The following is a 67,988-nucleotide window of genomic DNA, read 5'->3' as shown; positions in this document are numbered from 1 at the left end:
CAAAATATGCAAATTTAATCAAAATTATGTAATTCACTGTGTTCAGATTAGCTGTTAACTACTTCGTTTACTATGTAACACTGAAAAGTTTGCACTAAATGAGGTATGATCCAGAGGGGAATTGTCAGAAACTGAAACATCTTACACATGATTTGGAACATCATGTAGGTTTCAGAAGACAGATGACACAGTTTCTTGGTGAACACTCACTTTTCATAATTATGTGTATTAACAATCTTCTCTTATGAAGTTTTTACTTATGAATAAATTCCATTTTTTGAGCTTGCACAGAGTGGCAAGCAAAATTCATTTCAGCTCTTTCACTGGGGTTTGCTGGTGGTCTGTGTGGGAGGTATAGTTGTGCGTAGGTGTCTGACATGCAGGTGTTAAAACCACCAGTCTGCAAATTATGTGCTGCTAGCGGTGTGGAGTGGTCGGCCACCGGAGACCTTTCTAACTAGATTCTTCACTGTGAACAGAGAGCACCTTAGCAGCACTGTTTATGTATCTAACCGAAAAACAATGTGGCACTCATGTCTGAAAGTGCTTGAAGTGCAGCTGATTGTGCCCTAAGCCAGAGGCTATTATGTTTATTGATCTGTTGTGATGCCATCCTGTTTGATCCTAGAGGATTGATCGTGCAGCTGCACTTAACAAGGTAGCTTGTTACGCTCCGTGTCCCTAATGATGGCAATGATCCATCTAAAGATGCTTATGTTTCTCACTTCTCAAAGTAAAGAACATTCCCCCCTGCAGGACCAATTTGTTTTTCAATATCATCAGCAGAGAAGCACCCAAGAAATAAGACATCATAAAATATACGGAACAATGCGTCACTGAAATCATCAACACATCTATTGCAGTTTTTCCTAACCATGATTTTTCCTAATGATTTGATTTTTGCTGAATGGAGTTGTGCACTGAACAATGATTGCAGCTCCAGTGATTGTAATGCAAAGAGTCATTGTCATGAGTCATGCCAGAAAGAAATGTGTAAGATATTGGGGTAGTCTGCCTTATAAGTATAACTACAATGAACAAACTGAGCGGAATAGAAAGCCTTTGCATCAATTATGCTTATGATCAAATCTCACGGGGTCAGCGGATTAAAACTAGCAATTTATGTCAAGTTTGTGCAGTTTAGAGAGTTTGGTTCCAACTTGGAACACTTGTACATTCAAGGGTGGAGTGGCTATCAAGAGTACTGGGAGGTGTCTCAATGGGCCGCAGCACAATTTGGGTTGATGCACTGAGCTGGGGAAGAAAAAAAAAACAGAGAGAGAGAAAGAAATATGGCTGAGCTGTACCTTGGCCCAGTTCAGCCCGCTGTGGTTACTGTCATGATCTCCCTAATGTCCCTAATGTTCAGTTACCTGGCTAGATCCTGGTCTGTGGAAATATCTTTTAACAAAGTTTTAACTCACACTGACCCAGCAAGATGTGGAGTATCACCGAATCGCTTTACATGAATAGCAAAGCTAAACAACAGAAAGGTGAAGCTGAAAAGCTGAGAGAAAAGATGTTAAAATCTCCAAAAACAGTAGCCTTCAAATGCTTCAAAATAACTAGTTAATGCATTTGGTGCAGCAGATTGCAGCAGGACTAGCAGAGAGATGCAGTGAAAGAAGATACATCTACTTTAGTGTGTTGACTCAGTTATATGGTATTTATTGAGAATGCAGTGGTGTTATAATGGACTATATTATATAAAAAGAGTTTATTTTCATCACCTCACAACTTCAAACATATCTAGTTATCTAGCCTTCTTTTACTACCTATCTAGCATTCTTTCATTTATTTCCCTCCAGTCTCTCTCCTTTTCCAGTGTCAACTGTGAATGAAACTTGAAGGTTTGATGTGGCTAGTCAGTTAAAAACAGAGAGAAGTAGAGGGCTGTTAACAAAGGGATAGTGTTGGATCAGCCTCAATCAGGACATTGGGAGCGCCTGTATGTTTCAGTGTTTGTGTCAACTTTAACTCTACCAAGTGCTGCCCTCACAACCTTGGGATCTAAAAACAGCACCAATAAGTGTCATCTTAAACCACTGGTCTACATGGGTATACTGCTATCTGAGGACAAAAGATGATGGGGTTTTTTTGGCACCAATTGGTTCACCTCTATAAGATGGCTCCTATGACTCATATGTCTAACAGTGTGCAGCAAGACTGTAATAAATTCAAATAAGCTAAGACTGTCTCTAAACAACTTCATTTTAAAAGAAGAGGAGATAAGGTAACAAGGAGGGGGTTTGTGTGTGTGTTTGTGTGTGTGTGTGTGAGAGAGAGAGACTGAAGTAGTTTTGAATTGTGAATGAAACCTGAAGCCACTGAAGGTTTGAATGTACTAACAGTTAAAAGGGAGAGAGAGAGAGAGAGAGAGAGAGAGAGAGAGAGAGAGAGAGAGAGAGAGATAGGTCTCAGTCAGCTGACTGGAACCAGCTGTGTTTCTCTGTGTCTGCATTTCCTTAAAAAGAGCAAGGTTGCCAGGAGCATGGATCGAATCCACAACCTTGTAATCTCATAGCGATGCTGACCATGAGAACGGTGCTTAAACCACTGAGCCGGCAGACTATCACTGCCGCTTGAACTAAAAGTTCCCATTTTGTTGAAGAGAAATTGATTTGCCAAAAATTAAAGCTTGAAGCCCAGAGATTTGTACATATTAGTGGCAGCAAGGTCAGCTGGCGATGAGGATACATACAGTAATATCTGTAGTGTTTGTAGGAACAGAGAATCTGTAAGTTTAAGAAACAGGAGAGAACACCTGCTGTTTGTGTTGCAGTCAATGAGCCAGACAGTGTGCTCTCTATCTATTAAGGTTTAGATCTCAAAAACTATAACTCCTATGTGAAAAATATTTACATTGTGAGAGAGAGAGGAGGCATGTGGCAACATTTTGAGGTATGATATATGCTTGGAGAGTTAAAATTGTGGGAGTGAGATGTGTTTACATTTTTCTTTTCCGGTCTAAAAATATCTCTCCCCTGCTCTCCCCTGTGCCTGATGATGTCACACTGATGAGATCTGAAAACCGCTGTAAAACCCCTTCACTTTGGACTTAAGTTGCTCCAAAAGTACAAAAGGTATCATAATTAATCAGATTACACCCACAGTTTGTCAAACTTCTATCCGTCCATCCAGTCGTCCCTCAGTCTGCAGACTGTAAGTACGTTTTCACTGATTTACAGAGAAAATCCTCTTTTGATTCTGTTTTTATTCAGCTGCAGCCTCACTAATCCTTTAAGAACTCTCACCAGACTCCATACAAATAGTTCACCTTTTTAGAGTTCACTGTAAAAACACTGCTGCAGGACTCGTGTCATGATATGTAGTGATTTCACTCATCAGCGAAGACAATGAAATGACTGAGGTTTGGAATAGTCTGGTAAAGGTTGGGATAGTTTTGGAGAATGTTTTTGATAGTCTGGATGAGGTCTGGAACAGTTGTGAAGTCTAACAGTGTAGCAGCACTGACCTCTCCATAGTGGTTTAAGGAGACATTTTGACCTTTGATCCAAACATTCAAACACTCTTCTGGAGTTTTTAAAGTAAGTACATGGTTTAAAAATAATCATACAAAAGTCATGTTTGTTTTTGTTCTCAGTGTAATCTGATTACTTACTTTCTGGCACATCCCACAAATGCTTGATTGGAATTGAGATCTGGAGAATCTGGAGGCCAAAGCAACACCTTAAACAATTCCTGAACAGTTTTTACAGTGTGGCAGGGTGCATTATCCTGCTGAAAGAGGCCACTGCCATCAGGGAATACTGTTGCCATGAAGGGGTGTACTTGGTCTGCAAGAATGTTTAGGCAGGTGGTATGTGTCAGAATGCCAGGACCCCAAGGTCTCCCAGCAGAACATTGCCCAGAGCATCAAACTGCCTCAGCTGACTTGCCTTCTTCCCATTGTGCATGTTGGTGCCATCTCTCCCCCAGGTAAACAACACACACACACACCCGGCTGTCCACATGATGTAGAAGAAAACGTGGTTCATCAGACCAGGCCACCTTCTTTCATTGCTCCCATTGACGCTAACGTGCCCATTGTAGGCACTTAAGGCAGTGGACAGGGGTCAGCATGGGCACTCTGACTGGTCTGAGGCTACGCAGCCCCATACGCAGCAAGTTGCAATGGACTGTGTGTTCTGACACCTGTCTATCATAGCCAGCATTAAGTTTCTCAGAATGTGTGTCATTTGTGCTATAGTAGCTCTTCTGTGGGATCAGACCAGACGGGCTAGCCTTTTGCTAGACCACTGCATACCAGGAACACCTGAAAAGACCTGCCGTTTTGGAAATGCTCTGTCACCATCGTCTAGCCATCACAATTTGGCTCTTGTTAAAATCGCTCAGATGCTTATTCTTGCCCATTTTTACTGCCTCCAACACATCAACTTCAAGAACTGACTGTTCACTTGCTGCCTAATATATCCCACCACTTGACAGGTGCCATTGTAACGAGATGTTATTCACTCCACCTGTCAGTGGTTTTAATGTTGTGGCTGATCGGTGTAAATTTTGATGTTTAAAAATGAAAATAAAATTGCTGGAATATGCTAGATAACAGAAAAGTAATAGCACACATCTGTTGAATGAGCTGCACAGTTTGACATTTGAATGTTTTTTTTTTTTTTCTAGCACAAAGTATGCAGCAGTTGAAAAGGTCCAAAAAATGTATGGAATGTGGAATAAGAAGTTGCGGACTAGAAATTGCAAGAACTTGCGCATGATTGCTGAAAGCTGAATAGCATTGGAATTCCACAAAGCCTAACATTTCCTGCAGGTGGGATCGAACCTCTGACCCACTGTTTTTAAGATAGCATAGCATTACTGTTTGCGCTAATGTGTGACAAAGCAAGCAGCAAGCAAGATCAGACTTTTAATTGCATTTGAATGTTTTTTCCAGCACAAAGTATACAGCATACATACCATGACCTGCTGTTTCTTAGACAGCAGTGCTAAGCCTGAGCTACCATGACTTGGATAAAATAATCAGTATGATTAGCTTTTCATATGTAGACTTTAAATTTCACAATAACACAGGCTTGCATGTCTGACATTTTTATAATATGAAAGGGAGCTGGAGTAGTTTAGCATGATGGTGCACTAAAAGCATATTAACCGTGACTGATCTAAAAATCATATCTTCTAAACCCAAGATGTGTTCATCATTTGTGACTCAACATTGGAAGCCCAGCTGCGGTACTACTTGCAGACAATACTTCAACCCATATATATAACCCTGGGTCACTAACTGGTGACATGGAGCACAGTCTTCGCTGTGTTGCCAATGGTCAAATATATATATATATATATATATATATATATATATATATATAATTAATTTTTATATATCACTGTGCTAATTACTACACAATTTTTGACTCACAAAATGATCAAAATGTATGAAATTAGAAATATTTGTAATGAAGTCAAATATATGATTCATACTTGTTAAAACAAGGAAAGCAATAGTTTTTTGTCTCACAATTTCCTACAAATGTATTCTAAAAGAAGATCTATTTTAATACCTTTTAAAATCCATTTCACAGAACATGCCATAATTTTCCATGTGATGTGAAGTATGAATTTAAGTTAAAATAAAGTGGAAAAATAAGCATATTGATCAAATTCAAAGATTAAAGTTGCCTGCAGGTTGGATTGACCCTGTGAGCTAGTCTTTGAGACACAGCAGTGTTAAGCCTGAGCTATCATGACTTCATGTTAGTATTAGTATGAACAAGTTTTCATGTGTAGACTTGCACAGTAAATGAGGCTTTCAGCACTGTTTGTGGTCAGTATGGTGTGTTTTTTTTGTGTGTGTTGGACCTGTGAACACTTCTACCATCGGGCAGAACTGTTGAAAATTCACAGAGAGCCTTGCTGAGGAACATCTTAAAGAATACACAAAAACTCACAAACCATAGGTTGTATTGCTGAAATGTGTCAGCTTTAGTGTCAGAAGAATTTTATGTACATGTTTAGTTTGTGTAGATCAAGTTAAACATGACTGAGAAGTCACAGGTTAACATCTTCACATTTGTGCTTTTTGCTTAAGAGCAAAAATAAAAATTGGAGTCAATTGAAGGGCTCTGTTGTTGCTTTGAGGTAGAAACAGCAAAAATTGTAAGTGCTACTGCTTAAAGTGTGAGTGAGACCAGTGTTGCCAGGAGCATTGCCCTGAACTATTATTGAACTCTCAACCTTCTAATAAGGAAGCTGAACATGAACAGGGCTTAACCACAGAGCCAGCAGGAATCCCTTAAACATAGAACACAAATTCACATTTTGTTAGGAGAAATGTATTTGCTGCAGGTGCAGCAATCACACAATAATTTGGAAAAAGAAGCAGGAGCTCTCCATCAAAAGTGTTTGATGATGTCCCAAAACATTTTATTTGTTTTGACTTTGTTAAGAAATATTTTTGCTATTGCACTTATTTCACTTCAAAAATCCAAAATGTAAATATGACACTAATGCCCAAGTTTACAATGGAATGACATCAGTGAAACAATACTCATTAGCAACTCTCAAAGCAGGACCAAGTGAGTAGCTCTCGGTCTGAAAAGTGAAGCCAATGCAGAAGTGCCTTAAACCAGCATTCTTTCTAATGGCCAGCAAGGGGCGACTCCACTGGTTGCAAAAATAAGTCAGATTGTATGGAAGCCTATGAGAAAATTATCCTCTTTCTCACTTGATTTATTACCTCAGTAAACTGTTTCCTAATGAGTTTATTGTCTCAGTCGCTAGTTTTAAGTCTTCTTCAATACAGCATGATTCATTTTGCAAATGATTGTCCCATTTAAAGTACAATAGACAATAAAGCAGCGTATGCTTTAGGGTGTGACAACCTTGTGATTGACAAGTTGCTACCAAGGAGACAACATTGATTATGTAATGTTACCATGGCGTAACCCTAGATTCACAGAGTATAGGCGTAGCTGCTGCTATTTCATAGTGTGTTTTAAGTTCATGAAAGTTAAGTGTAACATTTTGGTTGCCTAAAAAGTCTTGTTCAGTGCTTGGTTGTACTAAAAGACCCTCTAAGCGTCAGATGTTCAGTTTTTCTGGTAAGTGCATTTTGTTTTAATGGTTTTAGGTCTGTTTTTCTCTAGCAAAAATTAGCATTAGCATTATTACAGTTAACCATAGACTGTAAATTCATAGTGCTAACCAAGCTAGCAGCTAACCCCAGGCTCAGTTCCATCTTCTCGTCCAAATATGGTCACTTCTTGCTCCAAAAATCCAAGATGGCAATGGTCAAATCCAAGATGGCGATGGTCAAATTGCATCAAACCAATGGGTGACATCACGGTGACTACATCCATATTGTTTTTATAGTCTATGAGCAGGACTTACAAATAAATGAATCCCTTCAGTGAATGTCAGAATCACAGATTCTCAATGAGCTATTAGGATTTTTTTGTGTCTGTATGGTTGTGTACATTTATCAGAATTTCTCACAATGATTTATAAATCCTTCATTGTGAGAGTCTAGTCTTTTTTGTCCACATATGAAAATGTAAACATGTAAAAACAAGCTTTGAATGTTCATAATCATTGTGGAATATGCATATATCCTCTCTTGAAAACAATTCATAACCCTTCTTGAATTCTGTGAAGTACCCTTTTGTTCTTAATATTGTGCAGGCCACTCAGAGCATGCAGCGTGTAATATGTTCCTCCACCCTCCCCAACCCAAAGGCCTCACAGGAAGAGGCATGACAAAGGTTCAACCAACATATGCGAGCAGGTCATCAGTTGTCCTGGTAACTTTGCTCTGAGGCCAAGCCCATGAGCTGTGCTTTCGGCTGTCGAGTTTTCAGGTGCTGACATTTACTTGCATACTGTTTATCTGAATTCCATTTTTAGAAAATGGTTGAGAAGAATTACACATCTAGAATTTGACACTCAGCATTTGTAGTACTGTTTGTTATGATATTGTGCAACTGGACTATCACTGTTCTACAATAACATAGCATGAGACCATTTCCCTATTTTCACTACACTTAAAATGAGTTGATGAAAGGCAGGAATATCTTTCTCCAAAAAAAAAAAAAAAAAAAATCCATCCTCTTCTTCATAGCACAAGTATGTTGTCATGTTTTACCCACAAAGATATCCATTATGGTATATCCCTGTAAGATATATATATATATATATATATATATATATATATATATATTCTACTGTGAGAATCTTCTGTGGTAACATCTGGATTTCATTCCACGGAGCTTGGTTTTGCAGACAGGACTTGCTGTCCCTTTACTGTAGAGAGGGAGTTGAAGGGCAAATTGTTTGATGAAAGATCAAATCCCGTTTTTTTACTGTGCAGTGGCGTGGGACTAAGCTATATCTCAGACATTCACAGCAGAAGTTTTTGTATGTACTGTAAGCAATTTTACAAATTTTCAAGCTTTAAATGAATATCACACATGAATGTCTTGAAATATTTGGTCAATTGATTGTGCAGTTCCAGATATCTGTGTTGAGCTTAAAGAAATAGTTTTTGGGAAATACGCTTATTTGCTTCCTGCTGAGAGTTAGATGAGAAGATTGATGCCACTCTCATGTTTGTGCAAATAATATGAGCAGCTGCAGCTGTTTAGCTTTGCACAGCACAAAGTGGGAAACAACTAGGCGCTCTGTCCAAGGTAATAAAATCCACCTACCACCTCCAAAGTTAACACATTAAAATTTTGTTATTATTCTTATTTGTTGAATCTGTACAAAAACCAAAGTGCAAAAAAACATATGTTGTTGATTTATGGTGGGTTATGTGTCAGGAAGTTCCTGGTCATAAAATTGTTCTTGTTAACTAGTGAGCTTTAGAGATGCTGGTGAGCAGATTCTGCCACCTTTGGACAGAACCAGACTAGCTGTTTCTCTCTGTTTCCAGTCTTTTTCATGAAAAGAGAATAAGAGTATTTCCTCAAAATGTTGAATACAAGGCAGAGGAAGGCACATTACCCGTAAACTTTTTGTTGTGTGTACCAATTTAATTTGTATCATAAGAAAGTTATGTTGTTCACTTGACTGATTCTTTCTTTCATTATGTGGCAATAATGTCTTCAAGTTAGAAAATAGGGGTGATACACAATAACACAATAACCTCTCTAAATACTACTTATCTAAATGTTTAATTTGACTAAAATGGGTTTAGGACCTCAAGTATAAGATTGTTTTGTAATATAGTCATACTGTTTAATTGGCGGAGTGATGAGATACCATATCAGGGATATGGTCAATCATTGGACAAATTTGATTACCCAATGTAATTACAAAAAAAATCCTGGAAGGCTGTTCTCCACCCTGTTTGACAGAGTATCTCTTGGCCTTGCGATCCAGTCAGCAGACAGTGGGCACCATTAAGACTTCCTTCCTCTATTGACTCCTTCTCTTTCTTCAGTTTCCTGACTGATGTTGTCTGCAACATTAACAATGCCATTTTTTTAACCCACCTTCAAAGTGAAAAACATGCTGAATCTTAGTCTGAGCTGACACTGTCTTGCTTGCATCCCCACAAAAATGTATGACCATTTCCTTCTTTTTCTCTTAGTTTCCTGTGTTCTCAAAAAGGACAGAATGTGGGTCTTCAACCCCCCTTTAAAACCTTTAATAAACAGACACACCCAGAGCCTCTCTCTCAAACACTCTCTCACTCAAGGAAGGGACAAAAGAAGAACAGGAAGAACTTCCACTTCCACACTTTCATTTCTGTTGTTTTGTCTTGTTTTCCCCTTTGGCTGGTTGGGGACAGCTCATCCATAATACAAGCATCACAGCGCCTTCTGCCCTGTGTTTAAGGAGCAGAATATTTAAATGTTTATGGGTAAGTTAGAATTAGGAAGGACTGTTGTCACAATAATGCCACAAATACATGAATACAGTTTCATTTTAAGGTTTTGGGGGCATTATACTTTGATGACACGAAATAATTTAATGTTTTCACCATATCAAATTTACTCAAATACAGTTTTTTTTTAAATGTTTTGTTTCTCTACATCATTTTGATTGAATGTCCTTCCCTTAATGTGTTCTCTGAATTTTACATTAAATCATATCAAGTTGACCAAGTAGGATTTCTAGCTTTTTAGTTCTAGTACAAGTCCTTTGTGTATAGTTCACCTTCCAACCCCCCTCCAAAACATATACCTTAGTCCAAGCTAGCTTGTGACAGTTAAGCTAGCCAACTCTGAGAGCTATTGTGACTTACTAACGCTAGTTCCTGGCTGGCTTGCATGTTGCATTGAGTAGTTGCTATCACTGTGTGTTCACACAGACCACAAAGTGAATTTTAGACATGGTACGATTACAGCCGACAAAACTGCTTAATATATTAAAGGGTTACAATTTCATCCTGTAGCAGCCTGATATGATGCAGACTAACTCAGGCCTCAGGGAAGATCCAATATATATGCTCTTAAGTATTAAAAAATTCAGAAACTTATTCAGAGGATGATTTTGCTCTGAGGTTCCACCATGCACAGCAGAGCAGTGGAAACATTTTTCCTGAATTAAACCAGCCCACTATGGCCACAGTATCTGCCTGTCTATGTTTTCAGTCATGTTTCCCTTCTGGAGTGAAAGTTATATTTTAGGACCTCAATTTTCTGTTCCAAAATATTCCCACTAACATCTGTGTTTTGAGTGAGAGTGGATGCACCTGTTGGCGTCCAGCATTTGTCTGAGGAAGTACTGAATAGCAGACACGGACAGCAGAGCACAGAGATATTTTTAACGTGAGAGACATGGTTTCCTCTGAGATGTTTCCTAAATCTATGGAACACTCTTCCTTTAGGAAAGTTGCTTTCTATTTTTGACAACTTGTGTCCTGAAAACATAATGAAATCAGAGCCAATTTAGCCTTTATACAAGTGCAAATGGAAGATTTATTTTATTTATTCAGTTTACTTCTCAGGGTCAGTGCATTTTAATAAACATTATGGTAAATGTAACCTGCGTTGTGTAAACAAGCACAGTCTTGCATTGGGCTTGAACGCACGACCTTGGGCACGGGAGGCGGGCATGCTAGCAAGGAGGCTAAAACCCATGGGCATTAGGGTGTGCTGCCAGCACATCTCATAAGGTATCGGTGAGTGAGTTTTACTTACTGAACAGCACTGTACCTACCCGCTGGCTACCGCTACACTCACCCCACTAAACATCACTCCGAGTCAAGGTCATGGCACCAATGTAACATGCATTGTGTAGACAAATACAGTCACGCACTGGACTCGAACTCACGAACTCAGACATGGGAGGTGGGCACGCTAGCAAGAAGGCTAAAACCCATATGTCAGGGAGTGAATTTTACTGTACCCGCTGGCTACTATAACATAAATATGCCAGAATTAGCCAGAAGGCTAGTTGTCATTCGTAGTCCCGGGCTGGGTGGGAAGTTGGAAGCCTAAAGTCAATCTAAAATCAAGTAACAAGTTTAAAACATTAATTATGATGTAAGGCATGTCAATTACAGTAAGAGCAGAACACAGACAGACATAAGAAGAACACAGACATGGGCAGCAATAAAAGCAGAGCAAGTTATGGTTCAACAAAGCAAAAACAAACAATTGCAGAACAGCTTAAACAATTACAGAACAACTGAAATTTCATTACAGCTTCACAAAAACAGACATAAGCAAAAACAGATCTGAGCAAAGACAGATATGAGCAACAGGACAACAGTAACACTAAGGTAAGTCAAGCAACAGTGCAGTTTAGCAACATACAAGTTGTGTGTTGATAGACATTTGCCAAATGATGAGGACATCCAAACTAGTGCTGACAGATTTAGTGGCTTGTAAGCCATGTTCTTAGCTGTCTAGAAAAGGACCTGTAAGTGGTGAGTTCCTTGATGTGGGCTGGTATAACATTATATTCATGTGCTGCTCTAACTGAAAAGGCAGATTTACTAAAAGCAGATTTTCTTAGTGGGATAATGCAGTTTCCTTTTGTGACTCCTCTTGTAATCTGATTTGTATTTACTCATTGCCTAACAAAGCAACTGAGTGGGTGAGGAGTCATGCCATGGACAATTTTAAAGATGAGATATATATTTGCACGCTTGATCAAGTTTTCCCGGCTCAGAAGGTTATATTTTTCCAGTATGTTACAGTGGTGAAAACTATTAGGTTTCTTATCATGGATTTTCATGGTTTGTTTATATACTAATGGCCTCAAGGTTGAACTACTTGCCTGTGATCAGCTTGTTAAGCAGTAGGTTAGGTCCCATATGATCATAGCTTTCATGTACATTCTAGCAGCCTCGGTTGACATGCAATTCCTTATGAATCTGAAATTTGCTAGGTTGTACTTGACCCTGTTGCAAACCACTTTAGCCTGCGCTTTGAAGGGGTGATTTCAGTCTATCATGGTCCCATGATATCTGAATTCTTTAACAACCTCTAATCTTTGTCCAAGTACAAATATGTATGGCTCAACAATATTGCTAGTTTTCTTTGTGAAATACATGCAAGTAGTTTTTGACACATTTAATTGTAGACAGTAAACAGTGGTTTAACCATTCGGAAACATGGGCCATTGCGTTGGTTAAGATGGAGGCAAATGCTGTGTACATAAATTACAGTGTCATCAGCATACATTTGAGTCTCTTTCTTGGGGTGTATACATGGCAGATCATTAACATATAAGCTAAATAGAAGTGGGCCCCATATGGATCCTTGTGGGGTGCCAGTGGAGAAGCTAAGAGCAGTAGACGATGGTTATCGAATCTGACAATTTGAGATCGGTCAGAAAGGTAGAACTCTATACACTTAAGGGCATCGGGGGAGAAACTGAAAGTTGATAATGTAGAGATGAGGACAGCATGATTTACAGTGTCAAAGGCTTTCCAACGATCCAAAAAGACAGCCCCAACAACACCACACTTATCCAATAATGATTCAACCCTCTCTATTAGTAGGCAGTTAGCCATCAAATGGGGGCCGCAAGATTATACATGTTAAATGAAGTCATTATATGGGTGTTTCATTTCCTCATCTGAACAAAATTGTCTTCATAGTTATTATTCCAATTGCAGTGTCTGTACTCAAGCCAGTTCCTTTTCAGCATGTAAATAACTTATCAGTATTTTGCAGGCACTTTTAGTACTGAATATTAATGTTTATTCCGCACAATTGATTCACTTCAAATTCTTGTATGGCACTTGCTATTATTTGTTAAAACATTTCTCTATGCAACATCAATTATGATTAAAATACTGCCATTTAAAATGTAATTTAAATTGTGTCACCACAATGTGCTGCAACATTTCTTGACGAAAAGAATCAATTCATTATTTGAGACGGCCATGTGAAATTAGTTGTGATGGCTCAACAAAACAATAACAGCTGTACGAAATATTGGAACTCCTCGTGATGCAGCTTTGACATGTGTCATAAATCTCACACTCGGGGCACTGAGAGTTCACTGCTACACGAGAACTGAGATGAGCCAAGTGCAGACATCTGGGAAGGTCACAGAGCGTGCAGGCCAGCCCAAAGCTAGGGAATTAAGGCTTTTTCAGGTACACAAAAGAAAATTTTAAAAAGTCGAAATTTATATTATTAAAGATGATATTTATACAGTATATTGCACAACCAGTGTCAAACTCATTACTCAGGAGACAGTTTTTAGTTTAACTACTTTTCATCCAGTCACTATTTTCTCGAAATGAGAAAATGGTAACACTTGATTATGTCATATTAACAGCTGAAGGGAATCCAAACATCCAAAATGAAGCCCTATGACAGTCATTGTAGATTGACAGATTGGCAGATCAGTGGATGGATAGATGGGTACAGTAAATACAATGACAGACACTTGTCCCATAATTGAATTTTGATTGTGTTTGATAAACATTAATCCACAATATATTTAGTTCTCAATTGATTTTTATTAATTCATTACGTAGCATATAGAACACCACATGGCCGATGTATTTATGTTCAATGTGTTGTAATTGGACGCCTGGAGCCTTGAGAATTTGGGAAATCACAAGAGATTAAGCCTCTGCCCTTCAAACTGTGCACTGGATATCGCTATCCCTCTTTGCAAATGAGGAAAAATTAGAACTGTGAAATGAGAAATGTGACAAGCGATCAACTATGTCAACCACATTTTTAACTGGTGACTCATTAATTATGGAGCTGTGGATTATAGATTCATGGTTTAAAGGGTAAAGCAATGATGTTAAAAGTTGGTCAGTGAGTGCAGACAAAGACTGCACAGCTGAGAACAGGTCAGGATGGTCTGGAAACAGTAACTGCCTGTTATGCAATTCCTCTCCCACAGGAAGTCACTTCATGTCTTGTGAAGTGGGAATTCCTGAGCAAGAAAGATGACCATAAAAATGGCAGTATCAACACTCTGTCAGAATAGCTTCTCCCCCTCTTCTGGCAGACTCAGATATACAGATCATTTTGGTGCGCATTACAGCTGTGGCACAAATTAATTTCCCACATCCGTACAACTCGATTCCAACTCATTAGCTGGAAAATTGACCTACTTTCCCACAAATAAAAGAACACATGAGGATTTGAAATACTTTTGATCTATGATGATTGACTATTATACAACACAGGACATGGTTTATGTACTTATAATATGAATCAGTACAACACTGTCTTGGAAACTAAAGGAAGAGTCAAACAAACTCTGTTTTACTACTCTGCATGTCAGTTTTTATGTTTTATGTTGGTTTTTTTTGTTTTTTTATGGCATTGCTCAATTTAAATGGATATCTGTAGAATAAGGTAGCCCTTCATCAGGTGTTGGAAAGTAAACCTTGTTCATTATTGACAGTTGGATAATTAGGCTAGTGGTAAAAATACATTTTCAATAAAACAAAGTTCAAACAATATCCTAACAATTACAGTTATATTACAAACATAGAGCTATACTTTCTTCCTTATGTGCATTCAGACCCATCCACTCTGGCAATATGCCATGGCTGTGTATGCATAAGAAGTTGATCAGAAGTTTGATAAAATCAGGTTTTTTAGTAATAAAATTTATTAAATAACAAATATTTAAAATTATGTAGTTTAGTAAGAGGAGCAATTCATTCAGTTCACCTAAATGCTTAGTTTTTGTAGTTTCCTACTTTTGGAAGGAGTTACTTTATGCCCCCAAAACATTGAGGCATTTAAGTAGCTTGGCATCAGAATGTGCTAAAACGGCCTGTTTCAGACAGAGGCTGAACCGAAGGGCTGCATGAAGAGCCAGTATAAGATAAAGAAGGAGCTTTTTGAACCATAAATCATGCAAAGATATTCCAGTAAAGGCCCAGAATAAAAAATATAGACCTGGAAATAATGTTCTCTTTAAAGGAAAACACGTATAATACATCAGAAAGGAATGCAAAAGTAACAAAGGAATCTACAGACATCCCTCTAATGCATCACAGAATTTAGACATTTTTACAGACATGCTCACTATCACTAATATGTTTCCACTGTCATTGCTGTAAAACAAAACAGGCCTCTAAAACAGAAGTTCAGTGGATTTCCAATCAGAGGTTCCAGTGTGGTCCAGGTCCAAATCAAGGGCACGGGAACTTTCTTTTCAACACATGCAGAAAGTTTCCACAGGCCATCCCCAGTGTCGGCACACCACTTAAGCTGCTAATTCCGTTTAATACCACCACCAACTCCCATTTCCTTTCAACAGTTGCTGTGAGTTTGTTTTAGAGGTTGGGTTGGCTCGCTGTATCTTGTTTCACATGACACTCCATTACCACTCTATGAGCACTTTGGGATGTAGTTAAAGCTCTGGGGGTAGATGTTGCGCAAAGTCCTAGAAACTGGCAGATTGGAGAATATCAGGACATTTTGTTTCAAAGTTGAATTAGAGAGGGTTATTGGAGAGGGGACTGTGTGGACCACACAGTGTACTGGCACATGTTTTTGTTTTTTTTGTTTGTCTTTGTCTTCATTTTTTTTGCAAATGCTTAAGTGCTATAAAGTTTAAATAGTCATAGAAGGACTATTTAAACTATTGTATAGCTTTTCACTACCCAAGCTCACTATAAGCTCACATAGTGAAACTCCTAATGCATTTCACAACACATACGCACTGTATGATAAAACAAGCAGGTTAAAAAAGGGTTTTTACTTCTTGCACAGATTTTTAGTATGACGATCACTTCACTCTGTGTCAGTGTCTCTCAGTTTGTCTTAGCTCCACCTTATCCTTCCTGTCCACCATACAAAGTACTTTGAGAAGACAAAACGTTCTCATCTTCACTCACCACACCTACACTTCACAGCCAAAGTGTATTTGTCTTTCAAGAGCCTCTGAGTTGCAGCCCTGTTCATATTTTCCATTCCAGGCTCACCCTCATCACTATTTTAGAGCCATCCAGTTCATAATTCTTTCACTTCCTCCAGGTTTTCACCCTTAAAAGGACACAAGCAGATGGATTTTTTTTATGAAGAAAATCATCTTGCTCTAAGACAGAGGAAAATTCATTTTGTAATGATAAAAAAAAAAAAGATTTTCAAGTAGCAAGCTTGAAAAAGGTGCAAATTATCCCTTATTTGGTGCATAAAGTACTCTTCTGCAGTGCGTAGAGATGAGAAGCAGAAGGCACCCATGAAGACAGCCTTTGTTCCTAAAAGGATGTCATTCCAAAACATGGTTGTCCTTTAAATCTTTAGTTTTGTGGCTTTTACTTGCACTGCTATTCAGAGATCCCAGTATCAAACATATTCTAGTGTTACTTAAATTTACAACACATCCAGAGAGACATAGATAAAATAGGCAGTGTAGCAGGTGGTTATTAAAATGATTTACTGAAAAGATGGAGATTCATGAAAAACTGTAAATGCTTAAAGTCTCCCCCCACTCAAAAATGTCTTGTTCCTACAGCTTCACTGTGCAAAATAATGTATGTGCAGAGTTTGACACTAGAAGTCAGTTTTCACATTCATCTGCTGAAAGTGGAAAGTTTCTCTGTGCTCACTGAAATCCAATTTTTAGGAGTGGCCCCACGAGCATGATCTACCACACGTGTTGTAACAAACTAGTTGTAACATCACAACTAATTTGGAAACCAATCGTGGTCGTATATGCAAGTTACACAAGTGTGATGTGGAAGCTTGAAGCCTCCAGTGCACAAACACTGAGAATGGACTTTACAGTGAAGTAGGAAACATCTTGTGTCTGAAATTAAACATATTTGCATATTTATAGATTCTGGAATTTTTAATGAGGGAGAAAGAGTAAATGTCATTATTATATGGTGATTATACTTTTTTTGTGGAAAAAACATGTCACACAGACATTGTCATTCTAAGCAGAATATTTTTATGTCTTAATACATGTCTGGAGGGGATCTGAAAGAGAGTCTACAGTTTACAATCTACATGTTTTGTAATGCTATTTTTCAGACATTTAGAATCATGCTGCAAATATGTTTATACTGTGTGAGAATGGAATCAATATAGTAAGATATACAACAACAACTTTGGGATAGGTGATACATTTCTCACATAAACCTGGGATAAATGAAAACTCAGTTATTCAGAAAATAACATAACATGAAAAAATACATTAAATTTTAGCATTTTGATGAAGTTCCCATGCAGAACCATTTACAATCCCTAAAAAAAGGCAAATACCTACAACATTCAAGCAAACCTACATGGAGCACATTCAAATGTATCATACTTACTGTAGCTGTCAGATTAAGGTTGTCACAATATCAGCACTTATCAGAGGCAGGAAACAGATTGTGACAAACACAATGAAGCTTACTGTAAATCTTATCATAACAATTACTTGTAACAGAAAAAAGGCATGAATAGACTCATTGTCTTTTGTATGAAACTGAGATTAGATGAACATGCCATGCTCCGCTGCCAAGAACAAATCTGTCGATGTCGTCAGAATGGGATGAGGAGGAATGTGTTATTGGTGTATCGATAAAAAGAAAATGCGACAAAGTGTTATGGAAACAGAAGTCACTCAAGCTTCTGCTCTACTGAAGAGACATAAAATGGTGGAAATCTTCTTATCTGAACAGACTGATGAGGAGACAGTAATGTTCCTTAAATTGAATTGATACATAAAACAAACATGAATGTCATATTTGAGGTTTGTCTGGTGCTCTGATCTTCTGCAATGGTATAATGGTACCAGACTGGACAATTAGCACCAACAACTTTATCTCATTGCTCCCAATTCCTAGTATTAGCATGACAGTAGTGGATCAAAACTTGCATTCATTTGCATTTTCTTTTACCAGATATTCTCTTAAAATTTGTGTTATGTTTGGAAGGAAACGTGGCTAATGATGCTGACAAGCCCTTTGTTGGTGCCTTTCAGAATGACCCATTCCTAAAGCTGCTAAAAGCAATACTTTCATGTTAACAATGGAATAAATGACTATGTGTGATGTAAAAATGGAGAATCGCCAATCTCTGCAGCGCTCTATGGAGTGTTGTAGCATTTTTTAGCACCTTATTTTGGTTTCATGGGCTGCAACTTTATTGATGTGATTAATTCTCACTGCTCCCATCAGCATAGTTTCCAGAGGTGGCAGTCACCTGTTTTCAGAGAAAATGCTGATAAACCCAATGTACACAATCTACCCAGCACCACACAGTAGACACATAATAGTGGTGAACTTGGGAAGCATTTAACAGCTAAAGAGCCCAATATAAGAATCCTCCAGGAGTAGGTGGAGATCAAAACAGAGCTTAAAGGAGAGTTGGATTGTCATCAGGCCGTCTGAAACACTGAATGAATGCTAATGTTGCTTTATGTTAGCTGGATGTGTAAATAAGCAACTGTTTGCTAATGTGTTCACCACATTAACTCAAAATATAATTTGTCAGTGTTGTGTTTACAGCTTCTTTCTATTGCCCCCAAGTGGCCAAAAAAAATCATGCATGTTTTATACTCGTGCTTTATATACTAGTGTTTTTTTCTGATTTTTTTTAACAAATGATGTTACTTTCACCTTTCAAACTGAGAGAGGACATACATTATTTGCAAAACCACAAGAGGTCACTTATCAGGAAAATATAAACATACTGTTAAAAAAAAAAATCCCTGATAATATGATAGTATATGTTTTTAACAGTTAGATAATGACAAAGTTTTAGCTACTCACAGCTACTCAGAGTTCACATTTTATAATATGTTTTAGGCCCTCTGCTGGCTGAGTGGCACCAAGCAGACGCTTAATACGCTGATGCCCTGCAGCCAGAGCTCTGCAGAGAGAGCACTTCCTTTTAAACAGAAGTGTAATGTGATGAGGCAGCTGGTTAAACTCCAGATGAGCCGTCTCTGGTCCTCCGGCAGTTTTTTATTAGCTGTTTTTCTGGCTGTAGATTAAAGACAAATGATCTGGTCTTTGCCATTAGGGCTTGTCAACTTTCAAACAACTTGCATGATGAGCTCAGTCTAGCTTAATCTGCTATCTTTGACTTCAGTTATATAGACTTTTATAGTTTTTTTCTTACCTTACTTTTGTCATTTAGTTTTGGCTTTTACAATTCTCACCTTTTTTTGCTTTTACTGCTTCACTCATTTTTCTATTGTTTGTAAAGCACTCTGTCACTGTTTTGTAAGGTGCTACATAGGTAAAGAGAACAATGATGACTAAGGTAATGATTAAATTGCAAATGTATGCAATAAACTTAAATTTAGAAAACACTAAATTGGCCACTGGTGAGCTAATATTTCAGGAGGGAGAGACATCAAAACAGTTGAACTGTTCTATGCCTTATTTGTTCTTTCAAAATATTAAAATGTTTACTGTTTTACTGTTTGTCATTGCAGGAAACCCCCTCATCAAAAACTATTTTATGTTTTCCTACTCAAAGCATGACACAATCTTTCCAATGAGCCTGTCTTCCCAAGAAAAACACCACAATATGTCATAATGTCAGTCACCAGAAATGACCTATAGTGACCTTTGAGTGACAGATGCCATAGAGTGACAGTAGTGATTATGACTTGCAGATGTGGCGCAGTTCAGATGATGTCTATATAAGGTGATAAATTTCCATATTCGGAGATGGCACGTTGGGCGGCTGGTTAGATCCTAACCTACAAAAAATGTGCTTAGTGGACTTAGCTGCAGGAGACAGCTATGTACAGCTATGATTGTTGTGTTTACTGTTGCCATGACGATGAAGGTTGCCTAACTTTAAGGAAGTAGTAACCCACACCATGTTTCAAGGGATCATTTTAATGCAAACCAAGTGGTTTTTGTGGCTAAACTTAACCAGACCTTAGCCACAGGTCATTCTTTGCAACTTTGCAGTGCAGGAACGACAATACCTATCAACTGATATTAACTGAAATAAATTAGGGACATTATTTCATTTTTACCAACTATGGCTTATTGATTACAAAAACCAAAATGAAATGGTCAGACTCTCTTTTATGCACATGGGCATTCAAGGTGCACGAGTGTTGAATGGGGGTGGCTGGACTATTCCTTAAACCTATCAAAAACCTGTGTTGAGTACTTGAAGTCGTGGGTGGTCTGTGTTGCCTTTTTTCCATAATGCAACAATGTGAGAGCAAATTCTATTTTCCGTGAGTTGACTGTCACTTGAAGTGGGCTCACAGGTCATGTTAGTCATTGTTATGATGAGTCATTCATGCTGCAGTGCTGGAACTAACAAGGACAAGAACTCTGCGTCAGATACAGTTTATTTCTATGAACACTACAGAACATATCTATTTTTGAGATTATCTACAGTGAAGTCTGAGCGGCCCAAAAATATGAAGCATCCATTCACTGCAGTTGTTTAAATGTAGAAATCCTTGTTTTCATGACAAATGTGACAAATCTGGACAAAACTATCCCAACTTGGCTTTTCCTGAAGTTTTTAAACATATCACATGGTCTTCATGAGCGGAGTTAAGGCAATGGATCTGCTGACATACAACAAAGTAGCTTTTATGATTTAACCTATTGCAATTTAATTACTTTTCATAACATCTACCAATTTTTTATTTTAAGAAAACAATCTCCATGACAACTGCAGAAACTGGTTGAAAGCTGCGGACATTCAGTGGAGCTCTGTTTCTCAGACTACCATTTCCAAGGTCAAGAATGATCCATGAGAAATCTTATTTGATTGTATTTATGAAATCAATTATTTGAACTCTTAAATATTTGATCTAACTTGATATCAGTGGAAAGAAAGTCAAACACACTCATTATGCAGAATGTGGCACACTTATTTTCTCAATAACTTTATTTTGCTATAGACTCTTTTACCCATAACCAATGTCTACATTATTACTTTTAATCAGACAACTGAACCTGTATGTTCATAAACCCCAAATGTGTGCACTGCAGAAAAATGTGTTATATAATCCTGTCCTCCTGACATGAATAAGATGTTTAAAAATGATGTCCAGAGAGGGGAAGACCACTTATGATGAAAGCTGATTTGGCAGTAACATAGTGCTTTATAAAGTAAATACAGCATCCTAAAGCCTTTGAGAATTGAAAGCAAGTATTTGGTAGTTTATATTTAGTTGTCTTTGTTTTTAACCAACATTAATAGGTTCCAGTTTTTGGTTCTTGTTGTTTTTGTTCTCATGTTTTTGTCCATTTATTTGAAAGACATTGGCTACTTTATTTACTCTGTATCAGACATCAGTAAAACAAATATTTCTTGGAGCTATTAAACGCTTAGTATTACTTAACTTATTAAACTAGAACACCAAAGTGTTTGAGTGTGGATTGGATAAACTGTAAAGACAATCATCTGAAGGCAGGTGAAGGCCATTTATGGGCATACATCTCTTATCCCTTACCTGAGACAATCTACATTCTTCAGACTCCAACATCCTGTTTTACTAATTATTATCACTCACAAATTGCAGATAAATTGAGTGTCCTACAGGAAATTATCTCATGTTGCAAGCTGCGGCTTGCGTTTTGCTAATTTCTCATCACAGATGGTAAGTGTATGCACATTGCAAAAGTACCCAAGTGAGTCAGCCCCAGACTACTGTCGTATGTTAAAGCAAAAATAAACTTAATTGTTTTTTTCAGTACTGTCCTCTGATGTAAAACAAGGCTACACTCCCACACTGAAGTCAACAATAGTTCAATATCATTTCCTTAATTGCATTCAATTATGAGCATAGGGCAGAAGAGGGACATGAGATTTTGTAAACAATCCATCCTGTGTTTATAGAAATGCCTTTTCTTGGAATGAGCGGGACATTAAACAAAAGGAAGACTTGTTCTGTTTGGGACATGAAAAGGAAAAAACAACGCAACCAACTAAACCAGTACAATCATAAATAAAACATGCAAACCATAGTTTTTAATACAATAAAACAATGACAGCAGTACTTGAGGAATAAACACACTTTTTTTCTATTTTTTATTAATGTTCATGTTGTTTCTGGGTATTGTAATGTATTTTCAACTCAAAGATAAATCTGATGGGGCTGCGAGATGATAAAAAGATAGAAAAGAAGAAGACAAAACATTGCTGTCACTGCTACACCTTTTCTCTGGCTTTTCTCGAACTTTTTTTTATTTTTTTCTCATGAAATACTGGAGAGTTTTTCTTCGTCAGGACGGAAACAGTCTGAGAAGAAAACATCACTATCTGGTTTAAGTGTTCACACCTCAGCAAAGGCCACAAGCCAAAAAGTTTTGGAAACAGCACATTATGATTATAAAAACATTTAACCATCATGTTCTATCTTGTGCTATACTGCCACACAAGACATTGGCAGGGATGACATCATTCATTTTAGTTCATCGCTGCTTTCTGTTGGTCAGATATTTTATGGACAATATTATAACATTTGTGTATTTAGTTAGCTGCCAAGCATTTGCAACTGAAGCTTGTGGCACATTGTCACATACATTACAAGGAAATACTACTTGGTATTCTGCTTATTCTTGCTTGCAGTGTGATGCTACTTTTTTCAACTCATATATCTTATTTGGAGCCAGATGAAGAATCCCTGAAGGCAATACCATCCCCTTCTATCTAAACCTATTGTTGAAGCACTTGTTGACAAGTCCACCCTTTAGTACTTGTGTATTTTGGCATAATTACATCTAATAATATGCAACCATTATAGACAGCAAGTTATTAAAATGAAAGCCTATTTGTTCTGTGAGATGACTGACAAGGTGCACAGAGACCATCTTCTAGGAAAAACATCTGAATAATTGGTTTCAAGTGCCCCAAAACAACATACGTTCATGTTGAAATGACAAAGCCCTCTAGCACTCATTGTAATTACGATGAGAGGAAAGGAGGAAATCAGGGGACGCTATTATAAAGTGACAAAGTCCACGTAGGCAGGAGGTGGGGGGTTGATGGATGGGTCAACAAAACATCGAACTTCATCAGACCGGTGACGTGTTTTGGAGGACTTGTTGAGTACAACTGCAATGTCCTTGTTGCGTCACAGCGTTTTTGAGCACCGTTGATGTAGCTGCGGCTCAGGGAACAACACTGAAACTGTTCATTTGTAATTCCGCTCTCCACAAGTCTCCAATTAAACTGAGGAATAAAAGATATCTCAGCAGAAAGGTCTTGAGTAGACTGACGAGTGCTCTCATTGCTCTTTACAATTATGTTATCAGTGAATTGTAAATAACATATGGTATTCACTTATACTAATTATATATGACCCAGGGCTCTACATTCTGCAGCTGTGTATCTTGTCTTGTGGCTAATTGGAGTGGAAGAAGAGAGAGCTTTATCAGGATGCATGCTTTTATCCCTGCTCTTGGCATGACTCATATGAATAATTGAGGTTCACAACAAGCTTGGTGCGACACATTGATCTTGCTATTACTGATCAGCTCATAATTTGCTAAGGGCCATCTCCTCCAATCATGTTTGCCATATGACTCAGTGATGCGCAGTGTTTACATGAAGTCTCCGCAGCACAGACGGCAGGTTAGTCCGGAATCATAAATGTCAACAAACTGTTATACATTCGCCTTGTGTTATAGATGCTACACATATGGACTAACTGTTATGCAGTTATGTGGTCAATTGAGTCTTCCGGGCTGAAGAGGTAACTGCATATTCTGATACTTCATTGTACTGTGGACAGACGGGTATAACGGAGATACGGATGAATCAGCTAGAAAAGAAATCGTGGCTTTATAGACATACAATGAGTTACAATGAGTTAACAAGGTAACTTTAGGTTTAAATCAGGATTTCTTATTTGACAAATGATGCAAACTGAAACACAAACCTTTATATCCACCAGTTGTCTATAGAGAAATGTCATCATCTTTTCTGGAGGGATCCCCGTCACACTATTTACAAAAATCCTTTTGTCAGTACTTGGAATATAGAAGACATGGCTTTCCACGTTGCACTCTATAGAGTGAATTTTAAATGCAGGTATTATAAAATGTGTAAAATTAATTCAGAATGAGAACGCTTGCACTATAGTGGCCGTTTTACCATTTTCCAGGTTCCCGGGGCTATTTAGTCTTCAAAGTTTCTTAGTTTTTATTTGTGTTACGCTGAATTAAATCTGTTTTTCCTGTTAAAACCCAGTGGACTCACACGTCCACTGGAGGCAGGGAAAATGTTGAATGAGGATTTATTTGAATATCACAAAATCACAATTCTCCATCGTTACAACTAAGCCCGGTCCGGCTTGATGTTGTACTCCTCAACATTAACATACACGTTATTACCTGCCGTCTCATGTACACACAGTCAAATACACAGTCAAAAGCTTGTTTCGGTCAGAACTTGTTCGCAGACTCATCTACATCTTTTGAAGGCTTTTTTTTGCCCTCATTGCAAATAACAAAAATTTATGCTCCTGCATTCCAGCAAAAAAGAATAATAGCAAATATATACATAACCTTAGCAAAGTCCACCTATAACACTCTACATCTACTGTATATAAGCTATACATAAATGCATTGAATGAACTTAAATATTGCAAGAACATATATAAAGTGATTGCAACATAAACAGTTTACCAAATATGTGCCTGAGTGGTTCCTATAAGCACCTTAAGATTTATGTTTGGTTTTCCCTAATGTGTTTTTTCCTTCAAATTACTACTCGACTGCACACTGGTATGGGTTACATTTGGGGAGAGAAACATAACTATGTTTATGACTACAAGCAAACAACTTCAGCGCAGGGATTTTTGACAATTGCAGGAAGACTCTTAGTGCCTGTGGCCCTCTCAGTAGTGGGCAACCTGGGCAGACATTTCCTTGTGTGATAGCAAAGCTACACTCTGCAATTTGTCTCATTAGCAGACGTCCTGACCAGTCGGCTCCAAAAACAAGCCACTTCTTTCCCTTTTTTGTGCTTAATTGAGAGGACTTGGGTAAACTGTTGAAAATTCCGGTATGGCTTGCTGAATGATAGATTTTCCTTGAGGAAATCTTGTTTTATCTTTGGGAAGCAAGAGGAACAAATTGTCAAACAACACGTTAAAACAGACTCACACATTTGTTGTTTTGTCCCTAAAAGAAAACATCCATATAATGAATGAAAAGATAAACAATAAATATGGGACACATTGCCTTTTCCTCTTTCAGCTCCATTGTAAAGCTGTTAACTGCAGAGCGATTGTATCCACAATACTAACCCTACTGGTCAATACAACAATACATAAAGTCTTGAGATGAAGGTTACAGCCATGCTAGCAGCTCTGTGGGGTCCTTTGTGTATATAATACACAAAGTACAGCTGAGTACAGTGGGAATATGATTAGTTTGACAGGTATTTGATCAGAAACCAGTATTCTACAAAGTATCAGACAAATAAAAATTTTTGACCTGATGATGGTGCTAGATTTATTAGAATTTATCCTGAAGGGGTCATGAATGTATAGCACCAGTCAAAAAAGTGTGTCCAAACTTTTAACTTTTACTGTATGTACCAACTGTCATGGCAATCCATCCAGTAGTTGTTGAGACATTTTACTCTGAACCAGAAACGTCAAACATGAAAGTCTGTGCCAATTTATCAGGAAGATAAGTGAACACTTTTACTTCTTTGTGGTGATAGATTGAAAAACGTCAATGGGTCATGTCAAGTCTTCAGGATTCATCCACTGGGAAACATAAATGTAACAGTAACAGTAGCTAAACATCTCTTATAACAGTAAAAAAAAACAAAAAAACAATCAATGTCACTTGTTGACTTAGTCACTGCTTTTGAATCACATTGTTTGCATTTTCCGACAGTAAATACAACTTATTAAAAGTACGTATTTGATAGTCTCACAATCAGGCACAAACAAGTTGTTTTGGAGAAAACTTTGCTCCTTTTATAACTGAAACTTTTGCTAACATCATTAGTGTCACTTGAAGTGCTGATCTCTTCCGGGTTCCAGGAGACAGATTTAGCAGAGAGCTAAATTCCCAAACCTCTGGTGTCAAATCCAAGGGCACAGGAAGTATGACTATTAAATCACGCAGTGAATGTATGTTTGTTGCCGTGGACACAAATGCACAACATGCACAGGTTGCAAAATTGCACAATATGCATTTTTTTATTTTTTATTTTTAGGACTGAATAAAAGGAAAGATTACTTTTTTATTATGAATAGTGTTCTGCATTGCACAGACATGCAAGATTCATTCATACAAAAAGAAAAGACATGCTGGAACACACACACACACACACACACACACACACATAGAAAGACACACACAGCTCTTGTTACAGCTCTGTCACAGCTTATCCCTCTATTCTCACTTTATGCCGTGTCTGTGCAACTGTTACGATACACCTGTCATCACACTCCCCAACAGCTCTCTGGCTGATGTGCATTAGCTGCTTCCTGGAAGTTCCTCAAGCTGGATATAGACACAGTTTCATAGATCGACCCATAAAGATGCCAGCTGCTGACAGAGACTTTCCTTAAGCAAAAAGTATCCTTGAGCAGGGTGGATATGTTGAGATATAATCCGTAATCTTTCTTTGATTTTTTTTAGACAAATAGTGACTTTCTTGGCACTCCTGGCATATTACATTGCAATCAGCAAGTTTAACAGCAGATTAGTATGTGATCACCTACCAGAGCTTCTCAGCTTTTTGCATTTGGGTAAACAGCAATGTCAAAATATAGCGTTTCTGTAAATATTGTAAAGCAACAGGTTTCTCAAGTGTCCATGTGGTTATGGTTTTACTGACACTGTGTTATATATTGGATAGTAGCCTTTTTACACCTCAGCCCACCCAGGTTGCAATGCATTTATCACTTTAAATCTCAACAACTGCAACACTATCCTCTGTGTCACAACCTCCTAAAATCCTAAAAAATAATAAGCGCTCTGCTGCTTGTTTGCTCACCTACTCCTGCTCTCTCTCTCTCTCCCTCTCTCTCTCTCTCATCCACCCCTCCTCTGACAGAAGAATTCAGTTCAAGTTACTTCTCACCAAAGACACAGCTCTCAATAACATGTCCTCTTCTTCTCTTACTGGTCTCCTCCACTCACAGGGTCACATTATTTGACCTCCTCTCCAGCCAGCAGCAGGCTCTGGACCAGTAGGAGCAGGGCCCCTCTGGTAGTCAGCTCAGCCCCATGACTTTTTTTTTTTATTAAATAGCAATTTTGCCCATAATGTTCTTTATTTTCTTAATTTACCTCTGTTATTATTTAATGATCATCACAGGCTCTATTGAGTCCTCTTGAACAAAAGACATTGGTTTCCAAGATGTGAAATGGTGAGGCAGTGTAAAGCCCCCTGGGTGTTTCCCAAGGAATGGGAAAGCTTGGTGAACCCCTCACCCCACACACGGTCAGAGAGAGAGAGAAAAGCAACCGCAAGACTCTCAAATATCTGCACCTGTCCAAGCTGTGATCCCGAGGAGGCCCCTGCTGGGAAGCTATGTGAAATAAAGAAAAGTTTGTGAGGGTTTAGAGAAAGATGGAGAGATAGACAGAGAGGAGAGAAAGAGTGCTGAGAAGAGGTCAGACAAAGTCAGGCTCAATTTCCTAGTACATTATGTTGCTCAAGTAATAACTCAAATTACCCAGATAGCGTCTTCTTCAAAGCGACTGTGGATTAAACCATTCTATTGAAAACAGTGGGGTAAACATGATACTTTTATAGTTTTATTGTTGATACTATCCCTCAAATGAACACAACCACACAAGCATAATCCAAAGCAAACATTGCCTTGAGGAAAACCTAGCATTTCCACTGGAGGCCAACCAGCAGATTTTATTTATAGTTTAGATTTTTGTACATAAGGTCATAAAATTTATGTAGTGATATTGAACCATGGATGTCAGTACAGATTATGAGATCTCACAGGCAGACAGTGGCAGTGAGCTGCAGTAAAACAGGCTGACCTAACAGATAGGGTTATACAGAGGGCCCAGTATTTGTATTTGTATCTGTATTTGTTGAGACAGAAAAATTATTTGTCTTTGTATTCAAATAAAAGGGGAAAGAGGCTTAAAAATCCTGTTTTTGTTTTTGTTTTTATTACGCTTTTAATTTTAGAAAGTTAAAGTGTCAGTAGCTCCAGGAGTGATGTTCAAATTAGGAAATGTGCATCCTGTAGGTGGATGTGACTCCCCTCGTTGAGACCTGCTGATAAACGTAACAGCGGAGCACAGGAAAGAGACTGAGATAGAGATGTAACCGACCTGTGCGCTGGTATTTGACTTTTTTTTTTCTTCCCGAAAACAAATGATTTTTAAAATATTTGTATGAAACAAATATTTGTAAGAAACCCACTATTTGTGCTTGTACTTACATCACAACACTTTAAAACAGTAGCACCACACTAGCAACCAGGCAATGATTTAAGCAAAATGCTAAGGTCAGCATGGTAACATTAAAATGCTGATGTTTTAGGTTGTTTACCATGGTCACCATCTTAGTTTAACATTTTAGTATGTTGAAAAAAAGCACTAAAGACAACAACACTGCCTTTAGGAATGTCATTAGTTTTGTGGGTATTTGGTCATAAACCGAAATATCTTACAACTTAACATTTGGACCAGTAAGTTAGGGGATCACCAAGTTATTACAATACATTTCGTGGGGAACATGGATCTCTCAGAGATCATGGAAATCCATCCAATAGTTAGAGATAGATATAGAGTCAAGATATTGTAATCTACCCCCCAAAAAATTCAGCCTGCTGGGAGTGCTAGAAGGAAAGCCAAGAGATCACCAAAGTCATTAGGATTCATCCTCTGGGGATAATGCATGTCTGTACCAAATTTCATCGCAGTCCATCTAGTAGATATTTTAATCTGGACCAAAGCAATATAAAAACCAATCAGCCGATGTTTATGTCCCTGGAGCCCCATTTCTATTGTGGGTAAAAAGCAAGCAAACAAAGTTGGATTGTTTGAAAGGCGTAAGTAAATAAACATGTTTACATGTTACCATGGTCATGTTCAAAGCCTAAAACACAGCTGAATCTCTGACTCAAGCTGTCAAACAACAGTTAAGGCTGACAAAACACTGCACTGATGAAACATAGAGCTGAGTCTGAAGATGTCCCAAAATGGGCATTAAACAGAGGATAATGCCACGTTCCCATAGCAATGGGAAAGATTCCCCTGAGTTACAACTTGCATTTACACCATCAGACAGACTGTGATGTTATAAATAGCAAGTGTTCAGTTGTAAAGAGACATGTATGAAATCATTAAATTTGGATATGATTAACTAATGTACTCTTCAGACATGTATTAATGAGCACCATGTCAGACATATAATAGCTTTAAGAAAAATATGACAACTATGGGATCCCACATAAGGGGCTGGAGGAAGCTGCTGGGGAAAAGGATGTTTAGGCTGCTTCACTAGTCTGTTGCCACTGTGACCCTGACCCCAGTAGAGACTCAAAAATCTGGTCGATGACTAGATGGATGGATGGAAAGATACATGGATGGATGATAAATCTAAGAGGAAGCAGCAGAACGATGTGGCCAAATAGAGAAAGAGATGGAAAGAGAGAGCTAGTCCACACCAAAATTTGAATGTAAAAAAAAAACAGTTCAGAAATGAACAAAATAGGAGTATGGATGCACATCCAAACCAAAGAGGGCAGGACCAAATGTAGAAATAAACAAATAAACAGCTTGCACACTGCAGGAATCTAATGTCCACTTTTTATTTATTGCATCAACTGGTGCAATAAATAAGTGGACATTGGAGCCAAGTTGCCAGAAATGATAATTTACACTTACACTTGTAGGACAAGATAACTGATAAAAGATCTATGGAGTAACAATTAAACCTCATTCCCTGACACAGATCTGCCCTGTGCTTAGGCTACATTTTTTTTAAAAGCCGGCTTGTCTGACCTGTAGATAGTAATTTCCCGAAAGGTAAACAATCTCTCTCAGTGTCTTTCCAGTGAAGCTGGCTGTTCTCCTAGATATACACAACAGCAGCTATCAGTACAAGGCAGGGTAAATCTTTTCATTACGCTAGAGACCTCCCTTCGTCCCCATTTCCTCTGCTGTCATGGAGGGGTGCAAGATGGGGGTGATTAGATAGAAACAAGCACACGCGCTGGCGCCTTCTCGTCCTGTGGTGATTTTTCGGTGTGTTGCAGTTTGGGTTGAGACTACATTGTTGTGTTGAAATGAATCAAACATTTGCATTCCTGAGTGTGTGTGTGTGTGTGTGTGTGGGGGGGGGGGGGGGGCATTTTTACCTTAAAGGGAAGCTTGTGCAGTAATACTGTATCCAGGCACTGTAAGGAATGCAACATATCATATGACTGTACTGAATTTTGGTCTAATGAGATACTGGCAGTTGCAGAAGTTTTATCTTTTCTTTAACTGAAATAGAATTCCAACTCATTTCCTTGTCACCAAATTAATTCCTCAAGTCTGCGTTGATTGATCGATTGGTTTTATGTGACAATTTGATTTTAAAAACACCAACTCTGCCATGGCATTGAGTGCTTATATAAAAGGAAAAGTCCGGATAACACAATAAAGCCCAGAGGTTTATTTCCATTGCGGTCCCTTTGGGGATGGGGGATGTGCATGTGCTTGACTCATTGATGATTTCAACAGAGCTCAGTTTAAGCCAATAAGCGTCCATGCAGGTGGAATTGTCTACTTCTTTGGTGGATATAAAGGCTGTAAAATCAGGACTGCATTGTGAATCAAAAGCCTGTCTTTAGGGAATCAGGATTTAAGAAATGCCTCACACTCGGCCCACTGGTAGTGAAAGAAACAGGTCGGGGAAATCCACTTATCTTGACTGTATCTCCCCTGATTCATTGATGGAGGACCAAATAAATAAAATTTTAAATGTAACTGATATGAAGCTCAACACAGCAGCAGTAATATATTTAAGTCTTTGGCCACCTTGAGGCATAGAAAATCAACCAAAAAGTGGAGGAACATGTTTAGTTGACAGTTAATATTGTGGAATACATGAAAAAACTTCAAACTTCATAACTGTAGAGATGAGAAAAATGGAGAGACACTTGAGGAAAACAACAGAAAATTGAGTTCCTGGTGAGTTCTGAGACACCCAGATGTGCAAATGTGCAAACTCAGGCCACATGTTTGGTGCATAGGCTACGTTGCTAGCTTAATACAGCTAACATCTGTCCAGTCGGAATATTGGCTATTCGGAGTGAATAAACACAGACTGCACAAAGCTGGAAATCTGCTTTGCGTTCTGGCTGAAAACACCTTTAAACACCTTTCATTTCATATAATTAATTTCTTCTGCACTTATTTACATCTAAACTGTGTTTACTGTTTATCTCTCCTTGGAAAAAATACAGTTTCACTCCAGTCAAAAAGCGTTAATGCGAGAACAATGCAATAGCCCCCATGTTGCACATTTTGCAGTGTAGAAATGTATCACTGCTTTTGAGGCTAAGTGCAGGCGACAGCGCCCTGAAGCAGCCTCTCCTCACTATTTACCAGTTAGTGGTGTGCAGTCTTACTTATTCAGGTCACGCAAGAGGGAGACAAGCCACCAGCAGCAGAGGAAAAGACATGAAATGCCTGTTCACATAGAACTACAGGAAATGTATGCCTCAACCATTTTCATCACTGAGTGAAAATCTTACATTTTTTAAAACTTTTTCTAAGGTGACATGTTGTAACTTAGATCTACCCGCTGTCGTTGCCACATGCTGAAAAGCTAGATAAGAAATTCCATATGTCAGCTCAGACTGGTTGGAGGCAATGGAGCGGTAGTAAATGAGTGGTACAGGGAGTTATAATTGGACAAAGTGGGATACAGAGGGGGCTGGTGGTGGAAATGTGTCTTTAGCTTTGTGTTGTTCTACAGACAACAGTTAGAGAGTCGTGAATGAACTATTGAACTCATGAGAGCAGCTGGTGTAATAACAGTACAAACACATTCTTGTGGAGACACAACTCAACATTAAATTGGAGCTCAGCTGTCTCTGTACTGGTGGATTTTCTTTTTTCCCCCCAGTATCTGCTTTAAAACAATCACAAAAGATCATTTGAATCTGTTTGTGACTGTGCACGTATGTCAATGCAGAGTTCATGGAGCTTTGGGATGTGTTGGTAATGTACACAATGACAAATTCTGCGATGGAGGCATAATCTAGTAGTTCTGCATCAGTGTATTTCATGATCTCATAAATAATATTTCATTGGTAAATATTCCATTAGGGCCACTCTTATTTCAAATCTATGAATAATTAATAATTTCAGAGCAGCATATGATTTATTATAGTATTATTGTACTTATTAAGTAGTATTGATGTTTCTTAAGTGATCAGAAATCAAATTCCCATGTGTATAATAACACACCATAATCAATTTATATACATGAGAAACTCCATCCTTCTGATGATTAAAAACACATGGAAAATTGTGCGAACTCTATGTTGTCCCGGGCCATGACTGTGTATTTTACACAGTATATTCCACAACATCTGTAGTAAAATGTTTTGACACTCTTCTAAGGAGTTCTGTGCAGTGCACTACATGTTAAATTACCTATAGGGATCTGGTGTACTGATCATTTTCCCTCACCTCACATAATTTCCCAATAAATCTAGGCTGCTGACAAGTGGGGTTAGATTGTACAAGTTGTATTAATATGGTGCCATTCATAATCCCCTGTTCTTATATGCAGTATTTTGTTAACAATAATGTGACCTTTCTCAAACTATTCACAATGAAAGCCATTGTGGACCTGAATAAAAGCCTGAAGAGAAAGTTTGTTCTTTTGGACAGTTACTATTGGAACTATTTGCCAATGTTTAGAGCAGATGTTTCTCATTAACGCCTCACTACAGAGCCACAGAGGTGTCAAATCAGTTACGTAGTGCTTTTAAAGATTTGGCATACTTGACTTAAACTCAACGAATATAGATGGGAGAATATAAATTAATTGATACATTGTTTAGTCTGTGAAACATCATAAAACAGTGAAAAATGCCAGTGAAATTTTTTTCTGGAGCCCAATGTGATGCTCTTGTCCCAGCAACAGTCCAAAACCCCAAGATACTGAATTTACTACAAGGTAAGTCAAGGAAAAGCAGCCAATTCTCCCATGTGAGCAGCTAGAACTGTCAAATGTTTGGTATGCTCGCCTGAAAAATGACTTAAATGACATTATCGATTATCAAAATATTTGCAGATTAATTTTCTGTTGATTGACCAGTTGATGAATTGACTAATCGTTGCAGCTGTACTTGCGTGGTTGAAGACTGAGGATGCACAAGACCTTTAATAACCTGACCACCACTGGAAATGACATTTTGATATCAAGTGAAATTATGAGTTGTGCTCTATTACTATGTGTAATAAAGTGGTTATGCACCTTGATTGTATGTCACTAAGATTTTCTTTCACAGAGACCAAATGCAAAGAAAAAAACAAAACTAGAATATAAAAATAAAAACAACTAGAGCTGAGGGCTTGTGCTGTGCTATACTGTATTAGTATGCAGATACACACAAAATAGCAACATTTTCTAATTCAGTGAAATAATAAAAAAAAGAGACATTGTACGTAAATATATATGTTTTTCACATCCAGAGAATAAAACACAACCAGTTACATTCAAACAGCAGTGTGGAGTCAATGTGTCAAGACTACCAAAGTTAAATACAGTACAGTATAAACAAAAACTACAGACATTGTCCTCAATGCTTTGTCATACTACTTTACAACAATGTTACCAAAGTGTCACAGGGGACTTCACATACCCTTTGGAGAGTCATATGAAAATAAAATTCACACATAAATACACAACTTAAATGGTACACAGGAGTTATTACATTTGCCAGATGTCTCTGGCTTTACCACGGTTGTGATTAAATTATCTTAATAAATGATTATGATGCATCACTACACAGTAAATGACTTGATTTATGAAGACGTCTTAATGGTGTCATTGTACATAAATCACTTGCTGTAAAAAGCAGTACTCTGACAGCCATAAATGCGGGCTGTATAGTTTATGGTTAAATGGAAAAACTCTCATACTGATCTAACATGTGATCTAATATGATACCTGTTGCTTAGAATAACGCTGACTATATTCCTGTGACTGAAATTAACCCTTTCCTTCAAACACGGGCAGCCAAGAATACTTTTTCATAGTTTTTTAAAAATATGTCACTTTTCCTGTTGTGCGCAGAATCAAGTGCATGTCACCACAATTATCACATATGTATTGAGGACTGTTGAGAAGATGGAAACATTCAAAAGTTATGAAAAATAAATAGCCAGTAGTGTAAGGAGTGACTCATACACTAAAGATAAATGATGCACATTTTGTTGGAAAGTGGTAACTTTGGACCATGTATCTGAAAATCTGCACATATAGGTAAACCACCTAATTCACAGAGTTACTGTATATAAAGAAAATAGGGGGGGGGGGGGGGGGGGGGGGAAAGGAAAATTGTGACACAGGATGTATCTGTTTTTCATACTCTTAATTTAAATTGTAAAGGAAACATGCTCTCGCTTTGGAAGGTTGAAGTGATTATTTGTTTCATGAAACATATTTATGTCTGATGATATGACATGACTTAACTTACACACAAGATGGTACTTTTCTTTCTTCACTTTTCAAATACAGGCAAAATAGAAAGGTGACAGAATCTAACAAGCAAGATGGCAAATAATACAGGCAGACAGATAAAATAGCTTGTTGAAAGCTCTAGTTAGTAACTCTAGCCCATTTCCCACCCCTCCCTTTTTTAAAACACAGAACTAGAACAAACAACTTCTTTATCAACGTCCCACACGCTGTCACATAAGACGGTCGCTTCATGGTTGAATGCCTCTGAGTATAATGTACTCATAAATACTGTATATATAAATCATGTACTCACTCAATCACACACACTCAAGACTAGTCCTCTTTTCAGAAATGCTAGATTACAAAAATATTTACATCAGCTGATTGTGACTAATGTTCCCAGCATTATGGACAATGTGTTAAAAATGTTCTAAAATGAAGAAAATATAATAAATGAGTTAGGTCGATGAATTGACAGCATAACTTTTAAAAAAAGTGCAATGATTATTGATAAGGTTTAGATACAGCCTCTAAATGCTTTACAAAGAATGCTGTTTTTTCTGTATTTTTTGCACAGCTTCTTGTGAGATGTGAAAATCTCATCTCTTGTACTTCTGAATAAGGCTGTGTTCAGACTTTTCACTGTGTGAAAAAGCGCAGCACTGACTGCGTTGTTGCAGGAGGTGCTGGAGCAGAGGGCCTCAGCAAAAAAATTTAAAAACCAAGGATCATCTGGCAAAAAAGTTAAACCTGACTCAACCTTTTCCTGTCATCTGACAACACAAAAATGTGGTGATGAAGGCATGTGGTTGTTTTTTTTTCTTGAGAGGTCACTGTGTTTAATAGCTGTTCGTCTGTTTTATTGTGAATTTTTGTATATGATGTGATTTTGTACGGCTGCTACCTTGACCATTGACCAGGTCTCTCTTGTAAAAGAGATTTTTTGATCTCAATGGGACTTCCTGGTAAAAATAAAGGTAAAATAAATAAAAAACACACTGCGTCAGCCTACCCCGCAATTGTCGAGACAGAGGATCAAATGATTGTCACAGTAATAACTGATTCAGAGTTGTGAAATATGTCCTCACAGTATTATAAACCTGTTTTTTATGGTGTCTTGGTGTCTGATAAACTGTGAAGAATAGGATCAGAGTTTATCTTAATATAATACTCACATGCCATGTATGTTAAGAGAGTTATTGGTTGCTGTAATAATTATCTATGTGTTATCTAGCTAGCATCTCTTAATGCTAACGTAACTTAACGTATCATATTGTAACATAATGTAACTGTAAAAGATTGGAGAGAAAGTCTACAGTCATCATTCAGTGCAAATATGCCTTCTAAAGTTCAGCTGAAGCTGAGCTACGCATTCTGAGTTTGCGGAATTGAGTCGACTTCCTCTAAATCTAAGGTCATTGTTGTACAAAATTCCTTTTTTTTTTCCCTGGACAGTGTTTCTTTGCTGAGTCGTGTCAGTTGCATGTAGGTTTGTTGCTGCCTGGACAAAACCGTGGCAACAAACCTAAAAGCTAGCAGGTTTATTGTAAGTGCTAGCATGAAGATATAAGCTTGGTTTGGTTTGGCTAAAGCTGTAACTTCAATTGAGCATCACACTTTACGAAGGGAAAGCTTCACAGCCATTATGAACAGAAAGAATGATGACAATGACCAATAATTCTCCCAACGTACATATAATATAGCATGCTGATAAAACCTGAACCTATCCTTCAAAGCTAAAGGATGTATCACTCAAACTGACCATCGACTTGTAGCAACACGCCCACACCAACGCAGCCCTGTGGGTTTTTTTTTTTTTTTTTTTAACACAGTGCTGTTTTCAGTCTGAACACCTGGGAATGGGTATATGGATCAATATTATATTTAAATCATTTGAGAAGAGTAAGGCTAAAGACAGCAGTGAATGGGAATGTGATGTATTTATACTGAACAGAGCCAAGTCTTCAAACTTACATTCAAGTGTAATGAGCAGATATTAGGGAACATGGGATTTCATGATGGCTACTCGGTGATAAGATTATGGTGTTGTCACTGAAACATTCAAACCCAAACACTCAAACATTGAAATCATGTAAAAATGTAGCCTGTGGGCTAACGGTACGACTCTGTAAATTAGACAAATACTAAAAAAAAACAAGAAATGCTTTGAAAGTTTATGTGAAGCTGGCAACAAGTAATATTGGTACTTAATTTGCTAACTTTGAAAAAAAAAACTTTAATAAATACTGTATGGTATTTATCTAATTTTCCTTTTATCAACAATAATATGTTCAGATAAATTAAGTTTAATATGTGAAAGATATAATATAGTTTTAATATATTATTATGCACCTGTGAGGACTCCTATCTCCGTTATGATTCTGTATTGAAGAAAAAAATAATAATATATGAGGCAGGCAAGGATTTCTTGGTTTGGCACTAACCATGTCAAAAGAATTTACAGTGTAACCAAAGGCTTTTTGTGCACGACATGATCCCAGAAGGATAGTCAAACAGTTAATATTCATCCATTTAAAAACAATTTTGCTAGGCAGAAAGATCGCAACAATATCGTGATTATCAGAATGCATCGGCTTAGTCCAAGTGAAGCAGTTCAGTTTTAAATTGTAGACAAAACAGCGCAGGAATAGTTTTATCGAGCTCACCTCACAGTACGGTTAAAGGGTCTATGTCGTGTGACAGAGAGGTGTCAATTTCCTTCAGGTGGGTGCACAATCCTTCTCCTTAAGTATTGCTTCCCACATCATATCTATAAGAGGGGTTGAGTTCTCAGTCCCTGGTTTCCTGGTTGCCACGGAGCTCCAAATATGCTGCAGTTTTTAAGGGGGGGTGGGGGGGTGTGTGTGGGTTGGACAGAGCTTGGGAAGAGTGCTGTCGTCAGGCAAAGGGGCTGTCTGATTTTAAGATGGAGGCGTCTGCGTCGTGGCAACCCTTGCCGTTCATGTGTTCTGTGTGGCTGTCGATGCTGTAGCAGCCCTGTACCTCGGTGATGGAGGAAGCTGTGTAGGAGGCTGAGCGCAGGGCGTCTGAGTGGTTCCCTACGCTGCTGCCGAACTGGATATGATACTGGTTCCAGTGCCTCCTCAAAACCGCTTGGACCTGATCAAAGAAACCACAGTTCAGATATTAATGGGACAGCTCATGAAACATTAGATGATACAGAATTACAATTTGTGCATTTATAGGAAAATTTATAATAAAAAAAGCTCATTGCTTTCATTTTGAAGAATTACATGAGAGGATTGATACCACTTTCATGTTTGTGATTTAACTATGGAGCTGAGGTTGGGATGTGGTTAGCTTAATTTAGCATAATGACTTGAAGCAGGGAGAAATAGCTAGTTTGGCTCTGTTCTAAGACAAAAAAGCCCCCAAACACCTCTAGAGCTCAGTAATTAACATGATGTATCATGTTTGTTTAATTCCAACAGAAACAGTAAAGTAAACTATTTGGGCTTTTAGAGGGAGTTATGTGCTGGAACCATTTCTCTGCAAACAACAAGAAGTGCAGTGACTGTCAGCAGCTTCCTGGTGTCATTTTGTCACAGTATGGATGCAGCACCATCATACTTGCACAGAGCATATCTGGCAACCTCCTTTGCAGTAGAGCTGCAGTGCAGGGCGGCTGGATAAACTATTGTTAATCAAGAAATAGTTTCAGCACTCCTTCTGAAAACACCAATTGTTGTTTTTAACATTTCTGTTTATGTACAGGTTAAACAGATTACCACACTGTATGCATGAGCAGTGGTGTTTATCTTACATGGAACTACTCTCCAGAAACTGAAAATGTAATCGCTGTTATTAGTCTTTGGAGCCCGTTTGTAATCAAACCACCGTGACCAAAATATTTGTGGTGAAGGAACATGTCACCCAGTAGCGGTGTGGCTCATCGATGTGTTTATAATAGTTTTTGGGTAAAAAAAGAAACGAGGTCTACCGCACAGAGGAATAAGATGTATCAGATTTTAGACACACAAGATACTTGTAAGCAGGATCTATTTATTGTTGGTTTGGCTCTACACATGAGATTTGCTGACAATAAGAAAAATATAGATAATCACCAGCCTTCTGTTTTAATAAGTGAGCTTTAGAGGTGCTGGCAGGCATATTTAAAACTGTAAACATAAGCGGGCTAGATGTTTCCCCTGCTTCCAGTCTTTATGCTAAGCTAGGCTAGTCAACACACAGACATGAGACTGATATTAATGTTCTCATCTTACTCTCAGAAAGATTACATTTCCCAAAATGTTGAGCTGTTGCTTTAAAAATGTGTTTGTTCTCTCATTTTTTAATTGAATGCTCTTACCATGCTGTATTTTTTTTTACATTACAACTCCTATTAAAATCATGCATTTGAAGCTTTTTTGTGTTTTTGATCACAAGTCTTTACTATGTCTCTTCACGCTATAAATACTCCTTGTTTTGATCAAAGCTCTCTATGAATAAATATAAATTGTATATGTTATGTGCCTTTGTATAGACACAACGTTACATTAACTGTCTTTGAGTGTATAATGAACTTGGTATCATTATAAAAGGATCCATAGCGAGAAACAGCGGTAAAGCTTCTGTATAGCAGTAAAGCTCTACTACGTGCTATGTAAGTAATTAAGTAGCTTTTGTAAAACACTCGGTTCAGGCAACAACAGGCTTAGTATGCAGATCGATCACCTGAATAATTGATAGCAATCAGTGTACAATCCGTGACTGCTTGCCAAAAGTAAATAACCTTTAGTCCTCCAGCAAAGCCCCGGAGGACTGACCCTGTCAAGAGAAGGGGAATGCAGGGGAAGTTGCCTTGTCTATCCCTGATCTGAAAGGGGAAGTGTGGATGTGTGTGTGTGTGTGTGTGTGTGTGTGTGTGTGTGTGTGTGTGTGTGTGTGTGTGTGTGTGTGCGTGCAGGTCTATAAAAACTTAGTAATAGGGCATCCTACTTCTCCGTTGAAAAAGCAGAAGATGGTGGCCACCAGCAGACCCTGAAATTCAAATGAATGAAAGACAAGAAAAAAGAGATATGAGATACACCTAACCTAACTGATTAGTCTTAAGTATCAACAATCAATTATCTGTAGCGGACATCCTGAGGTCTAAGGTGCTGTGAGGCAGAGAAAACATAGAGATCCGACTGTTTTGTGAGCTGATTGAGCCTGTTGCTTAAGAGGTTCTCCTTGCACTGCCCAAGCTGGGACAGCTCAGGATGATCAGATAACACCTAGCCAACAGCAGACTGATTTCAGCCCCTTTCAGCTCAGATAATTCATGCTTTCCTTCCTGCTGTTCTTCCCTGGGTTATAACATAAACAAAGGTTTCTAAAAGGCTGACAGGAATGTTTGGCTTTTACTAAAAGCTAAGACAAATAATGAGGTCCTTGTCCCGGTTACAGTTTATTTCAGAATTTGTCATATCCAGTAAATGGCTCACTGGCATTGGAGGAAAGAGCAACTAACATGTAATTGGGTTTTTTATTAATTGATATACATGTTGCGAGGACAACAAGACTTCATAAACAGTGCTCAGGGACGGCGTAGTGCATGCAACTTACAGTAAACTTTGAACACCATTCTAAAAATATATTTCAGGAATGCTTTAGACAGCTGTCGACGTACTTTTTAAAAAATATATACTAATCGATACTATGATTTTCACAATGGCCATCGACTTTATAGTTTAAAACACAAATTCTACAACATGCAGAACACACGTCTCACCTGGTAATGCATTAGTATGTGCATGATGTAGTCGTATATTTCAGAGGAAACCCGGCCCTCTGGCTTGTAGGGAAGCAGGACGTACTGAATTCCTAGTAGAGGCACCAGGATGAGGGTAGCTCTCACTGCCTTCATGTAGAGACTAGACTCTGCTTGATGGGTCACCTTCAGTTTGGTGATGAGCACTCGCACAATGTTCAGTAAAAAGAACAAATTGACCTGGAGGGAAAAGCACAGAAAGAAAATCTGTAAATAATTCTGTTTATTATTAGGTTAAAGTCACGATAATGACTTAAATCTGCTTTATTTAAACCTTGGAAGTATGTGCAATGAATAGTACCACATATAGGCAAGATTGGTAAGGTTTTTCATTATGGTTACAGGAAATCGTATTTATGACATTCTCTATAAAACACTGTAAATGTTTCAGCCACATGCTCTGTTCAAACATTTGCTCTGTTAAATTTATTACACTTGACAGACCCAGAGAGCGTCATTGTGTTTAAGGAAAATAAAAAAGTTAATTGCCACATAATTTCTTCCCTAAACTGTACACTATGAGTAAGGTTCAAACAAAGAATCCATTATGTGCAAATAACATCCAAGGCCTTTCTTGGAGCCTGAAAACTTAACAAATCATCGTAAAGGTTGTTTGAGGCAGAACATTTAGTCCTTAGAGAGTCTTGAAGGCAGCACTTTTCTGTGTGCTGATTAGGTGAATTCCTACAATGCAACATGGGCCTGGGGACCAGTGGGTGGATCTTTAGAGGGGCAGATGCATTGATTTCACAAGACAAACATAATTATGCATGCTATGAAACTGTGTCCTGCTGCAGGCCCCCCACATAGAAGAAAACAAAGGCAGCTTATTGTAGCTCATTGCGCAATAAAAAAATCAGTCCACAAATAGATTCATGGACAGAAATGTGATTCACTTTGCTGTAATTGACTGGTGTCAGGAAAAAAAAAGACTGAAGCTTCTTACCAAGAGAGCAGCACAGATGGGACCGTGGATGATGTAGAGTAGCGATGTTTTGGAGCTAATCCAACAGCTTAAGTGCAGAAGAGGACAACAGGGAAAAGTTTACACTACAGTATTGCATCACACGATAGCTGAGCCAAGATACAAATCAGTAAGTTTACTGAGAAATCAATTAGGTTGAATGTTTTGTTGAAAAGTGTGAGATATTTACAAAATATTAAACTAGCCAAATCAGCTACATCCCACAATTTTAACACAATATTTATTTCATGCTGTTTATATTTATATACCTAACTTTTATGATTTATTGCAGTTGTTGTGTGACTGTCAATCCAGCTATTGTATTTTTTATATAATTGCAAAGTGCAATATCTGTAATAGCTCGAGCACTTGAGTGCTTACTTGTCGTTGTAGTAGTAACTTCGAGCAACGGCATGTATGGTTGCAGGAATGAGAGGGAAACCTGCAAAACAAAAGTGAATTAGTTACAGTTGTAGCTTAAGCGGTACAATATTACAGTCTAAAAACCTACATGCACGTGCGATTGTGTTACATTGGTGTCATTGTTTGAAGTACTGTGTTGTCAAGGTATTATCCCTTACGTACCCCAGCCTAGTAGATAGTACCACATCAGGTGCTGCTTCTCAGCAAACACAGCCACCACGATGAGAGTGTGCAGGTATATTCCCTCACACAACATCCAGAAGTAATTGCAGCCAAACAGGTACAGATGAATGAATTGGGACACTTTACAGCTTGTCTGAGGAAAGAAAAACATGAATAATAAATGTGGCTGGTGACATGTTTTACTCTGCTTCTGTTATTTCCTTGTGCAGTATTCTCACATTTCTGTGAAATGGATAAAGCAATGTAGCTATTACAGCATTGAAAAATTAATTAAATCCCTCATCCCCAAGAGTGCAGCTCTTGGAGCAGCTTATCCTGATTCATGTTTAAGTGCTGAAACTAGGATGACAAAGGGAATAGCTGAAATTGAATCAGTAGAGAAATCTATGATATAAATGTAAAAAGAAATTATAGTAATTATAGCAATAATTAAAAAAAAACAATAAAAACACTCACTGGATTCCTCTGCACCAGTTCCTGGTTGTTTGCCACTGCTGTCAACCAAATAATGGTGATCACAGAGTTCAGGACAAAAGAAAAGAAGAGGTTTTTGTGAAGAGTGATCCTTTGGCAACTTAAACTCCTGCAGGAAGAGAAAGTATACATTACATCAGGGTCTAGTAATTCATGCAAGAACCGAGGAATATCTGTCTGTCTATAAAGCATGTTCAAATGAGGTTGGCGGACACACTTGAAATGGAAGAATATTCCAAGAGAGATGAAGAGGGAGGTCAGTGACAGCCCATGTCCGATGAGGGCTAAGTAGAAAAGATTCATTGCGGTCTGGAAGGAAACAAGACAAACAAATTAGATTATCCGGTTCTCAAACTGACTACAGTTATTGTAGACAATCTGTCATCAGGGTGTTTCTATACAACTTAATGATTCAATAAAAACACTCTTGAAGAGAACATATGTCTTTCACTCCTACAGTAAATCATGAATTTATGTAAGGATGACAGTGAAATCATGTTTTTTTTTTAAAGTTGATTAAACATTGAATAGTTACTCTGAATAGGAAACGTGAGTTAGGAGAAATACTTTTGGACTGGATATTCTTGGTCCCCAGAGGATGTTGTGTAATGATTTTGGTGACCACTAAGCCTTTTCAGCACCGTCTCACTGATCAACATTTCTCAATCAATACAACCATCCAAAGGTACGGTATACCATAATGGAGAAGCTTCCACCTGCATTAGATAATTGTTCTCCAGATGATGAATTCTGATGTGACCCCTTGACCTTTCTGTTGGCACTGCCTTCAGGCCAAAACTTACACATACATACAACATATGTCTACTACATATTTGCCATGAGCACACTCCTCAGAGAATGAGCCATTTGGTTCGATTTCATAACTCCGCGGTCTCTCTTCTCGCGCAACCCTCAGGACAAACTTGACATTTGTGGTTGTGTGTGCAGCCAACATGAGCATTGCGTTGTTGTGCCATTCAGTTAAACATACTGTGAGAAATAACAGTCTGCAGCCACAAAAAATGATGATGAACTATACAGTAGCTGCCTTTCTATATACAATCAGTGCTAATCCTAACACATTTCATTATATTTCATATGCATTTAATGCCATTTTGAAAAGTTGCCTACCACTCTGCCTTCATTGGTGTGTTCATTGCAGCGAGTGTAGTTGGTCCATGTTCGGTTGCTCTCGGGATGCAGGAACCAATGACCACTCTCAGTGCAAATCTTTGTAACCATCTCTGTAGGTAAAAATGATATGAAATAAGTCAACACACTACACCTGTACACTGGTAGCTTTGGCATGCTGATTTTCAAAGCATGATTTTTTTTAGAATATCTTAATCCTGTAGGCTGAATCTTAGAGGATGTTTCTTAGTATTTACTGCATCATTTGCAGCAAGGAGGCTGGAAAACTAGGGGCTATGTAGGTAAAATCTGATGGCCAAGTGCCATTTGAACTTAATGTCAATAAAAAGTTAACCTTTGACACACAGCCAGACTTTTTAATCATAGATTGGACGGTTGTTGCCGGGAGCCCCATAAAATTCCAAGTTACGTCATAAAACTCCATTAAACAAACAGATTAATATGAATGAAACTACTGTGAGCAGTAATTAGAGGGACTGAATCTAATTATACATCTGCACATCCTGTTGAGGGATGTGCTGTGCTAAAGTGTTGGCTCAGAGTCTTCTAGAAATTAAAACGTATTTACTGTAATAAACACATTCATGGGTGTACATCCCTGCACACATGGAAACACAATTAAATAAATGCTCATAAAAGCCTGAAAAGCCTGCATCAGAGACAGAGAGATCTTTGGCCTTGTCAGTTTAAGACACTTCAAGCAATATTCATAGATACAGTGCATAGAAATGCTTCTGTCTGTACTTCCTCGTAGCCGTGAGGTCTTATGTTTCACGGTCATTTGTTGTAGTTGCTTTTCATTATGCTAGGATTGCTTTATCAAGTCTGGGAAAATAACTGATGATGTGATTTGAAAGATGATGGTGTTTACCAGGCAGGGAGGGTCTAATGAATTGTAGGACCCAGTGTTTTTGGTGCTTGACATATACTTCTTGCGGAGTACCACTGTAAAAAATGATACGTTTAAATGCATTTTTAAATCAGCCGTAAGCCGCAGATCTCACCTGAAGGATCAAAATCCTGGAAGTAGTCCGGGCAATGCTGCTCTGAAGAGATGCCTGCCTTGGTGTCGTCCCAACACAGCCAGCCATCCCAAGTGCGATTACACATGGGCTCTTAAATCACAAAGGTGTTTTAATTATTTAAAACTTATGTGATAATAATTTAATGATTTAATCTGGACACAATAAGGCTGGTGCAGACAGTGTTCACTATAACGAGGCTATAAATTATCTGAACATTATGAGGAAATGTGTTAACTGCATTTGCACCAGTGATAAAGATACTGAAATATCAGAAAATACTTTTTATTTACTTCAAAACTTTCACAATTAAGACTAAAAATTAGCTTAAAATCTGCACCTAATGTTTTCCTTCTGCCATTCAACCTAGATTGCTTTGAAGTTCAGAAACATGCAACTCAAAAAAAAAAAAAAAACTACCTTGTCTGCTGTGAGTATTGTCCTTCATTATCTTTTGATAGCACTCAAACTGTGCTGTAACTATCTTGTTCCTGGTGAGTCCCATGTCATGGTAGACATTGGTGGGATGCTGCTGCTGGGTTTCATTGACCTCTAGGCTTGCCTTCACAAAAATCTGCGAGGGAGAGAAAAGGCACATAGTAAATCTTTTCAACTGTTTTTTTTTTTTTTTTTTTTAAACAAGACAGATTAGTGAGCAGGAGTCCTGGACAATGTCACACAAAGGCCATATTGGACATGAGTGTTATTACAGAGAAATCCAGAAGAAGTGAAGACTGTGTTTCATAATGTCTCTGCTTCAGCTTCACATTTGATGCTTATGACTAATAACGGTTTGGGAATTTTTAATTGTGGTCTGTTTTCTGTTTAAAATTAAGTTATGAGAGACAACCTTAAAATCAGAATTCCTAAGGACTTGCCAATATGAAAACCTCGGTTCAGATTCATAAGGAAATATTTCCTTTTTTTTCTCCTTATTTTTTACATTGTATTCTTGTAATATTTTAGCAACAAGTGAGACTGGAACAAACTTCAGCTTCATTTCAGCATGCAAGTTTTTGTCTGTGCCCTATTTTGGATTTTGTGATTAAAATAGAATGGTCATCGTATGCTATTAATAATACCAGGAAAGGGAGTCTAACATAAACAAACGTCCATTAAATCCATATGTGCTCTATGGAAAATATGACATCTGTGCAGAAATATCGCCGACCAAATGTTTTATTTAGACAGCAAATACCAACCTGAAGCAGATTTTTCAAGCTTTAATAAATGTCCAACATAAACTAAAACCGACATCCAGTAAATAAGTCTAAATGGGTCAAAGCAAGTCATAGTTGAGTGGTAGACTACAGTTTTTGTAAAATTTAGACACATTCAAGCTGTCCTACCTTTGTTAGATTACACAGCAGTATAAGTGCCACCATCCCGTTCCGCCCGATGCTATCCATCTTCCTTTTGGCCATGTCAAAGCCGGTTGATGACTTACCAGCTGCAGATCTGGAATGGAGAATAAATAATTACAAACTGTTGTTAAGCGAAAGAATTTCTTTGAAACGGAACAAACAATGTTGATGAAAGTACTAGTGGCTTTAATCGTGTGAAAAACTGTTCCTGTCAACGTCACTTAACCTGGGAACAGGCCGTAAAATTATTGAAACCTACACTTAACAGCCCGCATAACATCTTATTTCCACCAACATACACAGATTTATTTGGCCAGTTTAACTGACAGGTGCATAGGATTTAAAACCTTTGATTTACAAGGAATCAGAAAATCTTGCCCTCATGAGTCACTTGTACTGGTTTCAGAAACATTAAGAGCAGGTTCACAATTTTTCAAGTGTGACTTAAAATAACAGTCAGGTGCCCATATGAACAGTGAAAGAGGTTTTCTTCGCCGTTATCATTCCTTCTGTTCATACTGGCTATTAAAAGATCCCCTTCAAATGTGCTTTCAACATAAGTGATGGAGGCCAAAATCCACAGAGTGTCCACGCAGTCATTTTGTGCAAAAATGCATTTAAAAGTTGATGTGAAGCTTATATGAGGCTTCAGCAGTCTGAGTTAGTCATATCAAGTGGACATCTTCTACATTTAGTCTTTTTAGCATCAAATTCCCTCTTTGTGTTTCCCTGTTGAGCTGCGGTGGAATTATAGTAACAAAAAGAGGCACTAAAAAGACTGTAACGTTGAAAGATATCTACTTTTGGACAGCTGAAGCTTCATATTAGATACTTTTAAATACACTTTTGCACAGAAGGAGGATTGTGGATTTTGGCCCCCATCACTTACATTGAAAGCACATTTGAAGGGGATATTTTAATAGCCAGTATGAACAGGAGAAATGATTATGGCAAGAAAAACATGTTTCAATGCTCATTTGGGCACCTGACTGTTGTTTTAAGACAGACTTGAAAAACTGTGAACCAGTTCTTTAATAAAGTGAGTACAAGTGATCAACGGTGTGTGGGATTTTCTGGTTTTATTTCAGTCATGACAGTCAGAAATCAGGTCATATTAAATGACTGAGTGGATGAATGCAGTGGACAACACACTGAAGTCAGGTAGACTACCCTCAGAGTCATGTTGCCAGGCAAAACCTGAAATTGCATGCCATTGCACTGCAATGGAAATACACATCTGAGGGAAAAAAACACATTTTGCAAAAAAATTTAGGGAAGGGACACATCTGGACAAAACGGCGCCAGAGAGAGAGATGTGGGTATCTAAGTCCTTATTGGTTAGTGATTTGAAATCATGGTAGAAGAGGGAACTTTGCAGGAGTGAAGTGACATTTAGCTGAGGTTTGGCTCTGCATTAAAACCTGGATTACAGAATAATACTTTCTGTGAGACTCTCACTCACATCATATTGGAGGGTTTTTTCTTACACTCACAACTGTGAGGTCAATGGTCTCGATTACAGCTGCAAAGGATCAAACCTGCTCAAAATAATCTTAATGTGAACAACAAGCAGCAACTGGATCAGAAGGTGAACAATTACAATCCTTAAAGGGGACGTATCATGCACATTTTCAAATCTATATTTATATTCTGGGGCTCTATTGGTATATCTTTGCATGATCTAGGGTTCAAAAACATCTGTCTGACACAGGCCATTTTAGTTCCTGCTTCTTTAAGTCTCCATTCCTCATGAGCTCTCTCTACTCTGATTGGCCAGCTTCTGGATGCTGCGCTTGGACTTCAGGCAGCTCAGGAGGCTATGTAAACAAACAGTAGTAGTAGGATTTCACTTCTTTTTTCTTGTTCTGAAATGGACAACATGAACAAACCCATGGAACAACCTTTGTGAGCATGTGGGAACAATCTGATGTCGTCATGTGGAGGAAGTAGAAGTAACATTGCAAATGAAGCGTTCAGAGTAGGCTGAAGCACTGGCTTTTGACTTACAGGGAGTATTTTTACTTATGTCCTGTTCACCTCAAGTTTTGGACCTATGACTTTGTTTAACACAGACATCTGACCTAAAAACAGTATAAAAGTAACAGAAAATCACAAAAAGCATATGCCCCCCTTAATCACAACACATCATATGCTTCAGAGTAGCAAGGACATGGGTCTAACTTAAACTGATCTGTCAAAATCCCAAATTTTAACTATTATCTGCCCCAAAATCGCAATGTGTGTCTGCAAGCTAACACTGATTGTACATGTAGGTCAGTTCAGAGTTAGATGCACCCAAAATGCTAGTATTTTGGCTTGGTGATCAAAGAACTACACAGCTGACAAAATAAACAGTTGGATCCAGCCCAAGAAAACCTCTTAGATCTAAGAAAGTTCAGGTTCTTTGACAAAAGCCACGTAAGCGCAGCTGACTTTAAATCTATGACTATTCTCCTTAATGCAATATGTGTTTTTGTGAGCCACGTCTCCTTTACACATTTGTTGAAGGTGATGCTGGTGTCTCTTCAAAGCAGAATCCCAGAAAATTGTTTGAGGCAATGCTGCAGGCCACTGGGATTTCATGTCATGGCTGCTGCACAGCAGATGAGACAAAATTCAAACGGAAACATATCCCTCAGGATGTACAAATCTGCTTTACAAAACAGCGGGTGTACTAATGCTTGGGTACTTAAAATTGTTTAAGTCTGCCTGCTGCAGCTTTTGTTTCACTATCAAAGTTACCAGCAAGTGCTGTAGTTCCTTCTGTTCAGACTCCAGAGGCTGCAACTTAAAGTCAAACGTTTTTTTTTTTTGTTTGTCTTTGAAGCCGACATAGTGGCTTTTTGTCTGGTTGCTCTGTAGCCTGTACTAAAATTTCTGTCCTTTATTTTTCATTTCTAATTTTTTCCATAAATGTATCACAGCATAAGCTAAGGGTTCTACTGCATACTGGCACCCAGAGTAAGCAGGAACAAGTTGTTAACATTGTTAGAATACCTCATACAAAACATTACGCAAGGTTCTCGTGGCAGCATTGCTTTCAGTGTGAAAATATATAACAAGCTTTTTTCTTCAAGCAGCTGCGGAACAAAAAGGAGACAGGAGGGATGGGAGAAACAGTAAAAGAACCTGAACCCAGGATGACATACAGTCTACTCCTACATGGCATGCAGGAGTGGATTACATCTCATTCAGAAGCTAAATTTAATAAAAATCTTTTAAACCCCTAAAGAACTAGGTCATTACTTGTATTTGCAACATCTGAAGCCTAATTAAATTTGGTGGAATGGAACAACTAAACCAACACTACAACATGGAAAATAAAGGGCTTTAAGAAGTGAGCATTCACAAGATAGAAGGACATTAAGCACAGTTTTTTTTTTTCTTTTTACTGTTCACATGGAAAAGATTTTTAACAAAGGATTTTATACTGATAAATTACAGAAAGAAGAAGAAACAGGGTCATTTTGTAACAGCTTGGGACAGCTTAGAATATGAATCTGCTAATAGAATAGGGCTAAAATATTAATTGTTTTTATTTCAAAATCGCAATAAGAAAGAGTTCAATAAATCGAAAGAGACCCAATTTTAATTAAAACTTACATAATTAACAATCTCTTATAAGCTGTAGCAAGAAAAAGTTTAAGCTTCTGCTGGCAAATACTTGGCTGGCACTAAATTAGTGAGATGGTAAAACAGAAATCTTGGCCGGTGAATTGCAGTTTCTTGTACTATTTCAGTGATCAAAGATGGTTTTGTGGTAGAGGAAACACTGTATTTTAAGTATGAAAAAACAAGGAACGGGCTGTGTCTTTTTTTTTTAATCAAAACATAGGTTATCGCTTCACGTCAGTTTCAGACACATGGCTTAAGTAGCAAGTAGCTAGTTGCTGTCAAGTGTAAACGAAGAGCATTGAAAAGCTTAACTTTTAAATAAACCATAGCATTGACACCTTAAAAGCTTTGAGTTAAGACCTCCAGGATTCAGAGTTGTGGAGCAATCTGTGAAGCTAAACAGTAGAATTAGATGTTATCAGTCCAATATAAAAACACTGTCAAACATGGATGACCAGTTGTTTGTCACTATTATAACAATGTAGCAGTTATAAACAACTGTAATGCCACATTTGAATGTCACGATTAAATTTTAAATATTAAACTAAACCTAAACAACAAACCTCTGTATTATTTTATCATATTCAATTAACTTAGAAACAAATACATGTATGATACTGCTTGGAACGAAAAAATATTTTTTTCTATGTAGACCACAAATGACAGTTTATGCAGTTTATAGAACATAATTGCATTTCATATTACAGTTACAATACTTGAAAATTGATACTTGTATTAGATAATTCAAGAAAGTGTGGAGAAATATGGCAAGAAAAAAAAAACATTTTATGTAAGTGGAAAATTAGACTATTATGGCAAAGTATGCTTTGTGAATTGAATAATATATTTTTTAATGCTGCAATTTATGCAAATTATCAGGCCAAAAGCAGGCTGAATAGAATATTCATTGTGTAGTTGCCAAAACAAACTATTTTCACAGACCAAAACTTAGTGAAGTCTTACAACACTGATAAATAAACAAAGAGGTAGAACAGAGGGCCATTAGTCAGTACATCACCGAGGGATTTGACCCAGTTGATTCTTACAAGTCTCCCTGCAGCTCAATCACCAGAGGGACTGGCCCTGTGCCTCCTCAAGTCTGCTCAGAATTAAAAAAGCATTGCACTGGGGAGAGGAGAGGAGGGGGAGGGGTTTACTGAAAGTGGGATTGTAAAACATTATGGTGATGTGCAAATTAGAAACAGCCAGGAAAAGATCAGCTGCTCTGGCACACATGTGTGCATGCAAACACACAAAAATGCACATACACACATACGCAGATGCACACACAGCCCTCTATGTTGCCAAGTTCCCCAGCTGTTTCTTGGCAAGGGCTGTTTTTCATACATTAGCAGACTGATACAGAGGATATATCTTGTCAAATGGCAACACAGAACACACGTCACAGAATCGTTTCGCAATAGCTGTTTGAATGCAACTCGGAGATTGTTTTCTTAGAACTTGCTGTGGTGTATTTTGCATCCCATTTTCTTAGACTTTTGCTTTTGTTACCATTATATCATATAAAAAGACTGTTTAATGCTAATCAAAAGTGATCCTAAAGGTGGTAGTGAAAAGAAAAAAACCCTGACCACTCCCATCTAAATATAAACAATTTGTTATGGTGGGAATTCCTCCCATCACATTTTGTTCATTTCTCTGCCATAATTACCTTATTTATGATAGAAACACAGAAGATAGCTATAGCATGTTTCGAAAATGCAATGTCACTGACAAGTGACAAACCACAAAAGATAAGCTGTAACTTGCAGGGTTAAGTACAGATGGGTTTCCTGTTAGCAAACAATCGAGGATGTGTGTTCAACAGCGTGGGAAACAACAAACAAAAAACATGCAATTATAAGCAAAACCCAACAAAGTCCGCTATCATTGGCCTTTTAGCTCTGGTTGGGTTTCCATGAAATCCTGAGTAACAAACAGTGTTCTGATTAAAATGAAACATAAAGTTGCAAAAAATAGGAATCAGAAAAGATCACTTTTGTAATTAAAAAGTGTGAAGCGTCACAAGCCACTTTTGGGAAACAAGGTTAGAAATATTTTCTTGAAACAAAGTTGTAAACTTCACACCTGTTGCTGTTAGTTCACACAGCTGTGGAACAATCTCAAAGTTCTCAACTCAACTTTTTTCTGCAATCTTTGTCAAAACTCATGAATGCTAGTCATCAAAAAACACACATTTATAGATTGATAACCATAAACTCATTGTTATTAAAATGTCCCCCATAATTTGTGTCTCCTACTATAGAAGTAGCAATGTAGTATCGACAGCAACATGATTAGTGTTGCAATACACAACATTCAGCCACTAGATGTCGCACTATAGCACCAACATCTCAGAAAAAAAAGAGAAAACCAACAACTCATGAAACTCAGATCAAATTGTCAAACTAGGCAGTGTTGATCAAATATGGATCTTGATTCTGTTACTGCATTGCCTATTTCTCGCCTCAAATGCTTTCAGAAACATATTTTAGTGTACTGTTTAGCTGTACTTTGAGAAAGTTTGTGACGCGGCCGCCATCTTGGAAATGGACGTGGAGGACACTGAGGGACTCATATGCACTGACATACATACGCAGCCAGTGCGACAACCAAAACAAAGAACAGAGACGCTCAGATAATAACACACACAGAGGGAGTGTGACTCCATTCACTGCTCAGGTCAACATTACTCCACTATATCCTTACATAGCAAATAGTTGTTTGCTGACATCCAGTGAGGCTCAGTGTTATTTATTGGACCTTTAAGAACACGTAGCCTAAAGCTGAATAATGAAATAAAAGATAAATTAACAAACGTCATCATATACATATAATCATATACATAATAAATATTTTCATACCTGGCTATTGCAGTTCAAAGCTAAGAGAGCAACCTTTATGGAGGCATTGCACTTTATTATTGATCGTTTTAGGTTCATTTAATCCAACTACAAACCAGTAGTGCAAACTGTGGGTGGTCCACTATTATCTGTAGCGTTTCAGAGAAGTGGTTAGTCATGTACACTTTGTGCAAGAGCTGATCACCTCTTACATCTGCCAGCATTGCGGAAAGATACGATGGAAAACAGCCTATACATAACAGCTGTTGTCTTCTCACTCAGTGCCAGAGCTCAGCCTGTACTTATCTACTCCCACTGTCCCTGCAGAGATGTTGCACTGTGCTATAAACATCCTTCTGCACACAGGATGTTCGGCGCCCCATACTCCAAGTTCTGTTGAGTGACATTCGGATGTCCATTAGGCTGGTGAGGGCCTATAACATCATTACTGCCTCATTCTATAGCAGGATACAGGCTTAACAAGATAGGGGAGAAGCCATGACAATTAATCAAGTCCCTGCAAGCAGAAGCACTAACAATCAATATGTGAACTGCAGGCTGTTTTTCCACTATGTCTGTTACTGGTGTTCATGTTGTCAGTTTTTCTCCTTACTAATGCCACAAAGATACATTACTGTACACTAACTATATAAGGCAAATAAAGCAAACCTGATTCTTGTAAGAACATTAGTTTCACAACAAAAAAAGCCATCATTATTTGAAGGTGGTTTTAAACCAGTGTCTTCTCACTGATCTCCGGTGTGATTTCTGTAGCCCCACCTTCCTTCTACCTTCTGTCTTACACCTGTATCATTCATTCATCAATCATTCATGTCATGTCTTGTGCTACTTCTGTATTTGTATCTAATGTCAACACCCTGATGAAGGCTTCCAGCTAAAACACACTGGTGCCAGCCATGTAATATTAAAGGCTTTTTATTATTAGACTCAAGGCTCAGAGTGCTAAAAGCTAAGACTATCATTAATGATACTGTGTGCTTTCTAAATACCGTATGATCACGCTGCAATGTTTGCTTGAATCAGTTATCAACCTTTGAAAGCCAAACACATAGCTGGTTGCTGGGGTACACTGGTAAGTATCTTGTGCTTGCTTTATAAACAAGGGACAAAAGTGCTTTCTGGGTTGAATTTCAAATGACCTATAGTCTTATATCATTTTGGTAAACTGTGGGAGTCAGGGAATATTTGGTCGCAGGGTCAAGTTTCATGGCCAGTTAGATTTACATAAGCCTATAAATATACCGAATGACATTTACAGTATACTGAATTCCCACAGCAGACTGTAGTTCTCATATGTAGATTCCTTTAGTAAGATACAAGGACAAATTCCCCTGCAATCCATCCAATAGCTGTCAAGACATTTCACCAAAAAAAACATCTGTACAAAAGGTTATGACAATCCAATCAATTTGATGAGATATTTCAGTTTTACCCAAAGTGGTGGAATGATCATCCGACCAATCAACCGACCAACAGACAGACATTGCCATCCCTAGAGCCATGTCACTATGGCTAAAAACCATCAGTATATTTGTCAGTGTCTAATTCATTTACATTAATTTAACCTAATTCTAAGCTATATTGAAAATGAATGTTTCATTCTTTCATAATGCCTCTGCTTTACTTGAGTGACAAGCTAAAGTCAGCAAACAACCTCACATTTATTCACAATTTTTCTATCCATGGTGTAGAATCCAATGCTTCCTCACATTATCTCTCAATTGTCTGCTGCAACGTCATCTGTTTAGCATGGCTTGACAGTTTTTTGCATCAGGTAAGAGAACAATAGCCCAGTTTACTGCTAAGCCAAAAGGAAATTGAACACAAAATGTAATTTGCACTGAGCTTTTCAGTAGTGTGGAAACTGTCCAGTACCTGAGGCCTTCAGCTAATGAATGAATGGAATAAAATGTTGACAAGTTAAGTTCAGCTGGAGCATGTGTGGATGATGGAGATCACCCTCTTACCAATGCCATAACAACAACATACAGCCGTGACATAATGACTTTGAAAAAAAACTGTTTTCATGGAAGAAAAAAAAGATGATCAACTCAAAAAAATTGTACTGACGTAAGAACGTACACCACCTCTTTGGCAGTATCACGGTATGCTCCCCCTGAGATATTTCGACATCATCTGCATGCGTGTGCTGCATCCCATCATAAGGATCTCTTAGTGTTAGTTTTTGAAATTCACTGTCAGCCTGATGTTGGATACAGACAGACTGCAGACTTGTTTCCTTAGACGTTGACAAGCTCAGTTTCCCTTTACAGGCAGCACGTGAGACACATGGCTCCAGGCGCAGTGTTTATCATCTAGGCTTATGTTACCTTAAGATCAAACACGTTTGTCGAGAAACAGCTTGAGGAGTGCAGGTGTTAGCAAAGTACATCACTCCAAACTAATGAGCAAGATGATACCCTGCATCCAGCTTGAATTGTCTGTGCATAAAAATACTTATTCTCTGATAAAAAATATATATATAAATATAGTTTTGATGTGGACAGGGAGGAAGGAAGGTGCTTAGTTTCCATCCAGCTTGGCCTCCCACTGTTTGCTGTCATTTTGTGGGCACAACAAGAGCTGATGATTCAACCGAGTAGATAAAGGATGATCTATGAAGCAGGAAATTCTAACACTACTTCACGAGATGTTAAGCATGTGAATGAAACAGGAGGAGAAGCTTTTAAGAACGGCATGGAAACACACTTCCTCACTCAATCAACATGACCAAATATAGCTAGTGGATATTTCCCGTGGGATCAGCTGTACATTTAGATAATCTCTCCCATGTGACTCAAAAAATGCCTGAATCAGACTTAAACATCTCAAGCACTGATGGTACAGAGCCCAGGACATGAGAGCAGACCTCATGAGAGCCTCCAAGTTGCCAAGGGCACCACCAGATGTCAGGGAAAACAATAACAATCCCACGCAGATGTGAGGGAGGAGTCGTCTTCGTTGCATGAAAAGACCTCCTCAACTCTTAGTCCACCCCCTCCGCCTGATGCACACAATATTCTGTGCATTTACACGGCAAGAGGGAGGTTGTGTTCAAGTGGTGTTGCTGCAGACAACAACCCAGATGCCAAAGTATTCCTGTTATTGCGTTCACACCCTCATTGCCAGCATGCCAATGTTCTCAGGGCAAGCACATGGATCTACTCACAGCCATGGTGCTGAAAAGAAGAAAGACTGTATTCTGATACTAATGTAGCTCATGGGGAAATTAGGAAAGCGAGGCACACACTGGTGCCGAATACTGTTACTGATGTCATATGTAAAGAGATACAGTCAGTCACTATGGTCATTGAAGCCCTTGAGGCTGTGTGGTCAAAGAACAGATGACGGAGCCCAGTACCCCGAGGGCTTACGGACCTTGAAAGATTCTGTCGCCCACGATTTACATCTCATGTCAAGTTTAGTGCCAAAGCAGAACGTACTGTACGACCTCTTTTATAGCAAGGTGGACAGTAAGTGTGTGGAGGTTGGAGTGGTGGAAAGCAAGGTGGGGTGTCCATGTTCTGTAAAAAAACAACAAAAAATGTTGGCTTTATTGCTTAACAGTACCCACAGCCTTTCTGTAGCCATAACCAACCATTTCTGTTGCCTTGCCATTACAATAACCATACTTTAAATGATCTAAAATCGATATTTTTTATAATAACAATGTCTCAAATGACAATGTGTAATGTAAGAGGCGTCGCTTGTAGTGATTGTTATAAAAATTATGATTACACTGTCTATGTGTGTTACTATTTTAAAATAGATCATGATGAATTGTTCCTGTCTTGTTATGCAACTCTGCAAAATCAGCAGACTCATCAGCGAAGATTAAAGGAAGTTCAGCATTATATATATAGAAATTCAAATGCGGTGGAGACAGGATGAAACATGTAATCTGGGGGTCAGTTGGGCAAGATGGCTCTTGGATAGGAGAACTGAAAACAGACATGACGTTATCTATGAGTCAGTATTTGATAGATTAAGAAAAGAACTGTTACACCCACTTAAGGTGTATAAAAACTCATTGTAGGTGCTCCTCGAGGAGCCTTTTTCTTTGTAACCTCATCTTGTGCTTTGCATTGTGAAACGCTCCTTCTTGTACAAGAAAATAAATTCTGTTAAATTTTGATACTTCCGCTCCGGTCTCTATTGTTTAATGGTCATTACGAAGAAATTCTTTTAACAGTGATGAACCTACAGAGAATAATCACCTGTTTCTACAGCTCCCCTCGGCTTTGCGGAGCTTTATAGCGAGTTCCAGCTTATTGTTTAGCCGTCTGGCTTGGTTGACTCTCAGCGCTCTCATAGTATTATTTTCAGCCGCATCAGGCAGCTGCTTCTAAAGAAAAAGCTCCAAAAACCCAAAGTACACTATTTGCTCAGCACCAAATGCCACACAGACAGTCAGCGACTGGCTGGTGAACATAGTGGAGCATTTAGCAGCTAATGAGCCAGATATTTCCCTCAGGAGTTGGTAGAGGTCAAAAACAGGCTAAAAGAGATTAAATATTGGACTTACATTAACCAGGTGGACAGAAACACGACTCCAAATGAATGATAATGTTGCTCCGTGACTAATGGATGTGTAAATAAGCAACTGTTCACCCACAAGTACGACATATGAGCTTAAAAGGTAATGAATGATCAATGTCATATTGTGTTCACAACTTGTTTCCGCTGTCCTCATGTAGCAAAAAAATCAGTTAATGCAGGTTTAAGCATGTTGTTTGCGATCTCTCCCTATCCTTAACCATACTGTAGTAGTTGCTATGAGCTGATATTGTAGAGATAATAATTTAAATGCACGCACTGAAAGCATTCTGGGATTCTGCAAAATCATCCACCATTGTTGTTCTGTCTGGCAAAAGGGTTTGACTATGACCGCTAAAGACTGCTTTTTTGTGGCTTGGACATTCATCTGAAAATACTGTGACAGTCAGTATATTCATCTGCCTTCAGACCAGCGTCACTGCCTTTGACTTTAACTATAAAGTTGCATTTATGTTTTTTTTGGCCACTTGGGGGCAGTGAAACAAGCTGAAAACACTACATTGACATATTATCACCTTAAAGTGTTGTTAAGATTAACGTGTTAGCAAACAGCTTCCACATCCAACAGAAACAGAGTAAAATTAGCATTCATTTTTTGTCTATCTGATGAATTGGAGTCAAATATTCTCTTTTTGATGCTATCTTGGTCTCTGACTAACTTCTGAAAAATGCATATAAGCTGTTAAATCTGCCATGTGTTCCAGTTAGATAGTTGCTAACTGTAGGTTCATTGGGGCTTTTTTGCTGAAAACTGTTGCCTGCTTAAGCTAGAAACAAAGTTGATGAGATGAGAATTTGCTGCCAGAAAAATGAAACAATGAGTGGAAACACACTAAAACACAGCAGAGCTGAGGGCAACGATTTTCAGAGAGTGAGAGTTTAGACTATGAAGGGTTCCTGCCAAGTTTGGTAGCAATTAGGGCAACACTGTAGGAGGAAAAGGTGTTTTGAAAGTGTTCAAAACAGACAGCTGAAAACTAATCACAGAACAAATTGGCGCTCTAAATTGTACTTTAGCTGAACATGAGTGCAATGTTTTATGTATGTCTTAAAGGATGTGGTTTCACATTTTTTCAGTATATATGAGATGAACCACTATCATTAAATTGCACTTTTAGGCATCCATAAAAAAGGCAGTAACACAGGTGAGTCATATTGAGATAAATGTCAAGTATGTGTCAGTTTTAAAAAAAAAAAAAAGGTCTGACAGTTTAATGTGAGTTTTGAAAAACATCATAAAGCAGATAACAAGGTCCAAACAATGTCAAATATTCAGTGCCTGAATTCTACAGCAGGTACATGAGTCACAAAAAGTCCTGAGCTATCTCATGTAGCAAGAAGAACAGCCTGAACAACTGCCAAACACAGCGGCGTTGTCAAAGAGGAACAGTGGGCACCAATTACAGAGATAGATTCACTGTTATTGTAACAGGACGACTGCTTAACATCACAAAAACAATGTTTTCAAAACTGAACACAGAATTAAATTAACAACTGCTGTGAGAACAGTTCCCTTATGATTGTTCGATCATCCAAAATGCTTAACAACATGAGTCCCTGGGTGAAAAACAAAACTATTAACTATCTGTACAAAACTATGTAAGAAAAAGTGTAAAAATCCTGTTTTACAACTTCACGTGTTTACACTTTTTGCATTCAATTAAGGAGATATAACGTGCACAATAAGCTTTAGGGCTTGTTCAGACTGCCAGCCCAAATCTGTTTTTTGGCATATCCAGATTGTATCCAGATTGATTTTAGAAAATCTGGGCAGGAAAAAAAACACATAAAATGCAATTTTTGCAAATCAGATCCAAGTCACATTTTGAGGTGGTTTGAAACGCGATTCCAATCAGATTTCTACAGATGTGTTCAAATTGGATTTCAAAGTGTCTTTTGCATCACTCACAATGCGACACATAACAACAACATCAATCCAGAATGATTGAAGCGCATCAGAGCGGCTGAGTAGAATCCATCCTGCTACTAGCAGAGAAATATGGAGGACAACACAGAGAACAACAGTCTGTGGACGGACGCTTAAATGAATTGTCTGCTGGCACTTTGGGGGTGGGGGGGGATGATGGATCTCCATTTCTCACATGTTGGAAAGCCGCGTCACCAGCGTACGTAGTTACTTACACCTACATCGTTACCACAGCAACCCATGCAGATAGGTTGGTGAGGTCTAGACACACAAATCCCATGTAATCGCATGCAAATAACAGTGCAGACAGTCTGCCTTAAAGATCTGATTTGAGAAAGAAATCTGATTTGCCTGCGGTCTGAACAAAGCCTTAGATGTTGAGAGATGAGATTTTGTGACTGTATCCTTGGCTTACCTCTAACTTGGCTGCCAGCTCCAGCTACATTTTTACTGTTCAAACATGAGACTGGTATCAATCTTCTCATCTAACTCTCAGCAAGGATTCTAACAAGTGTATTTCCAAAAATGTCAAACTACTTGTTTAAAAGAAAACACTAAACAATGGTGAACACGCTGCTGTGTGACAACAGGCATGCCACATTTCCCCCTCTGCATCTGAAATCTCATTTCTTTTAATATTGTGCTGTCATTATTTAAACATGACATGAAAAAAAAAAAACACTAGGGTTGTCTTACATTACTTGTAAAGGTGGGTTAAGAGTACTAAGTATCAAAGAAAAGGGATCCTATTCCTGGAGCCTCTATTCTACGCAAATGAAAAAAATAGTACAAATACCTAGATAAAAATACACTGGTTAAAAATAGACCAGGCACCATTGTGCGTTGCACCTGCATTGCTGCTAGCGGTTCTCTTTGGTGTTAATATCAATGTTTTGATGTGGCTATAGGGCTTCGAAGCTGTGTTTAAAATAGCCTAACCTGCTGCGGTTGTGCTCACAGCTTAACCCAGGGCATACAGTACAGTGGGTCTGGTGGGAAAGTGTGGCTAATTCCACCAGTTCTTTCCACTACATGGAGCCACATTTTTACAGGTCACTTGATTTTCTTTGTCAAGTACTTTAAGTGCACTGGCTAGAGACAGGCTGACAGCTTTACACAATGGCTTAAGCTTTATTAACCATTTTTTTCCCCTTTCTGGATGATATTTATACATCCTAAAAGGCTCTAGGTTTTCACAGGTTTACCGGCTGTGTTTGTTGCAGCGATTAATAGTCATTAAACTGGCATAAAGCCGGAAGGGGATTTCCAAGCCAAAAACTGCCCCTGAGAGTTCAAAATGAGTGTTTACACACATTTTCTCTTTTTTTGGGGGGTGGGGGTGGGGGGGTTGTTCGGATCTGTGGATTTCATCAACAAGGCTTCAGCTCAATTATCAGATATTTTTCTTCTGGCTATGGAAACATTATAAATCCCAGAAGATGCCCTTTGGGATCTCTCTGCGAGCTAGTCAAACACCATTCACTAATCCTCCCCTGTTCAGTGTCATTCAGTCCATCCGGACATTTCCCAAAGCGCCATACTGCACTCACATTCTGTTAGTATAAGGGATTCTCAAATTCCCAAGGTACATTATGTGACATACTCTCACTGAGATACTGATCACAGACAAATATGTGACTATACTGTACTATATGAGAACCTCATGAGAACGCCAAAAATAACACCAAATATCCATTCATTCGGAGCATTTGGGGGGCCTACATACACACACACATATACATATATATATATATATATATATATATACACACACACACATATACACATATACATATACATATACATATGGTAGTATAGTAATAGTACAGTGAATACAGGGTCTTCCAGGACTGGTGTGAGTGGTTCCCCACTGGTATTGCCACGACAAAAATAACCTTGGAACTCAGTCAAATTCACTGCTGTTTTAAGACAGCCCCAAGGAAGCCAAGGAATATCCTCCATGTGCTCGCTGCAGGCCCTAGACTTGACCTCCAAGGGAGCTATTCACGTCATTACTAACAGGCTCATGTTGCTCTGTATCCTGTGAGTTTTGAGTTAGTGTAACAAAAACAATTAGCTGCTTACATGAGTGAGCTACTATGAAAACAGAGTACAAATCATGTAATATTAGGGATTTTTGGAAAAATCTGAATTGGGACAAAAATGTTGATAAAAAACCACCAATGCAAACATACAGGAACATCCGTAATACAAGTACAGTATGTATGCTGTACAGTATGTACACTATAGGCCCTCTTCTTCCCTCTAATATTACAGTGTAATCAGTGCAATTAAATTAAACAGATGAAACTAGATGTTATGTTTTGCAAGTTTATCGGTTTGCAAAAAAATAATCTTCTGCCAGACCCTCCAGCCAGTCCAACATTGAGTTTTCATCAGGACTTGCTAGAAGTTGTGATAACAACCACATAAAGAATAAAGACAATATTACACTTTGTTTTTTTTTAAAAAGGAACAAAGTGATTTGGAACTTTTGTTAACCTTGGAAACCAATTAACTGCAACAATATAGAGAGGTCCTTGGCACAGCTTACGGCAGCCTGAGTTGAACAATAATAACAGCCACATTTTCACAGTAGAGTAAGTTAACTAATTGGAGATCCAACAGAAATGTCTGCTGCAGACATTTGCTCATAGCAGCAGAAAATTCAGGGTGGAAGAGGGGTCCAAACCAGTAAATTCTGGCTGGAAAGGTTGCTTTAAAGCCAGAAATATCTGCACTTTGCAATAATTCATGAATGCACTGTTTCATCAAATTCCCCCAAAACACAAAATAGTAATTTTGTGTTATAGGACATAAAATACTATTGAACTGCAAAATGATTGTAGTTTCTGAAAACTCCTTTACATGTTGCAAAGAGAGCAAAGAGGATTCAAACAGCAGCGTGTACACAAAGTGTCAAATACAGTACTGCAGGTTCACCTTCGGAGGACAAACATACAGCTTCCCAGGGACCATTTCCTCTATTTTGTACGCCAGAAGCCCCCTCCTACACAGTAAATCAGGAAGCCTGTGTCACTGATGGTTTGTTTAGCTCGCACAAACATGCAACACCCTTAGAAACTGCACAGCCTCTTTCCACTGTCCTCTATCCTCCACAAAGCACTGCAGCTTGCACTGCCAACCACTGCACAAAGACAAAGCTCCCCAGATGCTGCTTCAGAAGACATTAGCCTGTGACAGGTCTCATCAGGCACCTTGTGCACTGAAATTAAGCCGGTTAGGAAAAAAAAATGATCCTCCATAATGTATGAGCGGAAAAATTACCTCAAAAGGTTTCACATCCCTGAAACTGAATCCAGAACCTGAGGGGCGATCTGTGAGACTGATGCAGATGTACATTGTGCTTGTAATATGATAACTTCAGCCTCGGGTAAGCAGACAGGAAAAAACATATAATGAATACTAGGGTTGCTGATTTGATCCAAGCTGTAACACAACAAAGGTTCAACTTGAATATATCTGAAGGACATAAAACCTTTCATATCCCTTTTTAAATATACTGTATTTTAGCGCTATATTGTCCACAAGAGGACAGGGAACACAGAAGAGGAATCAATAAAATGCAGGCTGCAGGAGACCTCTGCGCCTTGATGATTTATGAAGGGTTACGTTTCATGAGAGTTGTCATCACTCTAGTGATTGTGAACGGGGAGGCCTTTGCACCCATCTGATGAGGAGACAGTTTGCAAAAGCACACACGCACACACACTGTAGATGAACACACAGATACACACAAAAGAAGAGGAGTAATCACTCTAAAATTGCCACACAGTGTCACCACAGCCACTATGGTATCACAACAACTCCTAAATTAAACGGCAGAACGAAAATCGCGGCTTGACTGCAGACACATGATCCTAAATTCAACCTTTATTCACCACAGAGCTACTGTATAATCTTCAGCTACAGTGTGAACGAGATTCCACTGGCACAACTTCTAAATGCCATTGCTTTAGGAAAAGAATCACCACACCATGGAGATTGCAAGGGTTCGGAAGCTATGCTGCCAAGACTTTTGTCTCACCCACATTTAATAGCTGCTTTTTGGACTCAGGCTGTTAACACTCAGCATGATAGTTTGGAGGCTGAATCTGATGGGTGGCGCGACATTCCCATTGCACAATCAGCTCATGTATTTAGTTTTGGCCATTTAAAGATGTCAGAGCAAACAGGCCTCACAGGCTCATTTGACAGTGCAGCCAACTGGCAACTTTGACACATTCACAGTCCAAACACTCCTGATTTCCAACGGACAGTGAAGTAAGAACCCATTTTTACCAAGCTTACGTTTTTGGTATTTGTGTCACGTTATTTTACAAATCATAATCACATGTAATAGCAATTCATTTTAAAACATTTACATTATTCACTGGTAACATTTTGTGTCATTGAAAGGACATAACATTCTATAGAGGGAGGTAGAGCAGTTCCTAAACTGGGGTCAGGACCTCCAGATGTGTTCACAAAATAAATCTGAGGGGTTGTTAGATGATTAACAAATTGGGAAAGCAGGAAAAAATATATTTCTGCTGCACAAAATGCTTGTTTTTTCAGGTTTTCTTTTCACCGGTTTGAAGTGGGACGTGATGTCACATACGTCTGTGCACCAATCAAAATTTAGTAAGATTTGAATCAAACTGTGGTGACAGTAGATTGGTTGTTTGCTTATATAGCCAGTAAATTAAATCTGGCCAATTCACACCCACACAATCCTGATGAAGCAGATTATTAGATTTTTTTTAAACGGGGAAATAACTCCAGGTGTTTTTTCCACCCAAACTTTAACTTTGAATGTTGCTTATTTCGTCATAAATATTTAATATTATCAAAAAAGTAAGTTTTGAAATCAATTTTTCAGGAGCTTCAAACCTTTTTAATAGGTTTTAAGGTTCAACAATTACTGTTTTCTTTTTCAACTATGATCTTTCCTTGAACTGAGTGGTTTTACTGCAATTTTGGGAACTTAACTGTACCCAGTTTTGCTTTAGTTTCCAAGAGCAGTTATTGTAAGGAAAACATTTTTAAAACTTGTATAAAATTGTTTTGTCTGTTTAAGTCAAGATCATCAGTAAGATGGCCCTGAGTGACTATAATGCTCTTTATAAAATCCGCACTGACCACTTTCCAATTGTTTTATCTGTGGTTCTGTGCGACACAGAAGCACATTTCCCAATCATTGAGTCACAGAAAAACAACAGTTGCACACATCACTGCTATCTCCAAATACCCATGACAATAAACACCTGTGCATATAAACATTTGATTCATGGTGCATAAGAATGTTATCTGGGAGTACTCATTTTCATCATTGCAAAACCATGGGAAGTCTGCAGCATGCGGCAGAACTGTATCAGATTTGGAGTGTTGACAGAAAGTGTTTACACATGTCCAGAAACTCATCTGTGACTAACCAATCTACTCAGGAGTTGGGAGTTGCCTCTCTTCTGCCACCTCCCTGATAATGACTCCAGTGCATCTTTCCTCAGCACAGTAAACTCTGCCAATGCTCAACATCGTCATCATATCCTCCTCCTCCTACACATCATCATCATCATCATCATCATCACCACCACCATCATTCATCATCTCTTTTTCTCTACTGTCCGGCCCACAAACTTCCAGCATGTCCAAATCCGCTGCTTATGTAACCATGCAGATGATTTAGCAACCATGACCATCGCTTACATCAATGCTTCAGCGCTGAATGGAGCAGAATCACTGTTGCTTTCCAGTTCAATCAATCTGAAAAAAAAACCCTGCGTGCATTGCATTCCATCATATACTAGAATAGTGATTAATCGTTGGCATGGATGTCCAGTCTAGCACACTGTATACATGAGCGATCCGTGGCTGCAGTCAACCATAAGTGAGTCAGCCGCATGCACGCCGATGTTCAAACTGATAGAAGTCGGAGTGTGCGTTTTCAAAATAAGCTGCGTGTGTTTGTGACCCATTTCAAAACGTTTTCATGCATTTCTTTAAAGCTGGAACACACGACCTCATCGCATCACTCGACATACACTGTTAGCACATCGTGTTGTACAGAGCTCTCATGAAGCCGATAAAGGTGAGCCTGAATATCTCACGAGACCTCCTATAATATAATTGACGCGCTTGCATTGCAAACTAGTCGAAACCCTACAAAAACTAACATTTCACTACATTCTTCTATCACATCCATATTTTTACAGGCAGATTAACCGGAGCCAGTTATGGATGCTCGGACTGTTTATACCTACTGGATTGAGGACACAACAGCATTTTCTTAATGCACATGCCTCTACTCTGTAATCCACTGAGATATAGTTGAAATGACCCCGATGGAGAGACAACGATGAACAAACCGCATCGTCAGCTGTTATCATTTATTCTGCTCGACATGACTGCAACTCAGATTACTCAGAAAAAAAAATGTAGCACGGAACACAATTCACACTCCTTTTTTTTTCAGGGCGTCCTACCCGAGAATAAAATCCAAAAGCAGCGCAGGGGTGAACTGGAATAAACTCTCAAGGCAATCCCCCCCAAAAGCGTCTTCTGTCTTCGGCTTCGTCGCAGAGCACCAGACACGGCAGATCTCCAGCGCTCAATGAGCGCAAGTGAAGCGGCTGTCAGGTTGACGTTGGAAGGCAACCCACTACTTCCTGTTACATCACACTGTAAGCCTACAACTGAGAGCCTGAGAGCTGTGGTGAGTTTTACACAGTGCAAGATGAGGTGCCACAAAAATCCCGCACTCTAAATGCGCTCCTCACCGCAGTCTGCAACAGCCCCCCTGCAGTTTATGGGGTGCCATGTCTTGCTCAAGGGTACTTCAGCAGGAAAGTCTAAGCCACCCCCCCCCCCCCCCCCCCCCCTTACAGCATAGATAACAGACCACACATAATAATCTCAATTACCTGGAGGTTGTATTTTATTAATTAAACTGCATTCCTTTTTTTTTCTTTTTTGGCTACTTTGGGGCAAAGCAACAAGCTGTAACACTACAATATCATAATGTCACCTTCTACAGCTGGCAAACATTTTATCAAATAATTATAGTTGCACATCCAGCGTCATGAAGCAGTATTCATTTCATGTGGTGTTTCTCACCACCTGATGAGTGTAAATCCAGTATTCACCTTTAAGCTCTGTTTTGGTCTCCACCAGGTCCTGAGGGGGGAAAATGGCTCTTTAGCTGCTAAATGCTCCACTATGTTCACCAGCTAGTTCTTAAACTTGTCTGTCCGCTATTTGGTGTTGGGCAGGTAACATAAACAGCTGTGTGCTGCTGCTAAAAACTAGACTAAGAGCAGAGACAGTTAACCAGAACAGCAGAAGTTGCGGGCCGTAAAAGCAAAACAATGAGCTAAAATGCACCGCAGCGTCGTAATTCTCTGTGGGTTTGTCACTATGAGTGATCCCTTTCATATTACATTAATGTATTGTTAATATAAATTGTTTATATATTTGTATAGTTAACTGTTCCAACTGTATTTTCTCTCTTTTTTTATTTCCCAACATGAAGATCTAAATGCAGTTGCAAAGCTTTGTTCACACTGCCAGGAATTACTGCAAGTTCTGGTCAGGAAAAAACTGAATGCTGAGGGGATAGAGGTGTGTATGTTGTACTGATTAGGCTATATAAGTAAATTTTACTCAAATTAACTTGAATTGTTTAGTTTTTTTTATCTATTTATTGGCCACAGAAAAGAGTAGTGTGCTTGCTGGAATCAACCTTTAAAATATTGACTAGAGTTACATATAGAATGAGCTCAAACTCCCAAAACTGACCCTAATGGTAGCAACAGCTCTGAAGAAAAACCAACAAAAATAACTTTTAAAGGTGGCTAGACACAGCTGGGCATCATTGAGTGACTTTAAAATGGTTTTCAGGTATACTTGTAAAAAGTCTCAAAATAGTAGAATACTTCATTTTAAATTGCTGAAGTATCATATTACAAATCCATCACATTGTTCTCATTAAGATCTCAAATGTTGTCAATAGGCATACACAACATGCAGCTATGTTTGAAAAATATATTTCAAAAAGTTTTTCTCTTACAAAACATTAAAACCATTATAGGAATGGTTACCATGAGGCCTCTGATAGCACATTCATGTAGGTGTTTTGATATTTACTATTCTGTTTCTGTGTTATTTTACTGAAGCACTTTGCAGTTACATTCAAACTGATGTGAGAAACCAAAAGACAGGCAGAGGATAGTTGACATTTATTATATAAAGTTCAAATGATTACAGCCATGGTTATAAAACAAGACAGTTGAAGCAAATACTTTGCAGCCAAGTGCCTCTCTGAAAACTTACTTTACACAACACTGCCCCCCTCTGTTTTATCTCACAAACAACACCAGCAGGACTGCAATAGTGATTTATGAACCTGCATATTATTGATTAAAAAAACAGAAAACATGTTTAATCTCACAGAAAATACAGCAGTCATTACATTGTTCACAGTGATTCATCGCTGTGAGGACATGGTTATCTTGATTAATGTGTTTGCTGGGGAACATATCTTTATATTGTTGTCGCTGATCCTGGGATAAGGATTGTCACCCAGTTTAATCTGCTAATGTTGTTGTTCACATTGATTAACAATAGTGGAGTTATATCACAACCATTGTGGAAAAAAAACATCAGTCACTGTACAGTATAAACATAAAATAGCAT

At 38.3% G+C, this 67,988-nt stretch overlaps 2 protein-coding genes across 3 annotated transcripts in view; both read right to left on the bottom strand.

Moving 5' to 3' along the window:
• Window positions 1-36,897: 36,897 nt before the first annotated feature.
• Window positions 36,898-65,921, bottom strand: calcrla (calcitonin receptor-like a). Its single transcript, XM_042427066.1, has 13 exons — window positions 65,780-65,921; window positions 46,317-46,425; window positions 45,388-45,541; window positions 44,950-45,060; window positions 43,925-44,037; window positions 43,011-43,102; window positions 42,776-42,902; window positions 42,299-42,452; window positions 42,095-42,155; window positions 41,696-41,762; window positions 40,711-40,929; window positions 39,936-39,977; window positions 36,898-38,096 (listed from the first exon to the last, which is right to left on the bottom strand). Exons 2-13 carry the CDS (start codon window positions 46,389-46,391, stop codon window positions 37,875-37,877), a joined length of 1,437 nt encoding a protein of 478 aa, XP_042283000.1. The 5' UTR covers window positions 46,392-46,425; window positions 65,780-65,921; the 3' UTR covers window positions 36,898-37,874.
• Window positions 65,922-67,515: 1,594 nt separating this feature from the next.
• Window positions 67,516-67,988, bottom strand: part of tfpia (tissue factor pathway inhibitor a) — a 40,958-nt gene continuing 40,485 nt past the window's right edge. For both annotated transcript variants that reach the window (XM_042426575.1, XM_042426574.1), the window contains one exon: window positions 67,516-67,988. This exon is cut by the window's right edge and continues 442 nt beyond it. The gene's annotated coding sequence lies outside the window, so the exon portion shown is untranslated.

This window comes from Thunnus maccoyii, chromosome 11, assembly GCF_910596095.1.
Source record: "Thunnus maccoyii chromosome 11, fThuMac1.1, whole genome shotgun sequence".
Taxonomy (NCBI): Eukaryota; Metazoa; Chordata; class Actinopteri; order Scombriformes; family Scombridae; genus Thunnus; species Thunnus maccoyii.
Note: the sequence above shows the minus strand (reverse complement) of the source record. Positions and strands in the feature narration are given on the sequence as shown.

Excerpts from the sequence above, each read along its gene's own strand:
- calcrla (XM_042427066.1), bottom strand. The coding sequence starts at position 46,391 with ATGGCCAAAAGGAAGATGGATAGCATCGGGCGGAACGGGATGGTGGCA. Across the intron at positions 45,542-46,316 it reads TGCTGTGTAATCTAACAAAG|ATTTTTGTGAAGGCAAGCCT; the intron begins GTAGGACAGCTT and ends TCTCCCTCGCAG. Across the intron at positions 39,978-40,710 it reads ACATACTAATGCATTACCAG|GGTCTGCTGGTGGCCACCAT; the intron begins GTGAGACGTGTG and ends TTTGAATTTCAG.